At 43.1% G+C, this 72089-nt stretch overlaps 2 protein-coding genes and 1 long non-coding RNA gene across 3 annotated transcripts in view; 2 read left to right on the top strand and 1 right to left on the bottom strand.

Moving 5' to 3' along the window:
* Positions 1-911: 911 nt before the first annotated feature.
* Positions 912-32838, top strand: LOC138975704 (sacsin-like). Its single transcript, XM_070348447.1, has 9 exons — positions 912-989; positions 2030-2142; positions 2504-2629; positions 4356-4503; positions 5905-6823; positions 7131-7750; positions 20032-31082; positions 31783-32064; positions 32630-32838. Exons 1-8 carry the CDS (start codon positions 986-988, stop codon positions 32062-32064), a joined length of 13263 nt encoding a protein of 4420 aa, XP_070204548.1. The 5' UTR covers positions 912-985; the 3' UTR covers positions 32630-32838.
* A 26548-nt stretch (positions 32839-59386) lies between these two features.
* On the bottom strand, positions 59387-63532 carry LOC138975706 (uncharacterized). Its single transcript, XR_011458717.1, has 3 exons — positions 62588-63532; positions 61710-61800; positions 59387-60740 (listed from the first exon to the last, which is right to left on the bottom strand). It is a non-coding gene; the product is annotated as an uncharacterized lncRNA (long non-coding RNA).
* Positions 63533-63704: 172 nt separating this feature from the next.
* Positions 63705-72089, top strand: part of LOC138975705 (putative methyltransferase DDB_G0268948) — an 11543-nt gene continuing 3158 nt past the window's right edge. Inside the window, exon 1 of the mRNA XM_070348448.1 lies at positions 63705-64626. Within this exon, the coding sequence (XP_070204549.1) occupies positions 64087-64626 (540 nt within the window). The 5' untranslated portion in view covers positions 63705-64086. The remainder of the gene's footprint in view (positions 64627-72089) is intronic.

Here is a 72089-nt window from a genome sequence, read left to right on the forward strand (position 1 = left end):
CGAGTTTCACGAGATTACACTGAAGCATGACGAGTGGTCATGCCAAATGAGCAATTTTGACATTGTAGCCACTGATAACGCATGCGTCACGTGCAGAGCTCACTTGTGGCAATGGACGAAAGGTCGACGACCAGATAAACATTTTCTGCAGTTTGGTGGATATCCTTGTAGCCATATAACTAAATTAACCAAATATTACAAGCTATGCGTTTCTTTTTTTGAACAGTATAGTTCTGTACGACAAGAGAACAAGTGTGTTGCATGTCGGTGCATACGAAGCAATTTTTGGTCACACAGGTTATATTATATACGTATACGAATATTTCGTCACGCTCATAAAAAAAATACCTATCTCAGTGTTAGGCATTTCTGTAGTGAAACTACAGGGGAAGCTACTGGAAAGGTATCTATCATGTGTTGGAGAGTACAAACTCTCAGACCATCGGAAACCATTGCCACGGTAACGTAAGCAAAACTACCGATCTCGTTACTTGAGTTAGGCACTTTTTCTTTATGATACAGGAAGACTTGTTTTGAGAAAGTGAAAGTATGCAAAAGCTTTTTGTGGGTTGTTATGCAGTTTTGCTGATTGAAAATGTTGCTGTCAGCTCCTTATCTCACGTTTATCCAGCTGTCACCGCTCAAGATAGGCAGTTTGCAACTTATAACTAAAATGAGATAGGCAGATTCTCAAAACATCAAAAATGTACATAGGCAATGATCGTATGAGCGTGACGATTTGGGTATTATCTTAGAATCTCATTAGAGTCCAAATGTAACGATCATTGTGTTTTACATTAAGATAGTAATGTTTATTACCATTTTAATGCATCATGTGACTTTCAGTTCTGTGTAAATGCATGAATGGAAATTCATATCCATGTATGTTATATTTATATTGTATTTTTCAGGTTATCGACCTTCCCATGTCGTCATGGGGACAAACTTGCAGTAAAAGTGACATGTGAGCTCTGGCACTGACGTCATGTGTAAGTATTGTCATATAAATACGGAAAGAACAGACGGTTTAGGCATGTCAAAAGCACAGCCAGGAAAACTTACACATTTTAGGACAAAAATACCTTTCCAGTGATTTCTTCGCCACAATTAAGCACCGTGTACACGTAATGTAGACATGTAGCAGCCATTGACAATATTTTTTTAAATTTTAGATTAAATTGTTTTCGTATACAGGAAGTTGTTTTATCTAAGCTTTGTTGTCCTGTTGCAACATTTGTTTGGCAGTTTGTTCATCCAAATAAGCGTTCACTGTCATGTTTGAAACTTTGCCAAAACAGAGAGCGCAGAGTTAATTAAGCCTTGATGTTTTATTGTGCATATCTGTCAGATAATCTGACGCTTTGTTAAAATACATATTTATTTTGGCTCAAAGCCAGGATAGAAAGCAGTTTAACGTTATCCTTTAACTGTGTTACAAATTACCTTGATGTTTTAGCATCAGGTAGCCTCTATAGAAAAACCGATATAGATTACCGTTTAATTTGATGTGACGAATGTCGGCCGGTGTTTCAAACACAGACAACTATAACAGAATAAGTTAAGTTGTCAGCCATTCTGTAGTCTTACTGGTTCACTCTCATGTATCACTGTCAAGGAGCTAACATAGTTTACACTAACAGTTTAGTTTCATGTGTTAACGTTACACCGACCAAGTAATGACCGTATTATTTCAACCTTAGATAATCAGGAAAGATCATCAATACTCGTATAAGGGATACAACTGCTGTATTTTTCCCTTTGAATTGCAGTAAGATATGATTGCCTCCCCTGCAGACCTTCTTCTTTTTTTACTTTTGGTATAATAGGTGTCACACATACTTTGTATATTATGATTTTTCAATTGATGTTTTTAAACTACATTCTTATTTGACTATTGTCTCTTTAAAAATCAACGTTCACTGCAATGACAGTTAGCTGTTTGACTCCATGTATAATGTAATGGAAGTTTAATGGTCAAATGGCCAGTATAACAGGTTAATTTACAGTTATTATTCCTCCGATGTTTCAGCTTCGGACAGCCAGGACTCGGAGGGGGAGGACCTCTCCACCATCCGCCCCACCCTCATCCGGGAACTTCGCAATGTGCTGGACTTGTACCCGGATGACGGTCAGATCCTCAAGGTCGGTCACATGTAGCGGGGAATAGTGTGGAAGGGTGGGGGGAGGTCAGTCGCTTTTGATGGTATATATATATATAGGGTTAGTTTATATTTATATACTATTGGTGTGGAAGGCGTTGAGGGGGGGGACTCGATCCCATTTTAAGGACCCCACCCCCTGCGGGATGAACCCCTCTCTACACATTTAAAATAAACACTTTTTGAAAGAGATAAAGATTTTAAACAAGATTTGAATTACCAACTGTAAAATAATCTTAGTGTTTTAACCTACTGCCTTTTACTATAATAGACCTTTAAAGTTAATAATGTGCACTTTATCAAAATAGAGGATCAAATGACGTTAACATGTACTGGTTCGGCAGGAGTTGATCCAGAATGCTGAGGACGCTGGGGCAACAGAGGTCAAAGTCCTCACTGACACGCGCACCTTCCATCAAGACCTGGATAAGAAAACTCTGAAAAATCACCCACATCTTAAATTCTTGAAGGTAACTGTTGATTTCATCTTACATTTATTGATAGAAAAATTAGATAATAATCTCAGACTATGAGAGTCTGTAAAATCTTTCGTTTGAGCAGTTTTGTCTTTAGTTTGGTTTGTTGATGTCTCTTTGTGTCTGTGAGTAAAACATAACTTTACTGATGATACATGTATTATATTTGTTCTTATTCTCGGCTCCTCCTCCTTGTTTAATTTTACAGAGCTCCTTGGTCTTCTTAAAAAGAAAGAACAAGTGGTGTGAAGCCATATGAAAACATTTAGTCAATACGTCAGGTTGATACTAAAAGATCAACACTAAAACCAGCCATCACCGATCACCGAGACTAAGTGTAGTACGTCTTGGCTAGCATAAGACGGAAACGGGTCATGCTCGGCTCTGCGAAGCATGCGAACGCAGTATCTATTTCTTTAATTGTGATCACATTTTTAGAGTAAACTTGTCATACCTTTATATTTTTGGATTCAGGAAATGATACAGAATAAGATGAAATCTTGTTTGGATCGATTACTCAAATTGTATTTGTAATCACAATTTTGCCTAATTAACATAATATTTTCATTTATTTTAAGTACATTTTCAGGGTAAGCATAGCATATCTATATATTTTTTGAGTTAGGAGATAATAAAGAATAAGTTGAAATCTTTTTTGGTTCGATAACTCACATTTTAATTTTATTTAACTTTTTTAGATTTTTAATCACCAAACTCATTCATTAATTTTCAAGCTTCGAAGCTCAAGTGCAATCCCATAGTCCGAGCTTCCTCGAAGATTGCTTGGCCAAAATTTCAATCAATTTGGTTGAAAAATGAGGGTGTGACAGTGCCGCCTCAAGTTTCAAAATAAACCGGATTTGACGTCATTAAAGACATTTATCAAAACCAAAATTCTGGTTACATACCGTAAATCCGTCTGGCCACGCAATAATAAATTCGCTCTTTACGGAGGGCACCTAGGATGTTCTCAAGCAGCGAGTGTTTAAACGAAAGAGTGTTTGTACTGTGTGTAAAAGCCTGACAGTGTCTGTGACCAGTAACTGATGGTTTACGTGAAGATGAGTGCGATGAAGTTACTTTTCATGCAAACAAGTTAAATTAGAAAGTTCACATTATGGCAGAATTTGCATAAAGTCTAAATTAATATGTTCAGGTTCTGGTGGCAAAGCAGTAAGTACGGTACAATTTTAAATTGATATGTTAATATTTTCATGCCAGAAAATGGTAACATAATAGAGTTAAAATTGCTTCCCCCAAAAGAGGGGCAGACAAAAAAGACAAAATATGCGATGTGTAAGCTCAGATAGCCCCGTTTGGCTTCTTCAGACCAAAGATATTTTCCGATTTCCCGGGGGGGGGGGGGGGGGTCTGCCCAGGCCCCCGGACCCCCCTAGGAATCCCCCCCCCACCCCCCAACACACTAATTGATTTGGCCCTGAGAGGTGTGCGAACCACATGGTTTTGTGTAGAAATGTCACTGTATTTTCCCTGTTCGTAAAATTTGAGTGGTAAAAGATCTGTGCTGTTTAATTTGAACTCCTCTTCAAACGTATAGGGTGCACAAAACATCCACCGAATGGTGTGGCCGAAGATTTCCCAGGAATGATAAAGAATAGAACCATAATAAGTGGCATGTTGGAATAATGATGTTCACACATTGTGTGCGTGTGTGTGTGTGTGTGTGTGTGTGTGTGTGTGTGTGTGTGTGTGTGTTCAGGGCCCAGCAATGTGTGTGTACAACGATGCAGAGTTCACCAAAGATGACTGGGAAGGAATCCGCATGCTGCACACCAGTATCAAGGAGAAAGACCCGCTCAAAGTGGGCCGCTTCGGGCTTGGCTTCAAGTCTGTCTTCCATCTCACAGGTTGGCTGTTAGCTTCAAGTATATCTTCCATCTCACAGGTTGGATGTTAGCTTCAAGTCTGTCTTCCAGCTCACAGTTAGTTGGTAGCTTCAAGTCTGTCTTCCATCTCACAGGTTGGTTGTTAGCTTCAAGTCTGTCTTCCATCCTACGTGATTGTTTTTAGCTTCAAGTCTGTCTTCCATCTCATAAGTGGGTTGTTAGCTTCAAGTCTGTCTTCCATCTGACAGGTTGGTTGTAAGCTTCAAGTCTGTCTTTCATCGCACAGGTTGGTTGTTAGCTTCTCGCCTGTCTTCCATCTTACGTGATTGTTTTTAGCTTCAAGTCTGTCTTCCATCTCATAAGTGGGTTGTTAGCTTCAAGTCTGTCTTCCATCTCATAGGTTGGTTGTTAGCTTCAAATCTGTCTTCCATCTCATAGGTTGGTTGTTAGCTTCAAGTCTGTCTTCCATCTGACAGGTTGGTGGTTATAGCTTCAAATCTGTCTTCCATCTGACAGGTGGGTTATTAGCTTCAAGTCTGTCTTCCATCTGACAGGTTGGTTGTTAGCTTCAAGTCTGTCTTTCATCTCATAGGTTGGTTGTTAGCTTCAAGTCTGTCTTTCATCGCACAGGTTGGTTGTTAGCTTCAAGTCTGTCTTCCATCTGACAGGTTGGTTGTTAGCTTCAAGTCTGTCTTTCATCTCATAGGTTGGTTGTTAGCTTCAAGTCTGTCTTCCATCTGACAGGTTGGTTGTTAGCTTCAAGTCTGTCTTTCATCTCATAGGTTGGTTGTTAGCTTCAAGTCTGTCTTCCATCTGACAGGTTGGTTGTTAGCTTCAAGTCTGTCTTTCATCTCATAGGTTGGTTGTTAGCTTCAAGTCTGTCTTCCATCTGACAGGTTGGTTGTTAGCTTCAAGTCTGTCTTTCATCTCATAGGTTGGTTGTTAGCTTCAAGTCTGTCTTCCATCTGACAGGTTGGTTGTTAGCTTCAAGTCTGTCTTTCATCTCATAGGTTGGTTGTTAGCTTCAAGTCTGTCTTCCGTCTGACAGGTGGGTTATTAGCTTCAAGTCTGTCTTCTATGTCATAGGTGGGTTATTAGCTTCAAGTCTGTCTTTCATCCCACGTGATTGTTTTGAGCTTCATTTCGATCTGTCTTCCATCTCCCACGTTTGTGTCAATGCATCGAAGAGTTTGTGCGCTGTAAGCTTTTGTGTAGCTTTTTGCTAATTAAGAGACGTTCCATTTAAACAATCAGTTATTTCATGCTTTTCTAGCCTTACTTCCCTTCTCACAAATACACGTTGATGAATACTTGTTTGTGTGTATGATAATCTAGTAATTGATTTTAAGACATTTGTTAGGTTAGTTTTATGTTTTATGTTATATTTATGTTCTGCATTGCTATCGTTACTTCTAACCACAGATCGTCTGGTGATAATGAGCGGAGAGTACATCATGTACATGGACCCCTTCAAGGGAGAAACCCACTATTGCAGCCTCCACCGCCTGGCGGGAAGGAAAGGGCGAGAACTGCAGTCGCTCCTTCACAGCTTGAATGGAGTGTTTGGTGTGAGTGAGGCGACGTTCCGAGCACAGTCAGGCCACTTCCCAGGCACGCTGTTCTGGTTCCCCTTGAGGCAAGAGCAGAGCGAGTTGAGCAGTACCGTTTACTCCGATGTCTCCGTGGGAAATCTCCTGGCCTCCTTCAAAGCGGAATCGCCTTCACTCCTGCTTTTCCTGAACCACATTCAGCGCGTCAACCTCTACACAAGGGGTGACACACAGCGTCATAATGAGACCTTTTCTGTCGGCATCTCTTCGTCATGCCTGACATCCGTTTTGTCCCAGAGACAGCGCTTTGTGAGGGACACCACTGCAGCAGGCAGCGACCTGCCGCGTCAGGACATTTTCTGCCTGACCGAGGTCGTCATGGAGACAAAAGATCATCTAAAGTCGTCCACAGAGTCGCAGAGATGGCTTGTCGCAAATTACCACTGCGGAAAAGATAATATAAGCAGAGACCTTTTACGGCTGTGCTTAGATCCTCAGCTGGGTTACAGGCCCTGTGTAGGCGTGGCTATCCCTCTGACCAATCAGAGCGACTTTCAGAGTCAGGTCTTCTGTTTTCTCCCGTTGCCCCTGGACACCCGCTCCCCTACGGGCCTGCCGCTTCACGTGCACGGCTACTTTTCCCTGGAGCAGAATCGCCGTCACCTCAAGTGGCCCACTGCGGACCAGCTGCGTCCTGGCCGTGACCGTGCCAAGCTGGAGCCGCCCACCCTGTGGAACTGTCTGCTGGTCACTGAGCTGCTACCCAGGGTCTACAGCAAGGCTGTCTGCAGGTAAGATGTGCTTGCTGTTCTCACCTGGTTGTCTTTTATTACACTTTCAGTGGTGCTGCTGTTTGTCAATGGGGCGAATATAAGAGGGCCAGGCATGTTCTTAACATTATGCACTGGAGTGTAGCAAAGCAGAGTACAGAGAGCAAATTTGTTCCCCTTCAGAATGCTGTTAACCCCCCTAAATCTGTCTTTAATCATCCTCAGAAACAAGTGATGAATCGTGCATGCAAGCTAATCGCATACAGTCTTCAAACTCTGTACATTAGCCCGCACCCACAATTTATTCTTGTCTGCACTTTTGTTTCAGGCTGCAAGAGCTGAACTGCGGCGATCCCGACACGTTCTACCAGGCCTGGCCAGACGCAAGAACCGTAAGCGACAGGTGGGGACCTCTCCTGGAACCCCTGTACGCAGACCTTGCTCAGCGACACGTCTTCTTCAGCCATGTGCAGGGCGGTCGCTGGGTGTCGCTCAGCCAGGCAGTCCTCCAGCAACAGTTACCGCCAGAAGTGAAGGAGGCTGTGCTGAAGGTGTACACAGTCAACGACGAGAACCTAGTTGACTTGCCGAAGCACGTGCTGCGCACTCTGAACAGTCTCGGTCACTTGGAACATGTGGAAAAGGTGAACGCACGCAGTGTCAGCCGCCTCATCCCATCCAGCCTGGCGCACCTCACTGACCGCGATAAACTCAGTTTGTTGCACTATCTCTGCTGCCACGATCAGTCCCTGCTCATCAATCTGCCCCTGCTGCCTCTAGCCAGTGGTCACTTCGGGACTTTTAAAAGCCGACAGAACCGTCAGTCATCCGTGAAGTTCTGCTGTCCTGAAGAACTCAACATGTTGTTCCCTGGCCTTGAAGCAGAGTTTTGCAGCAGTGATGTCCCAGCTTACGTCAGAGAAGATCTTGAGGACATTGCAGAAACAGGTAAGTGCAGCAAACAGCTTTGCTAAAGCGAGTTAATCAATCTCCAAAGGCTGTTCTTTTCTCAGCGTGCTGACGTTTTCCACAAGCTGTTTAGACTAACTCCAATATCTATGTTTACTTTCAGGGACGTTCGCGAATTATTAACTTGAGCAAAAAAGTGGAAGCTCTGAGACGTTTTGGATAACGCGAATAAACTTTTGATAAACAAACCTAAAACTATCAGTGGTTTGAGAAACGTAGAGGAGGCATGATATGTTGCGGAAAAAGAAAAAGAAATGGGGATTGCAAACCATATTGTGACGATAAGAAGCTAAAATGTACTTCAATGAGAATGACCATCACCTCAATCGATTTTTTTTCTTAGCTTTCTTCACATAGCATTTGACATGCTTATTTGAACAGATTTAGCAAAGTACTAACGGCCCGTGTCAAACAGCCTGCTAGAGTTGAATGCTGTGACACAAGAATATATCAATAGACGGTAGTCAACGTACAATTTTCAATACACCTAATTCATCATTATATACGCAAGGGGGTCAAACAAGAATGAAAGTGCCGGAATTGTGCACTGAGTGCAGTTAAAACTGTTGCTTAAAGATGTGATTCACACCGTATACCGTGGTTGCACTAGGCAAATCTGTCCGAAGCGGTTGCACCCGTATTTTTCTGTCCGAAGGGAGACACGCGACGTAGGTTTCTGCACAAAATCACCTGTAATTCCTCACAAATGACATATCATCACAAAACTACCGTTTGTACTTTGGCCTAAGGTGTCATAGCATCATATCATCGATTTGTTTCATTGCTTCAATGTGTTTGTGAACGTTGGCCTTCAAGTATTTACACATTTCAAGCGCATTATGTGCACATTTTGACCTTCCGCAGTTACTAGGGAAATTCAAGCACATATGAGAAAGGCTACACGCGATTGTATTGTGATCTATGGTCATTTCGTGACATCTGGGTCAGATGGTATGATTTAAAGTGGTGCAGGAGCGTCATATTTCATGAATCTGTGAAGACATTCAAAGATTTGTCGGTTGCGCATCTCCGAAGTGGCTGGTTGCGCATCTCCGAAGTTTTAGCTTTGTTTCGGTTGCGCACCGCCGAAGCATTTTCTTTCTATTTTGCCTACATTATGCTAAATAAAATTAATAATGTTGATCGTCAGCGCCCGCCCCAATTTTTGGGGCCGCCCGGAGGATTTTTTAAATATTTTTGTGTGTGTGATTTTCATGCTCCAAAGTGACATTTTCGCATCTGACAAGGCATGCACATGAATTCAGTGCAATGTTATGTGTGTGTGTGTGTGTGTGTGTGTGTGTGTGTGTGTGTGTGTGTGTGTGTGTGTGTGTGTGTGTCCGTGTTTGTCCGTGTGAGCATTTGTTCTGTGAGCAATTGTCATACAACTTGTGACCACAAAATGTACCCTGGTTTTTAGGCCCGCCCATGAAACGGATAAATTTGCCATGAAAAAGGTTGTATCCAGTTCGCCAGAACATTTTTGTCTCCTCCGTGTATCTCATACAAATTGTGTTTTCTTCACTGTAAAAGCGCACGACATCCAAGAATAAAAGGAAAGAAATGTTGTTCAAGGGAAATGTTCCTTCAGATATTAGTTCATGCAGCCGAAGTCATGTGGACAATAGTCCTTGCTCCTTTAATCGATGTGCAGCATTAGGAAGAATCTACAGCAGTCGGCTTATTTCAGCATCAGGACTATCAAGGTTTATGCTATCTGCACACTCGCGTTTTAACTGATCTGTACACTCACTGTTTGGCTGATCTACACACGCTTTGTTTTTGATAGTGATTTTACCAGTGCAGTGGTTAACCTCTATCTCCTTGCCAGCTTCAGTGATCTCCGAGGGTGTCAACCGGAAATCTTTTGAAACAAACTTTTTCTTTCCTGTTGCTTCATCGATCACCAACTGTCAACATTTTAATGAATTACCACCATGTTGCTCTGTATGTTGTACCACTTGTGCTGGTCTTGAAAAAAGGTCCAGACAGTAATACAGTATAGACCGGTTGTAAGAAACCCGTGGGGACCCAAACTTTAGGTTTCTTATATCCGGTGTTTTCTGTAACCGGTTTGACCGGATATAAGAAAATATTGCAAGGTCGACTTTCTTATAACCAGTCAATCGTTTTTTTTCTATGTAAAATAGATGTTTTCACACTATTTTCGCCTTTACTTGTTTTGTATGTTTAAATTGTATTACTCACAAACACAGAGAGAGAGAGAGAGAGAGAGAGAGAGAGAGAGAGAGAGAGAGAGAGAGAGAGAGAGAGAGAAAGAGAGAGATTTATCTTTAAAGCTTTTATTTCCAAAAGCAGTAATTGAGTAAAACAAATAATGATGGTAATCCAGCTAACGGACGAATAACAGGCATTGATTCAAATAAAGAGAGAATGTCATATGTTTGACAATTTGCTACATCTCAGACGAAATAACGTGCAAATGTAATGATAATTCTTTCAGAGGGTTCGAAGTATAATCGCCATTTGTGATGTACCTCGTCAGACTGAGACTTTTGAAATTGTTAAAAGCTCAGATGGTTTTTCTCCATATATGAGCCAGCGGAAATATTTTGATTGTCTTTCATAATTTGTGGTTTGGGTAGTCTCCTATAAGTAAGAATATCTATGTCTATCTATCGGTCTGTCTGTCTATCTCATCCCCGCCCTCCTCCTTCGACTCAAATTGAGCTAGGAAATGAATAGTCATCTGTTTAGAGTGAAAAGAAATCGGAACATTCTGTTCTAAGTACATGTATACTAGAAAAAATATGAAAAATATATTCACCCATCTCGATATTCAATGGAGATTCAAGCAGAGTCGTCTTTTGGCCCACTAGGCCGACTGATTGGCATCTTTTGCCTCGCTCCCATGGGGTCGCCTTCACGCGGCGGGAGTGTTTCCACAGAGCTACCCCACCCCTTTACTTCTCTTCTTTTGTCTTATTTCTGCCTTAACAGTCCTTTCACCTATATTGCCTTCCAAGAAAACTCTCCCTACTATTCCCTGCAGTTTTCCAATTCATGTCTTATTTCTACCTGACTGGATCCATCACCTTTATTTCACTTACCAAAAGTCTTCTTTTCCACATCCTTATTTCTCTGCACCCCGCATGTCGTAAGAGGCGACTAACGGATTCTGTTTCTCCTTTTACCCTTGTTAAGTGGTTCTTGTATAGAATATAGTCAATGTTTGTAATGATTTTAGTCAAGCAGTATGTAAGAAATGTTTAGTCCTTTGTACTGGAAACTTGCATTCTCCCAGTAAGGTCATATATTGTACTACGTTGCAAGCCCCTGGAGCAATTTTTTGATTAGTGCTTTTGTGAACAAGAAACACTTAACAAGTGGCTCTATCCCATCTCCCCCCTTTCCCCTATCCCATCTCCCCCCTTTCCCTCGTCGCGATATAACCTTCGTGGTTGAAAACGACGTTAAACACCAACTAAAGAAAGATCTTTTGCCTCGCTTCTGTGCAAGCACTCACACTAAATTAGAAAGGCCACATACATACATGTAGATGTAAGCTTGCATGACCTCATGCATGGCAGTGACTACCCAAAATAACTTCCGTTTACAGAGTCCAATACAAGGCATACTTAAGCAATTTGTCACCACTTCTACTTGACAATCGAAGACTATTCATCAATTGTAATTAGCTGTTTACCAGAAAAGAAAACTCAAACAAACAAATCCCGAAATATGGATCAAAGTAAATTGGAGCTCTAAAATTGTTAAAAAATAATAATTATAAGGTATTCAGCTGAACTTATTTTCTTATAACCGGCCATTGGTGCTGCTAGGGACCAGATATTTCCTTTCGTACAAACGGACTGTCATACATCCGTGTTTCTTACAAGCGGAAAATTCTAAGTAATAACAAAGAGTAGATGCTGCCGGGACCCCCCCCCCAGCACCTTTCATACAAACGGACTTTGTTACATCCGATGTTTCTTACAACCGGTCTAACCTGTAGCACTTGAACTCCATTACCTGAAATGAGAAGAAAAAAATCATAAAATGGTTACAAATCCAAAACAAGCCAGGAACAAGAGGTTAACACACACACACACGCACACACACGCACGCACGCACGCACACACACACACACACGCACAAACACACACACGCACAAACACACACACACATAAGCTTCTGGGTAGCCCAATCAGTTAAAGCATTGAATGGCTTGCAGTCATAAAGCTGTATGATTTGTATCCCATATTTATTTCTCGATGTCAACTTTGTACCGACTCCTGTAGAGTCAAATCAAGTCAAGTATTTTATTGTTTTGGGCCCAGAGGGCTTTGAAACAAAGATATAATTTTAACAAAAAAAGGTAACAAATCAGACAGTTAATAAATGTATACAAATTGAGCGGACAAATACAACAATACTATACAACAAACAAAAAAAATTGGCAACATACAAACAAAAATAAAAGAAAAATAGGTTTAACAAAATCAGGTAAGAGATCAGACAGATAATATATATACATTAAGCGGACAACGATAATATACAGCCGAAATAAATTAGCAATACCATTATGCCATGCATCTTTTGTAAAAACACAAAACAAAACAAAAGCATATATTACATACATATACATACCAATAAAGAAACTAGATATAACGCTAACATACTAAAATCATAACGTGGGCTACAAATCTTGCTAGCTTCATTAGTTTTATCTTAGATTTACAATTCATTAACTGTTCATATTTTAAACAATTTGGGTGAGATCGGTAATAAGGACTAATTAATTTTCATCTTTCAGACACTATACTTTCGTCGGAACAAATGAACAAATAGTGAAACTCATCACCTAATTCATTTTTATCGCACATATCACACAATCTTTCATTTCTAGGAGCATTAAAAAATCTAAGCTGATGTATTGGCAACTTATGATTGCTTGTTCTAAATTTTGCTAATTTAACTTGGAATTTCCTAGGCAAACAAAGCAAATACCTTTCCAGACAAAAATCCTTTTTATATATTCTGTAATTAAAACACAAGCTGTTGGCGTTCACGTCAGTGTTCCATTCCTGCAGGAATTGATCTCTTAGCCTTTGCTTTACAACGTTTTTAAAACCTGAGACGGCAAGACTCTGAGTTGTCCATAAATATGATAGACCCAACTTATTTAACATAGTATTGACATGCGACAACCTGCAGGGCAATTTAACATTTTGTACATGGCACATGGTACAACCTCAAATGTAGTTTATACCAATAAACCAGTAACTGACATTGTACCTCAATTCCAATTGGATAACGACCAAGCTCTCCGTAAACCATACAGGTGGGTGTAGTTTTATATACATCAAGAAGCATTTTTAAAAATCGTCATGAAACCTTGATAATATGTCTAATGAATCATATCCCCACATCTCACAACCATACAGCAAAATTGGATGTACACACTTCTCAACGCACGTCAATTGGTAAATTTAGTTTTCTACATTTTCGAATTAACGAGAACATTGCACGGTTACCAATCAAACATTGACGTTTCATGGCATTATGAAATTTGTTATTATAGTTAAATAGTACACCTAAATACACATAGTCCCAAACTACTTGGACAGGTACTCCATTCAAGAACAAATTTGGGATATTCCGTATTTTCCCCCGCGAAAAAAAACTATTTTTGTCTTTTCAATATTTATGCTTAGTCCCCAGTTTTTGAGTCACTTGAGAAAAAGTGACTCTATGTAATCGGTCAGTGTTAGTCTGTCCGGCCGTCCGTCCGGCCGGCCGTCCGGCCGGCCGTCCGTAGACACCACCTTAACGTTGGACTTTTCTCGGAAACTATCAAAGCGATCGGGCTCATATTTTGTTTAGTCGTGACCTCCAATGACCTCTACACTTTAACGATGGTTTCGTTGACCTTTGACCTTTTTCAAGGTCACAGGTCAGCGTCAAAGGAAAAATTAGACATTTTATATCTTTGACAAAGTTCATCGGATGTGATTGAAACTTTGTAGGATTATTCTTTACATCAAAGTATTTACATCTGTAGCCTTTTACGAACGTTATCAGAAAAACAAGGGAGATAACTAGCCTTTTCTGTTCGGCAACACACAACTTAACGTTGGGCTTTTCTCGGAAACTATAAAAGTGACCGGGCTCAAATTTTATGTGAACGTGACTCATTGTGTTGTGAATAGCAATTTCTTCCTGTCCATCTGATGCCTCATATAATATTCAGAACTGCGAAAGTGACTCGATCGAGCGTTTGCTCTTCTTGTTACAATAACGATCTAGTCCATCCAGGGCTTTTTGCATTTCGCCAGGCGTTTCGGCGAGTATAGCAGTATCATCAGCATATATTAACAGGAACAAAATACATATAGTCATTAATGCGTTCAACATCTATTTCTTGTGGTCTTTTCAGGGGCAACTCTAGGCTGACATCATATTCAATCAAAAACTGCTTCAGGTCGTTTAAAAATAGTGAGAAAAGAATCGGTGATACATTTTCGCCCTGGAGAAGCCCGATGTTTGAGGTGAACGCCTCGGAGAATACACTGTTCACCTTCACGCACAATTTTGCCTTATCATACATGTTCTTAATTACATTCAATACCTTACCATTAATATTCCGTTGCATCAGCTTCTGCCACAGGAGACTGCGTTGCACAGAATCAAAAGCCTTACGCAGATCAATGAAAGCACAATATAACTTTCTTTTGTAAAAATATATCAATAAGACAATGTAGTGCAAAAATGTGGTCTACAGTAGAGTGGCCTTTTCGGAATCCAGCTTGTTCGTTGCCGATCACAGAATTGTCATCCAGAAATGCATGCAATCTTTTATTTATCACACTTGTAAAAAGTTTTCCAAAACAACTTAGTACACTGATTCCTCTATAGTTATCAGGGTCGGCTGTTGAGCCTTTACCTTTAAAGATTGGGCTTATATACCCCACTGTCCAAGCTTTAGGCATTTTCCCAGTATGCAATATCAAGTTAAATAAACGTGTTACAATAGTTAATAGTTTTGGTGAGGAATATTTCAAAAACTCGTTTAAAATACCATCATATCCGCAAGCTTTGTTATTCTTTAAACTGTTTACACATATCTCACATCACCTCCTCCTTTGTAATATCAACATTCAATTGTTCATTCATAAGGTCTATGTCATCAAGCACATCATCTTGCACATCAATCAAGTCGTGGTCAGATACATTACTAAGTTTTTCAAAATGTTTTACGAATACTTCACGGGATATATCATGCATCGCTTGTTTCTTCTGCTGGTCACATCCACTTATCAGTTTCCAATAACTGCTGGGGTCAGAAGACTTCATTGTTCGAATTTTCTTATGTAGCTGCTTTAAATAACTATTATAACTTTTACTCAGTGTTCCCTTATAATCCTTGAATGCTTGGACCTTATCTTGTATAATCTCTCTGTTATTTGGTTGGGCTTTAAATTTTCTCTTTATTTTTCTATATTTCCTTCTTGTCTGTTTACATTCTTTATCAAACCAAATGTTCTTAACTCCGCTATGAGCATCGTTACTGCTACATGTATTTATTTTTTTCTTCTGCTTATTCTTTCTAAGCATGTTCAATTTATTGGCAGCTTCGGATAGAATTCCTTCTATTTGTTTCATTACATTATCGATCTGGTCCTGAGTTACATCCTCTACGCTACCAATTAGGGAAACTAATATTCCTTCCACTAATAATACTTTATTATCATCAATTTCATCTACAAAATTCTGATTTGCTCCTACTTTCCATATTGGTTTCAACACACTGCTAGTGTTATAATTGCTTTCAGTTTCATTCTCAACGTGTTCTTTGTCCATTAGGATATCTGACAGGGCAAAAAATATAGGACAATGGACATCAGATAAACATTCATTATAGTCACATACTTGAAATTTTGAAAATGACGGAAAAACATTAGGCGAAGCTAGTACATAATCTACCAAACTCACATTATTACAAGTTACTCGACCCAATCTTGCGTCCTCTCCCATTCTGCCGTTCACTATTAATAATCGTTGACTAATACAAAAGTCAATAAAACTGCGGCCAAAATTGTTCATAACATGGTCCATTGAGCACCTCTCTTTTATAATTCCAAACATGTCCATCATCTGCACTGTTGATACTTCATCAGTTAATTCATTCATAATAGCACAGTCTTCCAAATAGTCTCTTGCATATCCACTTCTAGCATTAAAATCTCCAATCATGACAACCTTTTCTGCATTCAAATATGATAGTGTTTCTTCTAACTCTTGGTAAGCACTGGGTCTGACATAGGGTGAGCCTTCTGGTGGCAAATATACCACACACAACAATAACCTTTCAATCATCTGCTGACCTACATGTTCAGACAGCTCAATAAAAATACCATCTTGAAATACTGGGAAGTTCACAAACCTGTATTTACTGTTGGCACTTTCTTCAATTCTTGTTTTTAATTTAATGTCTTCTACAATCTTAATGTGTTTACAGAACTCGTCCCTGATATAAACTGCAACCCCACCCGACTTTCGTTTACATATCAATCTGTTTTTCTTAAAACAGGTGAACCCTTCAACTTCACAGAAATCAAATCATCTAGCTTTGTTTCAGACAGGCATATAATATCGTTGCACAAAAACAGCTCGTTGAATTCTGGATATTTCAGTTTTGACAACAATCCACCAACATTTCACGATACGAAACGCATACGTTCTTTTTGACACACTGGCTCACTCACCCTTTCTGAGTTGTTACTCTCAGATTCGCTCCCATCCGCCTTCTCATTCTCACTCACATTCCCATTCTCAATCTCAGAGAGAGACAGAGAGAGATGAGAGACACAGACACAGAGAGAGAGAGAGATATATATATATATATATATATATATATATATATATATATATATATATATATATATATATATATATATATATATATATATATATATTGTGTACACCAAATCGGCACAGACAAGCAGATATATGATTTTCCATACCAATTTGGAACATACCCAGAGGCGGACACAAATAGATTCCTGTTTATTTCTTTGAAATATCTTCGGCGGTGTGCAACCGATTGCTTCGGGGGTGTGCAACCAGAAAAACAGAGAGACTTCGGAGATGCGCAACCGACAAATCTTTGAATGTCTTCACAGATTCATGAAATATGACGCTCCTGCACCACTTTAAATCATACCATCTGACCCAGATGTCAAGAAATGACCATAGATCACATTACAATCGCGTGTAGCCTTTCTCATGTGCTTGAATTTCCCTAGTAACTGCGGAAGGTCCAAATTTGCACATAATGCTCTTGAAATGTGTAAATACTTGAAGGCCAACGTTCACAAACACATTGAAGCAATGAAACAAATCGATGATATGATGCTATGACACCTTAGGCCAAAGTACAAACGGTAGTTTTGTGATGATATGTCATTTGTGAGGAATTACAGGTGATTTTGTGCAGAAACCTACGTCGCGTGTCTCCCTTCGGACAGAAAAATACGGGTGCAACCGCTTCGGACAGATTTGCCTAGTGCAACCACGGTATACGGCGTGTGATTTGTTTTCTGATGATGTATTTATTTAGTTTACATTTCAGTTATGCCTAATGGTAAAAATCTTGATGTAAAATTCAAATAAAACACATTTTTTAAATGTGTTGTACAGTCGTAATATTGAACACAACATAGTTTTACCTTAAAACCAGGGTAGCCATTTTACTGGGAATAACAGGTGGACGTGAGTAATCTATGTAGTAGAAACGGCTTGCACATTTTTTCGAAAACGTAGAAAAAAAGTAGAAACTTTCAATTTTACTGTTTGGATTGAAACAGAAAATTGTAAAATAGATTCAGTAAGTCTGAAATGCGTGACGACCCACACGGGTGAAATACTAATAGTCATTTCCGGGTGAAAAAAAAAACATCAGGTTTTTACAGTGCATTTTGCATAGTATTTTAGTTGTTTCCTACAATTGTGTGCATGTTGAGGGTACACAAGTAGCCCTATTAATCATAATTTGGTTTAATAAATGATAACTTTTCGGGTATTAGGCGTGTTTGGGGTGTTCAAATAGCTTTTATAGGCATACCATTCACAAGAAACAAGTCCAATTGACGTGACAGTCAATATGCACATTCTGGCACTTAGTCATGATCTGATGTTTAAAATATCTACTGCATGAACGAGTGACTCCGAAGCTATCTACAGTAAGATTATTCCTCATCCATGGATGTAGCTAGACCACTTATGCGTGTGATTCTCATTGCCATTCATGATTGGTGTTTGTTCACGAAGTTTTGAGATCACTTCTTCTGCTGAAACAATATAATTATACTCACGAATAAAATAACTTAAAGGCATACTAACGCACTCCCGTGTTTACAAAGTGTAGTTTGCCCACAATCGAGACCATATAATGACGATATGTCACCATGCGCGGACCATAATACATGCATTACAGTTTGTTCTAGCCTCTGAAAAAGTGAGGATGTCAACAAAGTCGCGGTGTTAGCTCCCTTGCATCAACGTTACATGTGTTGCCAAATCTATAAATAGGACCATCTAGATCAAAATAAAAATTCAAATATCTCAACATTTAAGGGCTCCTAGACCACAATATTTTGCAGGGAACTTAATTTAGCATGTCTCCAGCTGTTGGTAAAGCAATTAGCGTGTATAGTCATCGAGTACATATGGCTTTAACATTGTTTAAAATTTAATATCTCAAAATCGGAAAAAGTTACAGGAGTGATTTTTGTACCAACGTAAAGCTTGTTCAATTGCTCATTATGGGCAAAAAAACGGAATAGTCTGGCTTGTTCCGTTTTTTTGCAATTTGAGCTCAAAGACGCATGGTGTCATTTTGGAGTTTACAAACTTAGCACTGTGTGTTTGACAGCGCTGTGCGTGCACTGGTTGATCGCAGCCGCAATTAAATTACACAGGAGCAGTGAAGGTTAGCCTCAATACGTTTATTAACAAAACAAATTTCATTTCACAGTAGCCGGGTGGAATCGATTACGCAGATGCTGCACCCTAATGAAGCGGTCTTGCTGAGGATTGGTGACACGGGGCCGTCCTTGGCGAGGCAGGTCTCGAACGTTACTGTTGTTTTGCTGGTACCTTCTTCGCCACAAGGCAACTGATTGCCTGGTCACTCCGAATCTCCTAGCAACATCAGTATAAGTCATCCCTCCTCTCAACATCCCTATTGCGACGAGTCTATTGTTCACACACGTTCGTGGCATGGTGAAAGAGAAAGACAGAGTGGACAGTTTTGGGCAAAGAGAAAGAAACATTTTCCCGCAGTGGGGCACTGCGGTTATAAAATTAAAGGCCCCTCCTGTTTTTGGAACCGCAGGAGCTTTCTAGTTTGCTGTTAGGTAGATTTTTGGTTCCTCTTTCCTGGCATGCTCTCTTTTTCTTCATGAATTCTTTTCTTTTTTCTGCCTTCTTGCTCATTCACCTGTATTTTTTCCAAAAATCTCTTCTCTTGCCGCTTGTCTCGCGATTCATGTATAGTTTAATCTGTTAGTGTTCTGATGTAAGTCCAGCAGTAGATAGGTTAAGCCTATTTTAACATACTGGAAACTGGTAATCTTCCAGTAGGTATTAATTTAGTTTTACTAAAGCCTGCTGGGACACAAGTAATGGGTTAGTGCATTTGTAAACAGGAATCGCTTGACAAGTGGCCCCCTTCATCCCCCCCTTCCTCGTCCTGATATGGCTCTGCGTAGTCGGCTGGACGTTAAGCAACAAATAAACAAACAAACAAACAAACAAACAAATTTTAGTGAGTTGTTCTCACTCACAAACAAACGGACAAACTAAAGGCAGTACTTTCATGCAATATTCGTGGATCAGCAGCAGACCTTTTGCAGGTTTCAAGTACGGGTGGACGTGCCCCGAGAGTCAAAGAGTGCAGGCCTACCTGTTTACAGCACACACAGCGTGCACTGGCTGTCGGCAGCGTCGGCAAGCTTAGGCGTCAGTCTAGTAAACTCCAAAATGACACCATGCGTCTTTGAGGACCAATTGTGAAAAAACTTCAAATGGCATATATTAGTATTACGAAGGCGAGTCTTTCAGGCATGTGCCTCTCTTATTTCCATTTTGCTTACACTGATTATATAATACTGATTACCACACTGTGCTTGAATATTCTTTGTTTTAATGTATTGAGTAAAATTGAAGACGAGGTTTACAAGGTGGTTTACACAGTAACTGGTAGCTACAACATAGAAACATTTTCTTCCCCACAGGAACGTTGGCTGTTGAGAAACTGACAAAGAGTGACAGAAGACTCCCAGAACTGCTGCAGAGAAGTCTACAAACGAGGTTTGGAAGTGGCCATCTGTCTCTGAATATAACCGATCCCTGGATAGAGCGTGTGTGGATGTTCCTTGAAAATATGGACGACCTCTCAGAATTCTCTCACGTTCGTCTGCTTCCTGTGAAAAAAGTGGAAAGAAATCCTCTGACAATGTTTCTCACCAGCAAGGAAAGCATGACGTTGCTGCCTCTGACAGGTGTCTACGTTTGCAGCAAAGCTAGGGGCATGACCCCAATGTCTGCATCCCTCGCCTCTGCCTTGACCAAGCTGGGAGTGACCGTGCTGCACGACGTGCCCTCCTATCTCACCAGGCACGGGCAAGTGCTGGGACACTTTGTCCACTATCCTACACCTGATGGTGTCATGGAAGCTGTACAGTCTGTGAGCGCCAAGTCCAGCCTCAGAACAAACGCTGTGAAGACTTTCAACTCGGAAGCCACAGCGGATGAAAAGAAAGCACTCGTACAATTGCTACGCGATTGCAGTCAGAGTTCTGCCAGTGTTCCAGTGGTCTTCAAGCAGTTGCAACTGTTCAAGGCGGTGACAGGAGAGCCAGCCAGCGTATACCAGGTTTCTGTCATTGGCCCTGAACATTTACCGCCCGTGTCATTCCCAAGAAAACTTTTGGCTTGCACCACTTCTGAGAAGTATGCTGCACAAAAACTTGGAGCACAAGAAATGACATTGTACGCAGCTGTTCATGAGATTATGCAGGACATGTCTTCCTTGGGCTTTCAGTACTCGGGAGAGGACAAAACCCGCCTGATGAGATATTTTCTGCAGAACTACACACTGTGCTCTAACACATCCCTGCAAAGTATGGCAAGACAAATTGAATTTGTTACTACAGCGTCCTGCTGTCTGAGAAGAGTAGTTGACGTTTACGATCCTTCGTCGTCACTTCTTCAGGAACTGTTTCACACTCAGCATGACACTCTGTTCCCAAGTGGAGAATTCTGTAGGCCGGAAATGTTGCAGAAATTGCAGAGTCTGGGGCTTCGGGGTGAGCGGGATGTGCAGAACGACTTGGTCAGCGTGGCCAAGCAGATCTCAGACCAGTGGTCAGGGAAGCAATATGCTGCAGCCAGTAAAATGTCATGTGGGCTGTGGAAATATCTGAAGAATTATGGACATGTGGTCAGCGCAGCTACTTTGCAGAGCATCTCCACGATTCCCTGCCTCCTCTGTCTTCAGGATGATGAAAAACCATTCAGGGTCTACCCAGCATCTTTGCCTCTCAAGCCAAGCCCTAAACTGGTGAAACCGTCAGAAATGTGCAGCAACAGCCTACTGACTGTTATTGGCTCCGTGCTTCCAATTCTACGCTCCTCCGACCTACCTATGGAAGTTGCTCTCCATCTTCAGGTAAAACAACACCCAGCACCTGCTGATGTCTTGCAGCATCTCAAAAACGTCACTCACCACTTCTGCCAAGAGGAAATCATCCAGTACAGACCACTTCTGATTGACATTTTCCAGTATCTAAGACCCTACAAGTCTGACATCTCAGTTACTGGACGCCTTGCAGATGAAAAGTGTGTTCTGGTGGAGTCAGGAGACCAGTTTGCCAAGCCCTGCAGTCTCTGGATAGAAAAAGAAGAGAGCGACCTAAACTTGCAGCCATATCGGTTCTCTGCTCCTGTAGAGATGACAGCCTTCAGAGACTTCCTGGGAGAATGTGGCAGTGCATGGAGCCAAGACGATGACATGCTGCTTGCTGTCTTGGAAGAGATCCAGTCAAAATACAAAGAGCAGAAGTCAGCGCACCCAGACTTCTCCAGGGACCTACAACTTGTGGGTCAGATCCTGTCCCGATTGAAATTATCCGAAACGGCGCGTGGCGGCAAAACTTTACTGCCAATCGAGCACAAGCAACCTGGTGTACTTCGATTCAAGCCAGCCCGAGAGTGCACAGTGTTACCAGGAGTGTCTGCAACTAATACCGATTCGTCATCAGAAACGTACTTCTATGTTCATCGTGACGTTGCTGTTCAGACAGCCCTGGACCTGGGCGCTCTGCTGATGAAAGATCGCGCTCTCACTGGTGTGGAGGGCCTTGGTCTAGACTTTGAGTATGGACAACACGAGGATCTCATAAATAGACTGCACGGCATTGTGAAGGACTCCTACACTGACGGATTCTCAGTTCCAAAAGAACTTGTACAGAATGCCGATGACGCACGTGCCACCAAAGTCTGCTTTCTGCTTGACGAGCGAGAGAACCAAAATGCGAGGACAAACCTGATTGATGAGGGAATGGCTGGACTTCAGGGCCCCGCCATCTGGGCCTACAACGATGGAGTCTTTTCTGAAACTGATTTTGAAAACATTGTAAAGCTTGGGGCTGGTACGAAGAAAGATGACGCATCAAAAGTTGGTAGGTTTGGTCTTGGCTTCAATGCAGTCTACAATTTGACAGACGTTCCCTGTTTCATCAGCAAAGACAAAATGGCCATGTTTGATCCACAGTGCAAATATCTTGGCAAAGGAGCAGGCCTCAAATTGGACTTCACAAAGCCTATTAACAAGGACCTACTGACTAGAATGCCTAATCAATTTCTGCCTTTCCAGAACGTCTTCGGGTGCAGTCTGCAACACAATGCAGAGGTGTCTTATGAAGGAACACTTTTCCGGTTTCCTTTGAGAACAGCAGAGCAGGCTAAGGAGAGTAAACTAAAGTCAGAGAGCTATTCTGAATCAAAACCACGCGAGTTCCTGAAGATGCTGCTGGACAGAGCTGGAAGTCTGCTGATGTTTACCCAGAGTGTGACAAAACTTGAAGTGTTCCACTTGCCGAGTAGTTGTTCAGACCCCAGAGAGGCGAAACTACTGCTGACTGTGAGAAAGAACAACTGCCTGCCACCAACCATGATCAGCGAACCAGCCCAGCTTGGCGCGAAGAGCGTGTTGAGATTCATGAAAGATGAGTGGTCTTGGGAGAACAGAGACATTAAGATCAAGCAGATTGTAAAGATTGACCTTAAAGTGACGGACGAAGCCAGCAGCGTGTGCGGAGTCAAAAAGACAGAGGGCAGCACCATGTGGCAAATAGCCTGGGCATCAGGAGTCGACGAATCGGCAAAGTTGGCACACAGATACAGGCAAGAAGGTCTTGTGCCGCTGGCCGCGGTATCAGTTTTAGTCTCTGACAATAGCTTGTTAGCATTGAAAGATAGCCCTGCAGGATTCTATGACACTGGCCATCTCTTCTGTTTCCTGCCTTTGCCAGAGGAACTAGCACGTGTAACACTGCCCGTTCACATAAATGGAACGTTCGCATTGACATCGGACCGCAGGAGCTTGGTGGTCAACATCGAAGAGGAGTTTGAGAAATGGGAGGCGTCATGGAATTGTGCATTGTACGGTGACGCCATTTGCCGCGCCTACTTGCTGGCGCTGGAGTTGGTGCAAAAGGAGGCAGCTGGGGGTTCAGACTTCAGCAAGTACTTTGACTTGTGGCCAATGTCCAGTGTTGATTCTCTCGTTGAAAGCTTTTACAATCATCTTCTAACTGGAAACAACAAGGTCCTGCCTGTCCCATGCACCAGACAGTGGGTGACCTTTCAGGACGCGTGCTTCCTTCAGCCAAACTTCAGAGATTCTGGCTGTGGCAAGACTGCATGGATGGCTCTTCGAGAGTTCTGGATAGGACCTGGCCACGTTGTGGATGTCCCATCTGACATCTGTAAGCTGATGAAGAAAAAGGGCCCAAAAGGGATGTTCGGTAAAAAAGTCATCAGCGAGCTTGCTTTTTACCGGGATTTCTTCTTCCCCAACCTGCACAGTGACTGGTGGCAGCCAGATGAGAGGGACAGTCTGATTCACCACGCCTTGATGAGGAGGGACACGGACATCGATGAGCTGATCAGAGTCAACGCTTGCATCCCTTGTGAAGGAGGACAGCAGCTTAGGAAACCCAGTGAGCTGGTTCATCCACGGGGACAAGCAGCCAAACTCTTCCTTCCCTGTGAGTGTCGATTCCCTCAGAAAAAAGATGAAACGCAAACAACATCTACCAGGACTGATTTCTGTGACGATAACACTTCTCTTTTAAGGTTGGCTTTTCTCGGAATGATCAAAGACGAGATGCCTTGGGACATGGTTTTAGACAGAGCAGGAACTGTGGGACAGTTGAATGTAGCAAAGAAAACAGCAGATTGTCTTAGCCGCGCTGCAAGTTTGATTGAATACCTCTCCACATCAAGAGCCTTTGACTCTGAATTTGCTTTTGAAAATTGTCCAAGCGAAGTAAAGGCATCACTGTCACAAACTGCTTTCCTGCCTGTACTCAGCAAGCCGGACGACTGGCCTTTTCAGTGGGCGGGGGATGAACCTGCAGAATGTGTGCTTCTTTCTCCACCCTCTCAACTTTTCTCTGACAGCCTGAAAAATCTGGTTGCCTGCAAAGAAAAGCTACTGGACACAAGATGTCTGCAGGGATCGAAGACACTTTTGACAGGAAAAGTCCGAGAAATGCTGAAAGGTCTTGGAGTTGCCGTCGAAGAAGATTATGGTCGTGGTCAACTGCTTGACGCTGTCTTGCAGCAGCTGCTTGCCGTCGCAGAACATCATTGTATCAACCCTACCAGCAACAAGGAACTTGTTCAGTCCATAAGCACTAACGTCTATGCTTACCTGACAACATGCTTGAGACGAGATGAACAGCATAATCTTGGAGAGCACGTCCATGAATTTCTGTCGGACAAAGACGTCGTCTGGAACGGCACTCAGTTTGTGTCATCATCCCTAGTTGTTTTTGTGTGCCCTTTCAACTGTTCGCCTTATCTCTTCAAGCTTGAAAGTAACCTCCAGGGGTACAGACACTTCTTTGAGGCTGTTGGAGTCAAACAAAGTTTTGAAGCAAGTGACGTAATTTCGGTTCTGCAAATACTGAAGAGAGAGAATGACGGCATCCAAATTCCAGATGAGACCATCACCATTGTTTCACAGCTCGCACTGCTGCTTGGAGCGATCACAAAGAGATCTCCGCAAAACGAATCACTGGACAAATCGCAGGTTTTTCTTCCAGACAAGCACGGCATCTTGCAGCCTGCAACCCGTCTTTGTGTGGATGACTGCCTATGGCTGACCGAGTCTGAACATTTAAAGTTTGTACACGACAAGATCCCCACTGAGACAGCACGTCTCTTGGGTGTAAAAACCAAAAGGAGTCAGGATTATGACATGCTTACTGAGTCCATTTCTGTCCCCTTTGGTCAACACGAGGAGCTGACAACTCGCATTAAACGCCTGCTGCAGGGATACACATTTGACTCTTCCCTGTGCAAGGAGCTTCTGCAGAATGCCGAGGATGCCGGAGCGACAGAATGCAAATTCATCATGGACTTCCGACACCTAAAAACAGACACCGTGCCACCCAATTGGAACGCTCTACAAGGCCCAGCACTCTGCTTCTACAACAACAAGTCCTTCACAAAGCAAGACATGGAGGGAATTCAGAACCTAGGGGTTGGCAGTAAAGGAGGTGATGCGTTGAAGATTGGACAGTTTGGCGTTGGGTTCAATGCTGTATTTCACATCACTGATGTGCCTTCGTTCTGGACGAGGGAGGATGATGAGAAAGAAGTGATCTGTGTTCTTGATCCAAATTGCACGAACGTACCTGGAGCACAACCCAGTGACCCAGGCAAAAAGTTTATCAAGATACAGCACATGAAAAGAGAATACCCTGACTTTATCTCTGCGTATCTCAGTGAAGCCATTAACATGAATCAGCCTGGAACATTATTCAGGTTTCCTCTGCGCACAACGGAGATGGCAGCGTCTTCCAGTATCAAGCATGAAGCAATTAGAGAATTGGACATCAAATCTATGCTGGACAAATTCATGCAAGAGATACATCCTTGCCTTTTGTTTCTGAACAACATGCAGAAAATCGGTATTTTTTCGGTCCAAAGAGATGGCTCACTGAAGAAAGAATTTGAGGTGAACAAAACACTCGATGAATTGAGCGTACAGCAACTTTCAACCTTCAAAAAGTCTCTGAAGGAGGCATCCAGGTTGGTGGAAAATGAAACAGTGAGCGTCACGGACATTCCACCATTGGAGGCGGTGGTTCAGTTGGAGCTGACAGACTCAAGTGGCCACAGAGAACAGTGGCTAACAGTGCACAAAATTGGTTTTGCAGAAGAGGTTTGTTTGACGCCCAAGCTGCAAAGTGAATGGTGCAAAGAAAACTTTCGGCTCTTGCCACGTGGAGGTGTAGCTGTGAAAGTGGCAGATGAAACACAGCAGAATAAGAGGCAGACCACATCTCAACTGGAGCATCAAGTCTTCTGCATTTTGCCATTGCCTGTTTACACGATGATCCCCATGCATGTCAATGGTCATTTTGCTCTCGATCATGAAACTCGCAGGAATCTATGGGATGCAGGCAGCCATAAAGACGATGTGAGATCCGAGTGGAACGAAGCCATTGTTCTGCATGTTGTCCTTCCAGCCTACATCACTGCGCTGCAGCAGCTGCAGGATGTCTGGTTTCCTGCGGGAGGTAGAGACCTCAGTAAACAAGAGCTCTCAGCAAAACTTCAAAGGTACCATGCTTTGTTTCCACTAGTGAAGGATGCAAAAAGTGATTTATGGAAGCAGTTGATGCATGCAGTCTATGCAACAATAGCAAAGAACGAGTATCCCATATTCCCAGTTCTCTGCCCAGAGCAGCAGGAACTTGAGTGGATGCCCGTGACGAAGAAAGGAGGTTTCCCAGGGTACTTCAACAACCTTGTTGCCTTCTTCAAAGACCTTCAGGCCAAAACGTCACAGGTCACACTGACAGTGGGTCGGTCTACACCAGCAAGCCATGCCACCCCAAGTGGTCCAAGTCCACGAGAGATAGCAAAACAGTTTGAGGTCTTACTGAAGAAGCTGAACATGAAGATCCTGGAAGCCCCTTTCCACGTGTTTGAGTGCTTCAAGGCCAGTGGAGTGGATGACGTGCGGGAGGTGACGCCCCAGTCTGTCCTGCAGTTCCTCGTGTCTGTGGACCAAGGTTTCAGCACTGGGTGTAATCTTGACAACCTACCCAAACCAGTGGCAGACACATCTCTTGAATCACCCGACAAGGTCTGGGAGTTGGTCTCATTTGTCAGTAAAGGCCTGACTTTCTTGGACAATTTGGATGGGATACCGCTATGTCTGCGACAGTCTGGAACCCTGCACAAGTTCAGCTCCTCCGAAAACGCGCAAAAGCCCATTATCTCAGAGTATAGCCAGCTGCTGCCGGGCTCTGCTAAAGAGTTTTTACACAAGCACATCATCATGTACTTTAGTATTCCTGAGAAAACAAAGCCTGTTCTCCAGCAGCTGACTATCGAGATGCTTGCTTGCAGGCTAAAGTACACACTTACAGAGCCACAGTACTGTGCAGGGAAACATTGTGAGTTGGAGCAAGAAAAGCTTCCGTATGCTCTATGGATCAAAGATTTGTGGAAATTTCTCGAGTCCCAGATTAAATCTGAGTTACGAAACAATCGCAGCAGTAATGACACGGCACACAAAGATTTTAGGGAAGAGAAGAAGAGTGAACGCAGAGAGCTTCGAGAGATAGCTGAGAGTATGCTAGAAAGTCTCAGGGAGTGGTGTGTGCTACCCGTGACGAAGAAAAACGGCACCCACGAGAAGCGTTTCCTTTATCCCCTGAAGGACATGCATCGCGTTGTTCACCTTTCATATGCACAGGATGAAACAAACAGTCGTTTGTGGGTGATATTGGGCAATCTACCACTTCCTATGCTGGATAAGGCTTCACTGCTAGGTCTCAGCATTGCAAACGACCTGGTTGCCTCCATTTGTCACCCAAGGGCACTTCTTCATGCTCTGGTCACTTGCGTACAACTCTCTGCAAGTCATGAGGACGGTTGCACTATTCTGGATTACTTCGGTAAAAACCTCAAAACTCTCATGGAAATGTGTACAGATGAAGCAGAGCTAAAGCAAGAATTGAGAAGTTTGCCGCTGTTTCCCTCTGTGGGTGGAAACCTTGTCTCAATCCCCGGCAACGTTAGTGTTCTCTGTTTGAACCCGTCTGTGCCCGAGGAGGGTCTGATGCAGTGGTCAAGTGGAAGAGACCGGTCTGTATTTCTACTACGAAGAGAACACCTACCAAAAGACCTTGTAGGTTATCTGGGATTGACTGCTTTGAAAACTCTTGATTTCTATTCACAATATCTGCTCCCGACCCTTGCAGCTCTCCCAAGGCAAAGCATTCTCACTCACATGAAATTTCTGAAAGACAGTGTCGAACGGGAATTATCTGATGAAAATGTAAAGTATCTTGTAATGCAGCTGAGATCTACTGCGTTTGTGGAAGTCCAAGGTACTTTATACAGAGCTCAAGACTTCTTCAACCCCCATTTTTTCGTCTTTGGGGTCATGTGTACACGCGACCAGTTTCCTCCTGCGCCATACTGCACAAGGGAATGGGAAGGGTTCATGAAAGCGGCAGGAATGGTGAATCATGTCAGTGCTGACTTGTTTGTGGAATATGCGCATTCAGTGGCAAATGAGGGAAAGCCTCAAATAACACAGAGCGTGCAGAAAAAATCTGAAACACTTGTCGGGCATCTTTTTAGCCGAAAAGATTTGACAAATGGCTGCCTGCTTGCGGATGTCAAAGACATTCAGTTTCTTCTCCCTTCAGATTGGAGATCATCTAGAGAAGGTCAGGGGTTGCTGCTTATCGCTCAGCCATTCTGTCCACCAAGACTGGTGTCATTTGCTGAAAGCTGCTTTGAACAACATGTGCACCTTGTCTGGAGCAGCAGCTGCATACTTCACTCGTATGCGGATCCTCAAATTCACTGTCGCAACAAAGAACAGGGAGCAGTCATGCACCAGCTTGGTCTCCAGCAAAAACCACCGAAGCAAACAGTTGTCCAGCACTTGCGAAATGTGGCTCAAACTTTAGCCAGCGAAAGAGGGCCTGAAATATTTGCTGCATTGGAGCAAAACAAACGTCGGCTGATTGTCGTGATGGAGGAACTTTATGGATATCTTGAAAACAACATGAGCAACAGCGACATTCGCAGTCTCAGCCAGCTTCCAGTGATCTGCGACATTGACAACAGCCAAATGTTGACACCGTCTTGTGTCGTGATAGATCTCCGGCCTACAGAAATGATAAAAGGTCATATTGAAAAAGCTCCGCTCACATTTGGAAGATACTTCAATTTGTTTCAGAAACTAGGTGTGGTCCAATGTGTAACAGCAAACCATTACGCTGTTGTGCTCGCATGGTTGAAAAACGAAACAGGCAACGAAGAGCTGCACGTGGAAGAAATGAAGATCGTCAAAACAGCTGTCGAAGGTCTCTTTAGGTGCCTCAAATTTGGAGATGAGAAACAAAAGCAAATGGAGGTTCCAACGCTCTATCTTCCCACAGAAGAAATGATCCTGCAAATGTCAACCGAAATTATGTATAAGGACAGCAGATTTGGAAGTAGGTTCCAGGACTGTCCAACAGATATGCATTTCTTTCTTGGATTCAAATTGTTAGAAATCAGTGTTAGTACTCCCCTTGAAGAAGTAGCACTACTGCCCAGGAACCATAGGATGACAATGCTGTCGGACGTTGTCAAGGAGGTGATTCCTGATGAGACAAAGAACAACTCAACAGAAGGGGAGTGTTCCCGAGACCTCATGGCCAAGCTTCATCATCCAAATGCAACAGCAGGCATTATTCGTCTTATGTACCACACGTACTATCTTGCTGACTGTTCGTTTGGCGAGCAAACTGCTGTCGATGTACAGGGAAAGCTGTCCCATGTTTCTGCAAGAGAGATCACAGGTTTGAAGACCATGTTGGCAATTAATGACAGAACGATTCCTGGCAGTGAGTTACTAAAACCGTCCTTTACCGAAAAGATTCATGGTACACCAAGACGAGCTGTTGTCTACCTTGATACTGAAGCAGCCGAACGAAGCACAAACGTTAGAGATCCATCCATGCACAGTCTGGCCCTTGCTATCATGTTTGTTCTGAAAACAGACTTGAATGAGCTTTTCTTGAACGAGGTGTTGCACTCTCCAGAAAGTGCAATGACTACGCTAGACGATTACGATGTTGCCATGTGTGATTTCAGCCATGTCATCGAGGATTCTGTGATTCCAACAGCAGGAACATTTGTACCGGTGCGTCATCACGATCACCTTGACAACAGTATTTGCAAATTTGACCCGAAAGAGCACGTTGGCTTTGAGGTATATGACCCAGACGTGGAGGGTGAAAATAGGGAGGGTGGCGATGCTGTCTACATCTACGCAGTTGTTCTCAGAGAGATCACTGCAGCCAATGGTGGTGCAGATGTTCCTCTGATTGCACGGCGATACCGGATTTACCTCGGAACTGATCGTGGGATAGCCGAAGTATCAGTGACGCAGATTTACAAGTTCAAACGCAGAGCTAGACGCAGCACATCCACAGCGCTTGTGGAGTCCGAAGCACAAGATTCTGAAGAAGAATTCCCGATAGACATCATCCAAGTACTCAATGAGATACGGAAGCTTTTCAATGATACCTGGAGGCAGTTGTCTGATGACAAGGACAGGCGGCGAGTTGTTAAACGGCTTCTGCTCAAGTGGCACCCGGACAAGAACCCCGGCAGACAAGAGTTCTGCACGCAGGTGACGCAGAAAATCCTGCAGTATGTTGACATTCTGAACAGTGGCAGGGATCTGCCTGATGATCAGGACCTGGATGACGTTGACGGAGCTCCAAGGAATCATGGCTCATCATTCCCATCGTCTTTCTACGCTCACATGAACGCCAGAGCGCAGAGTCACCGTGCCTACTCCGAGTCAACGTCCAGCTCCCAGAGTGGCCCCTCGCAGAGAACTCCCAACCCGCAGCCAGGGGAAGGTCGGCGATGGTTCCGACAAGCTGAGGCTGACGTCACATCAGCACGTGATGCGAGAGGAGCAAGTGACAGGGGAAGAAACTGGATCTGCTACCAGTGTCACCAGGTCAGTATTTTTATAACAATGACCTCATTTAAAGGGATAATACCTGGCCCTCGAATGACTTCTAAAGTTATACCATAAGATTCTGTGTTACAGCGCAGGAGGACAGCTTACATTACAAGTGTTTTAAATGCTAAATTAAATGTCGTAGAATTGGGGAAAAGGCACTCTTTGTTGGTTTGGCTTACTTCCACTGAGTAACTTCCCTTATTTGTGAACGTAATGCTTGTAACTAGGCTGCCGCGTCAAAGAGGGCGCTGTCGTCTTGGCGTCACTCAAATACTCTTTGTTTCCAATACAGGACAGAAGCACAGAAGCTCATTCACCCAATTTGATTTTCTTACTCTTTTGTTTGTTGAGTATGTCCCCTAATAAATCCCAAAGTGACAAAGTGTTCTTCTCGAGAAAGGCAGTAACCTGACCACAGAAAAAAAGTCAATGTTCGTTTTGTTTTGTGTATGTGCTTTGCATATCCAGAAGAAAAGTTCTTGAATCTGCATACTTACAATTCCTCTCCTTTTAACTACTTAGTTGCACCGTTTCTTGATTTGCAAAGTGTGGTTCTAAGTGAAACTCGGAAGCTTCAAAGAACAATTAAACAGTCTACTAGACAAAAAGCAAACTAATTGTAACGTGAACCACATTTTGACCCAACCAGCCTGTCCGACGTTCTTTTAAGCGTCCAATCTGTTCTGATGTTCAGGCGGTGGAAAAGGCGCTGAAAGCAGTGCTGTACTCTCGCGATGCCGACGGTTTCAACATGATGTCCCACAAATTGCCTCAGCTGGCCCAGAGTGTTGGAGACTCTGAGCTTCTCCAGCTTGCACAAGTCCTTGAAAGTCGACTTGGACCTCATACACGCATGCGCTACCCAGATGTTACGAAGTACCCTCGTGTCCCTGCTGACGAGTACAGTGAGGATGACGTTAGCTGGGCCTGTGGCGTAGCTTCTCGCGTGGTGGATCGTGTGCAAAGTCTGATTTAGGTAGGTGACAGTGTGTTGTTGTTGTTGGTGTGTGTGTGTGTGTGTGTGTGTGTGTGTGTGTGTGTGTGTGTGTGTGTGTGTGTAAGACAGAGAGAAAGAGAGGGCTTAAGAGATACTTACAGTTACAGGTTCACGTGCATAAAAAGAAGCTATGGAGACATCAAACAGGCACAGATGAATCATCAATTGATCAGTTACCATCAATTCTCAGCTTTGTAATATTAAATGATGGTATAAAGGAGTCCCAAGGTAGACAGGCATTTAGGAACACAGTAGTGATCAGGCCAAACAAAAATATATGTTGGTTTAGGGTAACCTGACCAACCCTATTTTTTCCCGCCGGCCCTAAAACTTTTTTTTCATTTCTCAAAATATTTTTAAAAAACCCAGCCTCTGGCACATTTTGAGAACCATACTGAGACTAAAATAAAAAATAAAAATAAACCCGACCTACCGACCCTATTTGTTTTGGTCATGTTACCCTGAACCAACATATGTTTTTGTTTGGCCTAAGGACAAAGTGGAACAAAAAACAATTTATTTTATTTGTGCTTGTTTTCTGTAGGATTCCCTTGGCTGCTCACCAGAGATTTCCTGTGCTATGTGGAAGTTTCCTTAATGGTTTGCTGTAACACAATGTTACACAGGAGTATCACTTCCGAAAGTAACTCGTGAACTGCACAGCTGTATTTTCTTTTGTTGCTTTTGATCAATTCGTCAAAAATCAATGCTCTAGGTTACATTGCAAATATAATATGTTCAATGTTTGGTCCTATTTTTACATTTAGTCAAGTTTTGACTAAATGTTTTAACGTAGAGGGGGGAATCGAGACGAGGGTCGTGGTGTATGTGCGTGCGCGTGTGTGTGTGTGTGTGTAGAGCGATTCAGACTAAACTACTGGACCGATCTTTATGAAATTTGACATGAGAGTTCCTGGGTATGATATCCCCATACGTTTTTTTCATTTTTTTGATAAATGTCTTTGATGACGTCATATCCGGCTTTTTGTGAAAGTTGAGGCGGCACTGTCACGCTCTCATTTTTCAACCAAATTGGTTGAAATTTTGGTCAAGTAATGTTCGACAAAGTCCGGACTTCGGTATTGCATTTCAGCGTGGTGGCTTAAAAATTAATTGATGACTTTGGTCATTACAAATCTGAAAATTGCAACAAAAATATGTTTTTTATAAAACGATCCAAATTTACGTTCATCTTATTCTCCATTATTTCCTGATTCCAAAAACATATAAATATGTTATATTTGGATTAAAAACAAGCTCTGAAAATTAAAAATATAAAAATTATTATCAAAATTAAAATTTCGATATCAATTTAAAAACACTTTCATCTTATTCCTTGTCGGTTCCTGATTCCAAAAACATATAGATATGATATGTTTGGATTAAAAACACGCTCAGAAAGTTAAAACGAAGAGAGGTACAGAAAAGCGTGCTATGCTTCTCAGCGCAAGTACTACCCCGCTCTTCTTGTCAATTTCACTGCCTTTGCCATGAGCGGTGGACTGACGATGCTATGAGTATACGGTCTTGCTGCGTTGCATTGCGTTCAGTTTCATTCTGTGAGTTCGACAGCTACTTGACTAAATGTTGTATTTTCGCCTTACGCGACTTATTGTTTACTATGATTGTTATTATTGTTGTACATGTATTATTGCATTCAGTTATGTTACCTAAACTATTGTGCATTGGCATTTGAATTGTATTTCACCATGTGATTGTGTGCAGTTTCATATTCCATTTAGTAATTAGTATATTGTCTGGAACCCCTTTACATGTTCAAATGTTCTTATTCTGCCTTTAAATTTCTTCTCACCATGCCCAGCAATAATTGCCGAGGTGTTTCAGAAAAGAGAACGTTTTTTTCGCCTTACCAAACTGATACTGCTGCTTGCAGTATTAGTCACAGGTATATTTTAATGTGAAAATACCATGATTTGCCTTTATTTTTTATATTTTGCAATTTGTAACAAATAGAAACTAAGATCTTGAACCCCCCTGAAAAAAAATTGGGAGGGGGGGTTGGCGGAGTTTTAGCGATTTGGGGTGGAGCCTGATTGGGAGATGAAAATTAGATTTGTACAATGTTTTCCTAGTTAATTATTACTAGGATGTCCGGGTTTTTGATATTTTTATATTTTCTGTCATCATTTGTGATGTTTTTTTATGCATGTACTGGAAATATCATGAAACATTGTTCAATGTCTTTTTGTTTTCTCATGTTCTTCATGCCCTGTTCTCGTTATTTAGGCATGGCAGTATCTTAACGTGGTCCTGCTTTTGATATGTATGTTGAAGTTAACAAATTTTGAGTGATTCTCTTTGTAGTTACGGTGACTTCTTGTTATCAGTAATAACTTTGCCGTTGAACAAAACCGGGTGTTTAAAACATCTTGGCAATGTTTTCACTCCATGTTTTTCTCATATAAACTATGCTTGAATCTTTTGTGTAAACAGGATGTTGGTACCTATAAAGAAAATGTACAATTTACAAATGGAATCCTTCATCACAATGTTTTGGACATGTACAGAGGAAGACGGGAGGTTTCTTTTTTCAAATACGTGTTCGTTATCGTGATGTGGTATAAACTGCAAACATAGTGACTGTCAGAAGTGTATATATTTCTATTATTGTGACAGTAATTGTTATGTAAAGTGTGTTATATATTGTCTCTTTATGCCTTGATCATAGTTAAAATGAAAGATTTAAAGATTTGAATGCATCTATTTTTTTTGTTAAGGTTATGTATGTTTCAAATATTTGCATGAATTGTACATAGGAATTTCCCCCCGCGGGTTAGAGGGAAAAATTTACCCGATGCTCCCCAGCATGTCGTAAGAGGCGACTAACGGATTCTGTTTCTCCTTTTACCCTTGTTAAGTGTTTCTTGTATAGAATTATAGTCAATGTTTGTAAAGATTTTAGTCAAGCAGTATGTAAGAAATGTTAAGTCCTTTGTACTGGAAACTTGCATTCTCCCAGTAAGGTCATATATTGTACTACGTTGCAAGCCCTTGGAGCAATTTTTTGATTAGTGCTTTTGTGAACAAGAAACAATTAACAAGTGGCTCTATCCCATCCCCCCCCCACTTCCCCGTCGCGATATAACCTTGAACGGTTGAAAACGACGTTAAACACCAAATAAAGAAAGAAAGATGTACATAGGAATTGCAACTTTTCCCTTTTTGCTGGTAATGGAAATTCTTATGAATTAGCCTTTGATGGGTACGTTCAAAGATAGGTGGGATCGTCAAGAATCTTTTCTGTCTTTCGCATTATTTTAATTTTTCTTTGAAGGATGCACTGGCAGTGGTATTTTGTTGTGAGTCTCATGCTGAATATTTAGTTTATAGTTTATGGAAACCATGTTTGTTTGTTCCACTATTCATGCGCGTGTGCATGTAACTCTCAGAGTACGATATTTACAGTTCAAGAAAGGTCACAACTTGAGACTTTAGCTTTACCTACTGAAAACGTTTTTATTCTGCGTCGTACATGTTGTGTAGTTTAGTTGTATTAATTTTCCAATGAGCCTTTGGCGCTACTGCATGCTCTATCATTGTCCTGTTTAGTTTTTCTTCACTAGCCGAATCCTATCTTCATAAGTATCGATGGAACAATCGTTGTTTTACTACAAGTGTTTCAAGCATGAGTGCATGATCTTTTTCTATGACCGCATGTGCAGTGTTTACAATATGCGTTTTGTCTCTTAATTACTTGAATCGACTACTTTTTATTTTTGTTGTTGTTGATATATTGACATAGAATTGTACCAACTTCGAACGAATCTTTTGTTACTTGTTGGTTTTCTCCTATGTTTCTTGCCCCTTTCTTGCATTGTTTGCTGTTCAACTGTTTCGCCTTGAAAGAAAATATCTATGATATTCTTGCCATAAAATTGTTCAGTCCAATTGACTGAAGAAAACAACTGTTTATCACCCATAATATTCCGTGCATATCCACACACAATATATAGCCCGAATTGTTTTAGTCTCCTTCTTTTGTGAAATATTGTGTCGCATGCATCAGTGAAATTGTCTGTTGTCAGAGTTATTAAAAATTAAGTTTTGCATTTGAGTGTGTTGCAATGTACGTTGTATGTTCGTCAACAGTAAGTAGAGTTAGAGTGCTTTGCCGGATTCTATTATTATATGAAGTCTTATACCGCACGCGTATCTCCAGACTCTGACTCTGTACTGTACATAGCTTTCATCAGGAACAGATCAAACCTATTATGCCTGAACATCTGTTTTCTTCTTTCCGTTTGTTTCTTTGTTTATGTGTGTCTCCTTTTTTACCTGAACCTTTGTCGAAAGAAAAGCACACGTATGCGTCTATATATATATTGTACTTTAACAAAATGACAACTGTTGCTTGAGTTCTAAAAATAACATATGTTTTGTACATTATTCCATTCTCTAACAAATATGCGTTTACTTCCTTTTCAATCACTAATCATCCTTTGCTTTACTGCTTATTCATTCAGATGTATACGTTAATATGCTATGTTGAAACAGTCCAGTCATAAATGTATGCAGTAATAAAAAGACAATGAGCTAATGTATCACTCACACAAACGTCATCACTAGTATTTAGATGATTCACTACCGTTATTGCATTCGAATTCACAAAATCATCGAACTGTTCCCGTAGGTGTTATTGTGTAAATAGTTTAGTTTTGATTTTGTGTTTGTGACACCCATATTTAATACTTACTGATGATTTGTTACTTGCTTGAACCCCGTTCGTCGTGTCACTTCGACAAGTCTATATATCAACTTTTTGTTTAGAAAGTTTGGTGTATATACACTTAAGTTTGTGTAAGAAATGTTCAGTCCTTTGTACTGGAAACTTGCATTCTCCCAATAAGGTAGTATATTGTACTACGTTGCAAGCCCCTGGAGCAAATTTTTGATTAGTGCTTTTGTGAACAAGGAACAATTGACAAGTGGCTCTATCCCATCTCCCCCCTTCCCCCGTCGCGATATAACCTTCGTGGTTGAAAACGACGTTAAAGCTGTGGTCTATTTATGACTTTCCGGGGCTACGAGGTTGAAAAATAGGGACAAAATCATGTACAGATTTCTGTACAGCAAACACTACCCGAAACCCCACCTATACGGCGTGTATGACCTTGAGAGCTTCAGTCAACGCTTGAGTTTTGCAGTGGTAACATCCGGTTTGCTCTCTCAGAGCTGAGCATACTTGTCAAGAAGGATCAAGCAGAAAAAATAAACGACTTGGCAGGAATTCGAACTCAAGGCATCGGGGCCTCGAAATGTCGGGGCCGATGTCTTAACCGCTAGGCCACTTCACCAGTATTGTCAAAGATAAAAAATTGATAACTTTATATCATTCTACGCTTGAATTATCATTTATGCGTTGAAAAAACGTAACAATTGACATTAAAATTTGCCTTTATTTGCAAACATGTTTTACAGAATCGCAGTACATGTTTACACCGTCATGCTACACGACATTCGCGCCATGCAAATAGCTGCGATATCTCTATTTACAACATGCAAGAAAATGACAAGAACAGTAATTGAATCTCTCCAAAGCCAGTTGAAACCAGACATCTAAGAAATAGTTATACATGTATTCACTTCTGAACAACGGGCGGATAGAGATATAAATCATGTTGCTTCAAGAATCTTCTCTTCTTCTTGGCGTTCGCAGAGGTTACACAATCAGTCCAGCACTGGTGATAAATGTTGTCGTTTTCTCCAACTCCTGTCGACTGCCGTATAGTTTGGTCTGCAAGGGAGTTGGTGACGGCCACACTTCTTTTCGTTCCTCATCTAGTAAGGGACATCGCTGTAAGATGTGTTCCGCTGTTTGGTCCTCTTGACCGCAGGCACAGGTTGGTGATGGCGCCAGCTTGAACTTTCGGTTCATGTGAGCATTGAGCCTGTTGTGGCCAGTACGCAGCCTGATGAGGTTGACTTGCTGCTCTCTGGACATTGTGTGGTAGTCATCTCTGTTTGTCCTTGGCCTCATCAATGCCTTGATGATTGTCTTCTGCTCACTAAAGCTGACACTGTTTTCAGGTTGGTCTTCCACGGCTCCTTCTTTTGCCAGCTCATCTGCCCTTTCATTTCCTGGTATCCCACAGTGTGCTGGTATCCACTGGAGGACAACTCTTCTGGTTTGTCTGACCATCTGTAATGCTTTGGCCAGCTGTGGGAGTTTGTCGTTCTCTAGGGCCTGAAGGACTGAAAGGGCGTCCGAGAGGAAGACAACTTGGTAGCAAGGGTCTGCGGAGTCCTGAACGAAGGAGGCGGCCTGCATGAGAGCTTCTGCTTCTGCTTTATAGTTTGTGCAGTGTTTGCCAGTGGCAACGCTGGATGTAGCTGTATGTCCCCCAGGGAACTGGATGAGAATGCCTGCACCTCCATTGAGCACGGCGTTAGTTGCTGATCCATCGGTGTATACATGGATCCACGCCTCTTTTGGGTACTGTTCGTCGATCAGGGCTAAGGTGAGTGCCTGTCGAGCTGTGTCATTCTGATCGTCTCCTGAGGTAACATGTGGAACACTGGTGCAGATCTGGATGCCTGGTTTCTCTGTTGCCTTGGGGGTTTCCTCTTCTTCTTGAGTCAGAGGTAGAGTGTTCTGTGGAAGGACTTCCCTGTACTGTCGAGAAAGTCTCTTGCTCTCGTGTACAAAACTGCTCCGTTTAAGCCGGTTCTTGGTGAGGTTGCTCAGTCTGTGCTTCATGGGGTGGTCGGGTAGGCACTTGAGCTTCTCGGCCTGTACCATAGTCTTGGCTTCTCTTCTCTGACAGAGGGGTTGGATGGTGGTAAGCTTCTCCATTTCCTTGATGGGCGTGGATTTCATTGCACCGGTGATGAGTCGGAGGGCCTGGTTTTGCACACGGTCAAGGGTCTGCAGGTTTGTCTTGGCTGAGGTTGACCACGCTGTGGAGCCGTACTCGAGGTGGGGTCTGATTGTTCCCTGGTATACTGTCTTCAGTATCTTCTCGTTCGCTCCCCAGGTGGTACCTGCCAGCTTCCTGAGTATGGCTAGCTTGCGCCGGGCCTTTGTCTCTGCCTGTGCAATGTGTGGTTTCCAGGTCTGCCGTCTATCAAAGGTGACACCAAGGTACGTTGCTTCTTCATCCTCTCTCAGAGGAGTTCCACCAAGCCTAATGGTTCCGGCTTTCTGCTTTGGCGACAGTGTGAATAGGGTGGTGGAGGATTTCTCCTTGTTGATGGAGACGCACCAATCTTCTGCCCATGCGTTCAGCCTATCTGCCGCTTGCTGCATTCTGTGGGTGGCAGTACTTGCGTGCTCCTCCTTGCACCAGATCACAAGGTCGTCTGCGTAGAGAGCAGCTTTGATCCCCTTGGGCATCTCAGACACCAGATCGTCGATGAAGAGAAGGAAGAGTGTGGGGGAGAGGACTCCGCCCTGAGGGACGCCATGACGAAGGAGGAACTTCTTGCTTTTGGTCTGGTCGACGTTAACTCTTGCCCTGCGGTTATAGAGGTAAGAGCGAATCCACTGGTACATGTTGCTGGACACGCCTTTCCTCAGCAGTTTTACAAGGAGTCCATCTTTCCAGACCTTGTCAAAGGCCTTCTGAAGATCTATCCAGGTGACGAAGACCAGCTTCTGTTCCTGAAAGGCATCTTCAACTTCTTGCGCCAGGTAAGTGACCTGATCTTCAGTGCTGCGGAACTGTCGGAATCCAGCTTGTTCAGGGGCGAGGAGGTTCCTGGATTCCAGGTACCACCTGAGGCGCTCGTTCACAATTCTCTCCAGGGTCTTCACAACACAGCTGGTGAGGCTGATTGGGCGATAGCTGGTGGCCTTCTTTGGATCCTTCCCTTTTTTTAAGATGGGGATCATGATCGCTTCTCGCCAGAGTTGTGGTAGCGATCCTTCTTGCCAGCTGCTGTTGAAGATCTCGAGTAGCTTGTTCTCTGCTGCACTACCAAGGTGGGTTAGCATCTCGTTGGTGATGCCGTCTGGGCCAGGGGACTTCTTCGCCTTTGACTTTTTCAGAGCTGAGTGCAGCTCGTGGAGTGTGAGTGGTTGACTCATGGCGTCCACTGTCGACTGTCTGGCAGGTCTCTCTCTTTTCTCTCTTCTTGCTTCTCTCTGTTTCTCGGGGCTAACATGGAGGTTGCTCTCAGCTGCATAGCTTTCAGCAAATTGGTTGGCAGCATGCTTTCCAGTTAGCACCTTCCCGTTCTCTTCTAATGTGATCTTTCCTCTGCTGGTGTTCTCATCATTCAACTGCTTGGTGAGCCTCCAGAGCTTTCTGCCATCCTTCTCAAGGTTCAGAGAGCTTGTTTTCTCTTGCCAGCTTCTCCGTCTTGCCTGTAGCTTCTTTTTGAGAAATTTGGCTTTGGCTTCCTGGAGGCGGATGTTGTTGTTTTGTGACGGGTTGACTTCTGCTTCCCTTCTGGCGTCTGCCAGATCATCATCCAGTTCCTGCAATTCATTGCTCCAGTAGGGCTTATAGTCTCTCCTGGCACCCCTGGGAATGGACTCACGCGCTGCTCTGAGGATGCTCATGTTGAAGTCCTTCGCCACCATGTTGATGTCTCGACCCTCGACTCTGATGTCTTTGGTGAGTTCGCTGGTGCGGTGTCTAAAGAGGAACCAGTTCGCTCTTTTGTAGTTCCACCGAGGGAAGGAAGCTTCAGTGCAGGACTCCATGCCCAGGGTCAAAAAGACTGGCCGATGGTCACTTCCACCTAGCTGTTCTCCGACCTCTCTGCTGGTTAGCTGGTGCATGTCTTCCGTGCAGAAGGCTAGGTCAGGAGTTGATGTAGTGTGCCATCTTCTGGAGTAGAATGTAGGGCAGTCAAAGGGACTGTTCAAAAGGATGAGACCTTTGTCGTCCTGCCAGTTCTCCACCTCTTCTCCTCTCCGATCCAGGTGGTCATATCCCCAACTCTGTGAATGACTGTTGAAGTCACCCACCACGATGAAGTTGGAGGCCTTTGCGGGGATCGTGTCAAGGGCGAGGTGTCTATCATTGGGGCAGTAGAAGTTGACAAGATGGAATTCTGATGTCTTCGTCTGGATTCGAATCACCTGATATTCGGAGTCCTCCATGTGCGTTTCTATCAAACAGGCATTGATGTTGTTCCTGATGAGGGTCAGGATTCCTCCTTTGCTTCGGTCTGTTCTGTCGGACCTAAGGCATTGGTAGCCTCTCACTTTGAAGGACTTTTGGGGTGTCAGGTGCGTCTCCTGAATACAGCAGATGTTGATGTTCTTCTCATGCAGGATATGCTCCAACTCTGTCTTCTTGTTCAGGATACTTTCTGCGTTCCAGTGCATGACCTGGAAAGGTCGCTGCTGACTGGGTTTCTTCCTGGTTGTGGTGGTGCCAGTCACTTTCCTCCCGCGTCCCCTGGCGTGACAAGACGGACGGGAGGGACCTCCAGTAGTTGGGGCTGGGTCCCTTTGAGGCATGGGACCCGACGCTGCTCCACCCTGGGGGGTCCTCAATGGGCGAGCGCCATTTCCATCTGTGCTGGTTGATTGTGTCATCATTTGCGTAAGTGCGTGTACCCGTGGTTTGTTAGAATGCGCCGTGCGGCCCGGGTCCTCCGTCTTCAGCATTCGGGGTTTTCTGTCGGGGTTACCTCACCCTTAGCTCATGGCCCGTACGTCCTACCCTGAGAGCACAGGGGGGAGGATTTTCCGGGATCCCACCCGGAGCCAGTTTGGTCCGCGGCCGCAAGCGGCTGATCTCCATATCTGAAGACCGTTCCCCTATCCGCCACCCGGGGACGCGCTGGGTTGGGGGTGGTCGCCCCACTGAAAATCCACACTGGGTTAAGAAAGATCAGCCTGTCCCAGTGCTTCAAGAAGAACATAACATGAATTCATATCAATGTTTTTCCTTCTTTTTCTCAATTGGCGCAGTAGCCTAGTGGTTAGGACATGAGACACGAAGTCTCGAGGTCGAGAGTTCGAATCTTCGCCGGGGCGTTTATTTTTTCCCCTTGATCTCTCTTGAAGATAAAATATGATCAGTCTTGAGAGAGCAAACCGGATGTTATCCCTGCAAAATTCAAGCGTTGACTGAAGCTCTCAAGGTCATACACGCCGTATAGGTGGGGTTTCGGGTAGCGTTTGCTGTACAGAATTCTGTACATGATTGTATCCCTATTTTTCAACCTCGTAGCCCCGGAAAGTCATAAATAGACCACAGCTTTAAACACCAAATAAAGAAAGAAAGACTTAAGTTTGTAGTGAATTCTTCTGTTCCTGCCATCATATTTGATAAACAATTCTTTATGGGCCGTAATATACTGCGTGTAAGTAGTTCATACTATGTTGTAAATATTATTTAGATCATTGAGAATCATACACTTATATAACTTCATTCCTGTTTCAATGACATATACTTTTCATTTGTTGGTGGTTGCTTCTTTGTCGAGGTACTGCATATTCTAATGCACTACATTTTATCATGTGGTCAATAACATTCATATTACTTGCAGTAAGTGATGTATATCGTTATAATGACAGGTCTGTTGTGGATTGTCTTTAAATATCTTTATTTTTTATTGTGTTTGATATGTAATGTTTGTTTGTAATGTACCATTGAAACTTAACCGTTACATCAAGAACTTCAGACATAAACCCATGTACTTTTGATCTAAAATACAAATGTGAACAGACAAGCCATACCCGGACTGTTCTTCTGATATAGCATTTATAATGTCACTGCACTTTATAAAACATTCATTTTAATGTTTATCGTGTTGGTGCTGTTCACATCTTTTCAATAATCTGAGTTATTCTAACAACCAAAATTAATATTAGTTCCTCTGGAATAGTTAATGTTTTATTTAATGTTATGTTTGTCAGTATTGTTTTATCGTGTAATTTCGATAATGTGCATAAAACACTTTGTTTTGAAGCTATTTTGTCTAAATGCACTTTTGATCTTGAATATTATATTTTAGTTTCTTGTAAAGTGGCATGCTTGTTGCTTATAGAATGGGACTGTGAGTGTACACTATACAGTTAGAGTATACTGCTGTGGACATCTGTTTTGTATTAAGTATTCTAGATTAACGAAATCAGTTTTAATCGTGTGGTTGTGGTTTTTTTTAGAGTTTTCGAGCAGATTAACTTGATTGATCCAATCGCACAGTGAAGTTCTGTTTTTATCACTTCATGGATTGTATTCCACCATGTATAGAATTTAAGTTTTGATGTGTGTTGCTTGTTTGTATATTTTTGTGTGAATGGGCATATAAAACAATCGCAGAGAAGATGTTGTTTTTGACTTCCCGCAGTGGGGCACTGCGGTTATGAAATTAAAGGCCCCTCCTGTTTTTGGAACCGCAGGAGCTTTCTAGTTCGCTGTTAGGTAGATTTTTGGTTCCTCTTTCCTGTCATGCTCTCTTTTTCTTCATGAATTCTTTTCCTTTTTCTGCCTTCTTGCTCATTCACCTGTATTTTTTCCAAAAATCTCTTCTCTTGCCGCTTGTCTCGCGATTCATGTATAGTTTAATCTGTTAGTGTTCTGATGTAAGTCCAGCAGTAGATAGGTTAAGCCTATTTTAACATACTGGAAACTGGTAATCTTCCAGTAGGTATTAATTTAGTTTTACTAAAGCCTGCTGGGACACAAGTAATGGGTTAGTGCATTTGTAAACAGGAATCGCTTGACAAGTGGCCCCCTTCATCCCCCCCTTCCTCGTCCTGATATGGCTCTGCGTAGTCGGCTGGACGTTAAGCAACAAATAAACAAACAAACAAATGTTGTTTTTGACTGATGGAATGACGGGCGCATTGGTAAGACGTCGGCCTCCTAATCGTAAGGTCGTGAGTTCGAATCCCGGTCGCTGCCGCCTGGTGGGTTAAGAGTGGAGATTTTTCCGATCTTCCAGGTCAACTTATGTGCAGACCTGCTAGTGACTTAACCCCCTTCGTGTGTACACGCAAGCACAAGACCAAGTGCGCACGGAAAAGATCCTGTAATCCATGTCGGAGTTCGGTGGGTTATGGAAACACGAACATACCCAGCATGCCTACCCAACAAAAGCGGAGTGAAGCTGACTATGCTCTCAGAGGATAGTGTGGGGAACCCAAATGGGAAAACGAGCTCACACGTCACAAGAATTTCTGGAAGACTGATGGAAAGTATTTTGATGACAGGCTCAACTGCAGGAGAACTTGCTGAAGGAAGCAAGGGTTAACTGGGAGTACAGTACAAAATGCACTCCTCAGTTTTGAGCAGTAGAACTGTAACTTATTTACTTTGTTTGTTAATCCTCTTTGAGGTGTTTGCTTTTAGCATGTATTCCGTTAATTATATTTCAATATTCTTCGCACCTGAAGTGAAACTGTTGAACTGCAAGATATAAGCACATATTTATCTTTTTTTCCTTTTATTTTTAGTGTACTGAGACATGCCCAAAATGGTTTATTGATGTAACTTGATGGTCGTGTTTCAGATTCTTCCTAATTTTAGAAAGCCGTTGGTTATGGAAAAAAATGCAAATGAAAGCAGTTGAGACACACGGACCATTTTTTCAGTTTGTTTAAAAACAGTCATAGAGCAAAGCGTTCGACTTTAATGCTGATTTGCAAAGAGACAGACACATCTGCTGCCTGTCTGACATCTATTTAAGTAAATGATGTGCTGTATTAAATTTTTTGGGATTGTTTTGTGTACCTTGGTCAGATATTCTTTTCTGTAAAACCAATTGTTTTATCTTGTTTTATTGCATTCGACAATGGCTTAAATAATTTGTTACATTTAATCAATTGTACGCGCCTCTGCAAAAGTATTCAGAGCTTTTCACACACAAAAATGTTATTCGGTTTTCAGTAATGTTTGCTTGTTTAATGCTTGTTAACCTTTTGTCACGCGAAATTATTTGCAAGTTGTCTAACACTCCGTATATTTGTAATATAAGTTAGATGAGGAATGGGATCATGAGGAGGTGTGACGATGGTGAACGTTGATCTGACAAAGGACTGAAAAAGATCTGTTCCTTCCTCACCCTGCATTATGCCTATGACTTAATCCTCGTTTTCCAGCATTCAAATTATTCATATTGTTGATTTGTATGTAAATCCATAGATTAGTCAATTATAGTTGAGTTTGATGCCTAGTAGACTGGTGAATTATTATTTCATTTGACCGGCTTTACTTTTGGTAAAAAAACAAAAAACGCGGGTTAGGGGGAGTCCCATATTGGTTGGGACGATAAAGAATTTACCCGATGCATGTCGTAAGAGGCGACTAACGGATTCTGTTTCTCCTTTTACCCTTGTTAAGTGTTTCTTGTATAGAATATAGTCAATGTTTGTAAAGATTTTAGTCAAGCAGTATGTAAGAAATGTTAAGTCCTTTGTACTGGAAACTTGCATTCTCCCAGTAAGGTCATATATTGTACTACGTTGCAAGCCCCTGGAGCAATTTTTTGATTAGTGCTTTTGTGAACAAGAAACAATTAACAAGTGGCTCTATCCCATCTCCCCCTTTCCCCTATCCCATCTCCCCCCTTTCCCCGTCGCGATATAACCTTGAATGGTTGAAAACGACGTTAAACACCAATTAAAGAAAGAAAGAACTTTTGGTAAAAAAACAAAAAACGCGGGTTAGGGGGAGTCCCATATTGGTTGGGACGATAAAGAATTTACCCGATGCATGTCGTAAGAGGCGACTAACGGATTCTGTTTCTCCTTTTACCCTTGTTAAGTGTTTCTTGTATAGAATATAGTCAATGTTTGTAAAGATTTTAGTCAAGCAGTATGTAAGAAATGTTAAGTCCTTTGTACTGGAAACTTGCATTCTCCCAGTAAGGTCATATATTGTACTACGTTGCAAGCCCCTGGAGCAATTTTTTGATTAGTGCTTTTGTGAACAAGAAACAATTAACAAGTGGCTCTATCCCATCTCCCCCCTTTCCCCGTCGCAATATAACCTTCGTGGTTGAAAACGACGTTAAACACCAAATAAAGAAAGAATGTCAGGAGCCTTTTAGTTTACGAAAAAAAAGGCTTGATTTTCAGCTAATTCAAAAATTGGACGAGATCATGATTTTCATTGTCTTTTGGTTTAGATGCTTTTGCTTTAACTTTTGGAATAAACTGTTTTGTTTGTAATTGTGTGTGTGTGTGTGTGTGTGTGTGTGTGTGTGTGTGTGTGTGTGTGTGTGTGTGTGTGTGTGTGCGCGCACATTAGAGTGAGATAGAGAGAGATTATAGTTGCCAAGTAATTACTCTCTCTCTCTCTCTCTCTCTCTCTCTCTCTCTCTCTCTCTCTCTCTCTCTCTCTCTCTCTCTCTCTCTCTCTCTCTCTCTCTCTCATGTGTGTGTGTAAAACTAAAAGGGTGTGTGTGAGGTGACTGTGAGATAGAGAGACTGACTGACTGACCAACTAACTGGACTTTATTCTACAATGATAAAAGGCACAACACGTGACCTGATCCTACAAACTATCCTTTGGCAAATAACCATGTATATACGCTCAACAATAACGCATACAAAGAAGAATTTAAACAAAAACTGATCAATGCATTTAGAATTAAAATACAGACAAATTTCAAAAAGACCACGAACAGAAAAAGAAAAACAAACAAGCAAGCAGAAAATAAGGGTCATTTGTAATCAAACAGTATTGTTATTTCATATGTTACGTGGATTTCCATTGGTCAATTGGGCAAAACTGAGCTCAGTGCAAAAGTGATATCGACGACATTTCTGTCGATATCAGTTTTGATATCGACGACCTCTTTATTGCTTCCCCACTTCAAAAACAAAAACACCTAAATTTAAAAACAAACAAATATATATGAAAATGTAATTATCCCAGAATTTAGTTGAGCAAGTGACTAAAGACTTTTTGAAAGAAAAGACATTTTGAAATACTGAAAAGTACAAGAAAAGAGTGAACAACAAGTCGCGTAAGGCGAAAATACAATATTTAGTCAAGTAGCTGTCGAACTCACAGAATGAAACTGAACGCAACGCAACGCAGCAAGACCGTATACTCGTAGCATCGTCACTCCACCGCCCGTGGCAAAGGCAGTGCACGTGGAATTGACAAGAAGAGCGGGGTATTCGTTGCGCTGAGAAGGATAGCACGCTTTTCTGTACCTCTCTTCGTTTTAACTTTCTGAGCGTGTTTTTAATCCAAACATATCATATCTATATATTTTTGGAATCAGGAACCGACAAGGAATAAGATGAAAGTGTTTTTAAATTGATTTCGAAAAAAAAAATGTGATAATGATTTTTATATATTTAATTTTCAGAGCTTGTTTTTAATCCGAATATAACATGTTTATATGTTTTTGGAATCAGCAAATGATGGAGAATAAGATAAATGTAAATTAGGATCGTTTTATAAATTTGGTTTTTTTTTTTACAATTTTCATATTTTTAATGACCAAAGTCATTAATTAATTTTTAAGCCACCAAGCTGAAATGCAATACCGAACCCCGGGCTTCGTCGAAGATTACTTGACCAAAATTTCAACCAATTTGGTTGAAAAATGAGGGCGTGACAGTGCCGCCTCAACTTTCACGAAAAGCCGGATATGACGTCATCAAAGACATTTATCAAAAAAATGAAAAAAACGTTCGGGGATTTCATACCCAGGAACTCTCATGTCAAATTTCATAAAGATCGGTCCAGTAGTTTAGTCTGAATCGCTCTACACACACACACACACGCACACACACACGCACATACACCACCACCCTCGTTTCGATTCCCCCTCGATGTTAAAATATTTAGTCAAAACTTGACTAAATATTAAAAGATATAATAATCAGAGGGAGGGATATGGAACAGCCAAAACTGAGAGAAATACTTTTGGAATTTCTTTACAGTAAATACAACATGTCCAGAGAATTAGCAATATATCTAATATTGACTGACTGTGTGATGATATCTTCTGCTATTGGTCTGTTTCGACAGCGATATCAAAATCTCGACCTCCGGTCTCGATTTTTATATCACTGTCTCAACAGACCATAGCAGAAGATATCATCACACAGTCCGTCAATATTGGGTAATATTGTACATTGGTGCAAATAACATTGAATAAGCATGTTATCGTTAATGGAACGTTCATTTTTCGACAAAACAAGACATTCCAGAGTACATCGACCCAATGGTCTTTATAGTTGACAGTCAAATAATCAGTATCGTTTTGTCTAAAACTAAAGTTTCCCTTAAAGGCACAGTGAGCCTCCCGTAAACCATCACAGATACTGTCAGGCTTTTACACACAGTACAAACACCCTTCCATTTGAACGCTCACCAAACGGGAACATCCTAGGTGCCCTACGTAAAGAGCGAGCAATTTTCAAAGAATTAATCAATCAATCAATCAATGACGCTTATATCGCGCATATTCCGTGGGTACAGTTCTAGGCGCTCTGCAGTGATGCCGTGTGAGATGAAATTTTATACGGCCAGTAGATTGCAGCCATTTCGGCGCATATTTACCTTTCACGGCCTATTATTCCAAGTCACACGGGTATAGGTAGACAATTATTAACTGTGCCTAAGCAATTTTGCCAGGAAAGACCCTTTTGTCAATCGTGGGATCTTTAACGTGCACACCAAATGTAGTGTACACGGGGGGAGGGTTCGGACACCGAAGAGAGTCTGCACACAAAGTTAACGTTGACTCTGAAATAAATTTCCGCCGAACCTGGGATCGAACTCACGCTGACAGCGGCCAACTGAATACAAATCCAGCGCGCTACCAACTGAGCTATATCCCCGCCCCGGATTGCGGATTGTGTCAGAGACAATCGTACCGTGGTGCGTTTTGGCGCAAGACCTAACTTTTAAAATCTAAATAATAAATTGACAGCTTGTTACACAAACATTCTTAAATCATAAAAGAATTCTTTTTTCATCAAGACAAGATCAGTACAATTCGAAGTTGTGAAAGTTTGAAAAAAGAAAAGCCCGGAAGCAGGGTCACGCAAGGTCGTGGTTCTCGTAGCAGACGACGGTTTATACCTATTGCCAGTTCCTCTGAACAGTCAAAAGCCATCGCTAGAGTTCTTGTGAACCACAGCCGTTTGTTTCGTGCATAGTCAGAGGTACTTAATAACGTGCTATTGCAGATAAGCTCACAGCGAGTCGCATTCAATTTAATTACTAACTGACGACTACATTGTGAAAAAGGGAAACTTGATCACACGGGTTCACGATGGCTCAGGGGTAAGATAAACCACGCAAAAATAAATTCTTTGAAAATTGTTCGCTCTTCAGTTTACGGAGGGCACCTAGGATGTTCCCGTTTGGTGAGCGTTCAAATGGAAGGGTGTTTGTACTGTGTGAAAAAGCCTGACAGTATCTGTGATGGTTTACGGGAGGCTTACTGTGCCTTTAACTAACATTCTTGGAGTTTTTTTAATTCTGAATTTTGAACTTTAGCAGTCTATTTGTTTTTGGACAAATGTTGAATAAAAAAACTAATAGTTCATAATAAACAAAAAGTGTGCAGGTCAAATACATTTCTAACACCAAAAAAAACATCAAACATTTTACAATCAAAGAAAATGTGTGTGTGTGTGAGTATGTGTGTGGGTGATTGTGTATGTGTGTGTGTTAATGTGCGTGCGTGCGAGCATGCGTGCGTGTGTGCGTGCGTGTCTGTGTGTGTGTTTATGTTTTGGTATTCGCGCTCACATTAGAGAGAGAGGTAAAGAGAGAGAGAGAACATGTACAGAGATTAGCATTGATTTTGTTGTTTTTGTGGGTTTAACCAAGTATATCATTTTTGCCAAATTTACATAGATTAGCATTGAAATTGTATTTCTTTGTTGTTATGTGAGTTTTACATAAATATCCGTTTATACTTTAGCTATTCATTTTTTCCCAAAAAGGCTGGCAGAAAATGCGGCATACAGACCAAATCATTTAGTGCACTCAGATTCAAGACCCCCCTCCCCCCCCCCCCTTCAAGAGAGAGAGAAAGAGGGGAGGGGGAGAGGGGGGGGGGCAAAGGAGCGTCTGCAGGGTTGAACAAATATCTTGTATAGTATTGCTATCGACAAGTATCAATAGCGAACATTGGGTTTGGTTTATTGTGTTTTTTTAAATAGAAATATCGACACGTACCGCATTTGAAACTTTCCCACGAATAAGGAAAGATTTGAAACATCTATGGAATCGCTGAATCAGCATCTATTGCCGCTCTGCTCCCTCTGCCGGTACTACGAGAAATGTTGTTCTCCGAAACTGACGTCACGTTCTTCAAGCAACAAAAGCACCACCTAGCGACAGGCAGACGCGACACCTGGCTGCGGAAGTGACGACTAAATGCAAAGCTGACCCAGAAGAGCGAGGGTTCAGTGAGATGGGAGATAATCAGGGCGAGTGTGGACACGGTGGTGTAAAGGTTGGATTCTCTCCCTTGGGGACCGTAATCCGACAGAAGGGAGGCAACCGTGAAGTTCAGCATATCGGGAAGAGCCAACAGAAAGACGACGGTGGTGAATATAATCACTAGTTTAGTCACGTGGTTGTCTTGTCGACCTTTGCTTTTCTGATCATGGACTTCACTGCTGTTGCGGTGACCCCCTTTTTCATCAAGACCTGCCTGGTCAGAGTTGATCCTGTTTCTACCCCGACAACTCTCTGACCTTCCAGAACCTCTGCATTTTTCATCCTCGAGCCTTTCAGGTTCGACATGAAGACACTGTAAGTCGTCAAGCTCATCATGACGAGCAGTCTTGCTACAGCGAGTTTCAGAACCACTTTGATGATGTCCGCTTTTGCTATTTCGGTTGTCAATGATGTCCCGGTAATATCCACTATTGTCGTGGTAATTCCAGTCTTTTTCGGTTGGTTGACATTTTGTGTTGGTCTGGTATTCTCCACTTTTGGAATTCGAAATTCTAATTTTACCAGACCGACCACATATTACGTGAAGAAGACATTTAAAGCTCGACTGTTGACGTCTGGTTTTAGCACCGCTACACTCGTCTGGAAGCGTACCTGCTGCCTTGCTGGTGTATAGACTTCTGGTCTTGCTGCTTCTGTTTTCAACATTTAGATAGTGGAACTTGTCAATCATCGGTCTGCTAGCTTCAGGCTGTCGTCAAGGTTGACAGAAGGGTCGGTAACGTTAGTAACGGTGTCAGAAACGTTGAAAATGTCGGTGACGTTCATGATGCTCGGCGTCGGTGCACATTCAACCTGCCAATATATCTTCGTTATGTTAGTTGTAACATTTACAATAGTATCCATAGATTAATTGTACAAAGTCTCCTTCACGAAGCTCGCTGCTCGAAGCTTTGACACTGGGCGGGGATATAGCTCAGTTGGTAGCGCGCTGGATTTGTATTCAGTTGGCCGCTGTCAGCGCGAGTTCGATCCCAGGTTCGGCGGAAATTTATTTCACAGAGTCAACTTTGTGTGCAGACTCTCTTCGGTGTCCGAACCACCCCCCGTGTATACTACATTGGGTGTGCACGTTACAGATCCCACGATTGACAAAAGGGTCTTTCCTGGCAAAATTGCTTAGGCACAGTTAATAATTGTCTACCATACCCGTGTGACTTGGAATAAGGCCGTGAAAGGTAAATATGCGCCGACATGGCTGCAGTCTACTGGCCGTATAAAATTTCATCTCATACGGCATTACTGCAGAGCGCCTACAACTGTACCCACGGAATATGCGCGATATAAGCCTCATTGATTGATTGATTTTTGGGTAAAAAGACTAGACTTCGCGAACTCTACGCAAAGTCCGGGCTCAATTGAAGGAAGGTCTTAACGCCCTCAATAATGTCAGTGAGATTCAAACCGTTTTCTGAAATGTTGGAACATTCGTTTGTGGAAAATCCTGTCGTTTACATTCACTAGAGATGTCGGAAACACTCATGATATTGTCGGCGACATTCAGGGGGATGTTGCTGTCGTTTGGCTCACAGAATCACCGTTTTAAACAGTTCCACGAGCGCTGGCATGGTTTATAAAAAAAATTGACTTTTCATGGTGGTTTCGTTCACAGAGAAAGTTGCACAACTTCCAAGGGTATCACATGCTTTTACACAAGGTGTGGTGTAGGCCTACAAGAAAAATAAATTTAAAAAACCCCCATAACGTTCATGAATATGAACTTCAAGCGATATGTAGAGAGTTGTACGATGATATAAAATCAATTCACGAAGCTGGCTAAACAAATCTCTGGCACTGAATTTTCACTACAAAAAATGACTTATTCTTCGCGATGCCGACTTCGGGCTCAATGAAGGACCGCCTTCAAGGTTTACAAAGGTGACTGAAAATGTTGCTGTTTCTTTGGCACGATGTATAGTGGCGTGGCGGTACCGTGACACTGACTGTCCGAACTGCAGAACCTGAGTGATCACAGTGGCACTGGCATCAGCAACATTCCGAACTGATTTGACATCGTGCAGCCATTTTAAGATCAAGTCTCTGTACTGGTTTGTCTCCTGGTCAATCGTTATCCTCAAAGCAAGTATTTCTGAAACATTGAAGTGTGACACTGCCGCCGCGCTCGGATAATTCAGTTTTATTCTGCACAGGAACACAACACAAAGTGTCATCCTAATTCTTTCTCTGCGACTTCAGTGTTGCACAACAAATTACAATGTCTGCTTAGACGGCACAGAGATTCTCTTGTGACGATATTCATCAATGCGACCAGCTTTTCCCCAGAGGAAAATTAACCTGGTTTTGTGTCAATGTTATTCCATTTGTCCTGCTTCTGGTGTTAAGTCAAATATCGGGGATAATTACTTCACTATGAATGATGATGTTTGTGCAATTATTGATTCGATGCTTTCGCTTGATGAGTTTGCATCATGGCTTTGAACTGCGTTCAAATATCATTAGTGGATGAATTTAGAAAATGAGTTTTCGCTTGACGATCATATTAAAGGCACAGTAGGGGAGGGTGGGGCAGGTAGGGTCAGGGGCAGGTTGGGTCACCTTGAATAACTCTCACAATTGAAAAGATATTCCCGTTTCGTTTCCGATCTATGTTTTTGAATGTCCCAGTGCGTCCCTATCGCCAATTTGTTTGAATGGTAGTGATGTGCAAGTATGGATCCGGTGGTTTCACCATGAAATTTGACAGTAAGTGACTTTTTTGACTCTCATACTTTTTGTTCTATACGTGGATTAACAGGGTGCTCATGGATGATATCTTTAGTATACACACCTGATTCATTTTAGAAGTGAATTGTGCTGTTTAAATTCGTATTTAAATTGAATCGAAACGTAACAGACCGATTTCTTTGTGCACCCTGTGCGGGGCAGGTAGGGTATGGGCAGGTTGGGTCAGTGACTCGACCTGCCCCGTCATTACCCAACCTGCCCCTTCTTTACATATAGAGAATACTACATGGCTTGCTGTGTCGTACCAGATTTACACGAGTTTTTTTAATTTAATATTGAACTGCGAGCGAAAGCCATGTAGTATTCTGTTTATCCTACATATTTTACTTACGTGTATTTAACTGAAAATGTCCTGCAGTCGAGGCATTGTAAAAGCTGGTTGGCCTTGAGACCTGGGTCAATGATCGGTACTTGCAATCTGAACACAGCTGCCTGTCCAGACACTGACCTTCTTACCCGGGGTCAATGACCGAGTTTTTATATGAGAGGAAAGTCTCTGAAGGATTGGTCAGCGCAGAATAAGATAAGAGAGGGGTTGAAGTGAATAGCGCAAAGAGGGGGGAGGGAGGGGGGGTAGTAGCTATTTTGACTGCTGATGCAATCGCCAGCGGCTCGTGGCACTGGAGGGTCAAGTGAGGCGGAGAGGGGTAGCTGTCTAGCCACTGTGTCTGGCCTTGATTGGTGGTAGTCCTGAGTCCTTCTCAAAGTGGGGGGGGGGGGGGGGGATGAGTGGGCAGTAGAGAAGTGAAATTTGAACCCGCACGGCGGGCGATTTCAGCAGAATTTCGAACCCGCCCGACGCGATTTGAACCCGCCGGGGGCGATCGGGCGACCGCCAATATTCAGCCCTGTAAGCAGTGGAAAAACAGGTCCCTGCCAGACTTGCTTGACATGACCTCATTTACATGATATACACACGTGTGATTTGAACGATTATTATCTCACGAGTGTCTCTCTCACGTATGTAGGATAAATTTGTTATTGCATGAAATATGAATCATAGGTGAATTTGTTTGTATGTACGCGCGCGATTGTGTGTTGATGGGTGCGTGTATTTCATGTGTATGAGTTATAAATATTGTTTGTGTTACAGAATGACAGGTTTTGTTTATTGCAACAGCAACGGCACCATTTGTATTCAACCCTGACCTCTTATTTCAGTTATGTTTTTAATAACAACACGCACAGACATGCGAAGTTATGTTATTTTCCATTGATGTTTTTTAATATTATTTTTTGCTTCGTGTTTGTTTTTGGTAAGTTGTTACTATTGGCAATTTTCTTGTTCTTCTTTGTTTGGTTGGTTGTTTTCATATCTCAATTATATACACGGGTTAATTGTGGTATCGTTCAGCTAGTCAATTTATTAATTTACCTTTATTTTGGCAGGATAATAGCTGTTTTTCTCAAGTTGACCCAACCTTCCCCACAGGGGTACCCAACCTGCCCCGTGGTGGGGCAGGTTGGGTATTTTTGGTGACCTTTTTATTTATCGTTTATCTCTCATGATTAGAACGATTTATTTTCGAATGTTGAATTATTGTATTGCAAAAGGATTAAAGTTTTCTTAAAAAGTTGTTTGAAATGTTTTCACTGGTTAATCTTTGAATGAGAGTGAAAAAGGATTTTTTTGACCCTACCTGCCCCACCCTCCCCTAAGCCTCCCGTAAACCATCACAGATACGGTCAGGCTTTTACACACAGTACAAACACCCTTTCATTTAAACACTCACCGATTGAGAACATCCTAGGTGCCCTCCGTAAAGAGCGAACAATTTTCAAAGAATTTATTTTTGCGTGGTTTATCTTACCCCTGAGCCATTGTGAACCCGTGTGATCCAGTTTCCCTTTTTCACAATGTAGTCGTCAGTTAGTCATTTGAATGCAACTCGATGTCAGCTTATCTACTATAGCACGTTTTTATGCACGAAACAAACGGCTGTGGTTCACAAGAACTCCAGCGATGGCTTTTGACTGTTGAGAGGAACGGCGATATGCATAAAACCGTCGTCTGCTACGACCCTTGCGTGACCCTGCTTCCGGGCTTTTCTTTTTTTTTCAAACTTTCACAACTTCGAATTGTACTGATCTTGTCTTGATGAAAAAAGAATTCTTTTATGATTAAAGAATGTTTGTGTAACAAGCTGTCAATTTATTATTTAGATTTTAAAAGTTAGGTCTAGCGCAAAAACGCACCACGGTCCAAAAACATTCTGATAATCAACGATCCACGGCTATCGCCAGTTTACATCGATAGAATGAGACCCGAAGGAAAGTAACTCATTTTTGACCTGAGTTCAGGATGGGTCCAAAAAGTGTTCGAGACAATCTGCAAAATTAATTCTTTAAAAATTGCTCGCTCTTTACGTAGGGCACCTAGGATGTTCCCGTTTGGTGAGCGTTCAAATGGAAGGGTGTTTGTACTGTGTGTAAAAGCCTGACAGTATCTGTGATGGTTTACGGGAGGCTTACTGTCCGGGCGTGATTTCCGGTATTGAATATTCATAACAGCCGTCCAGCACCAAAACGAGGCGCCATTGTTGTAGAGGACCAAGTCCACGAAAATAAATTCTTTGAAAATTTCTCACGCTCGACAGAAAGCAGCCAGGATGTTCCCGTTCGGTGAGCGTTCAAATGGAAGTATGCTTGTACTGTAGACGCTCGGGGAGCTCTGTGATGGTCACTTTTACGGGAGGCTTACTGTGCCTTTAATTTTTAATGAGAGAAACACGACCAGGGTTTCACAAAATCTGCGGTTAGAGTTTTAACCTTTGCAGAATGTGTCCCCATTGGGCGTTTTTATGCGTCACTGCTCAAATAAGTGTCACTTACTAACTAGCACGAGATAATTATTGCAAATGGGAGTCAACGCAAATAGAATTCGAACGTGGGACGAACACAGCACAGTTAGAACGTTAACAAGTTATGTTGCAAGTTAAAGGTGCCCCTGTCGATAAGGCTATTGCATTATCATACATGACTTTCCAGAAGTACTGACACCCGCGGACACACAAGCACACACACTGACCCGGACAACACCACACACACACACACACACACGCGGCACGCACGCACACACACACACACACACACACACACACACACACGAACACACACACACATACACACGCATACACATACGCTAACACACAGCACACACACAAACACACTCACACCGTGGCACACATACCTGTAAATAGTGACGTCAGACACACACACACACGCACACACACCCGCACACCTGTAACGTGACCAGCTCGTAGTAATTTGACTCCCCGTTGACATCTTAGTAAAAGTTTTGAATCGACGAACGGACACTGCATAGTCGCATATTTTCAAGTCACGCCTTTGACTGATCGGCCCAAGCTACTGTTACATTTTCTCGCGGCACTGATTGGTGTGTCTTTGAAATGATTAGCGCGGGCGCATGTTCCTATTGATTCAAGTTGAATTTGCGAACCGAGCCTCAGTTGATGATTGGCTGGTCAGTACATGCACCTAAATTCAGTATTTGTGTTAACCCGGCTTTGAATAACTAAAGTTAACTTTGGAACCGGTTTGGCAGTCTCACTCTGGCATCACCGTCTTTGGCGCTCCTGGGGCGGCACCAGCACTCAGTCTGAATCTGGGACCATCATTCTCACTCTTGCACTTAGTCTTGACTTATCACTCTGGCACCACTCTCTCTTTTAATTGGCACTACCATTCTCACTCTCACTGAGTGGCATATCATCATTCTTACTCTGGCACCACCATTCTCCCCCCTGCACTCCCATCTGGCACCACCAGTACCACTCTCACTCTAGCATCCGGGTCTGGCTCCACCATTCTCACTCTTGCATCTCAACTATCACTCAGTCTGGCACCGCCACTCTCACACTACCATTTCAGTCTCCCTCTGGCACCCGGGGCGGCGTCTGCTGGGACCACTACTGACTCTCACTCCGGCACCACCATTCTCACTCTCACTTTGGCACAATCATTCTCACTTTTGCACAGTCTGGTACCAGCGGCACTCTGACCCTGGAACCACCGCTCACTCACTAGCTCTAGCACCGGTCTGGCAGCGGCACGCCGCACACACCCGGCTATATCAGCAGGTTTTATCAGTTGACCCGTAAGTTTCTTTCTTACCTTGATTCTACCTTTTATGTGTTAAAAAAAAAAATTAAAAAAAAATAAACCTAACCTTTCCATACAATGTGCTACATATTATAAGTCAGTGTTGTCGGATTTTTGTGAAGCAAACAGTGCGAGCAGGGATGTTGACAAGATTTGTTCTTTTGCGGCATTTTGCTTTGGTTGTGGCTACATCACTGTGGGCTACATCCACGGGTCTGTGCCTCGAGTCCCGGTGTCCCGTCTGTAGTCTAGTAGATCTATGATCCACGGCACTGACTCAAGGGACGCTACTCTCGCCCAACATTTTCCTGTCTTCGGTTCGGCACTTCACTGACATGACTAGGACGTCAGCTGTCAGATATCAAAGTCAAAATTCCACTTTTAATCAAAAGTTAAACTTCATGAGTGGTATACAGCGTCCAAAGATCGATCAGCAGCACTTTCCCCTCCCTAATACGAACCTCGTTAGCTAAACTTCCATGTTTATTCGGGATTTGCATTTTCCTAGTTTGCGGTGATTTTTGATACCACGTTTGATACAGTGTGATGCATGTGTCGCTTGCTCAAACGCTTTCTATTTAAAGTGAGTGTTGTCGTTGTCAACTTGTGGACTAAGGCTACCAACCGGAAGATGAAGAATGATGTATTGGTCTTCCCTATTCGCTAGATTTGTGCTGAGTGGCCGAACGCCATCAGTCATAACTCCGCCCCACAGTACTCCAATGATTTTGAATTCAACATATATATTTTAAAAAACACAAAAAGTGTTATTAGAAACCAAGACGACCAAGCAGTCGTTCAGCAAAGATTTTGTGAATTCCGTTACTTCTCTTTATTGTCAAAAGACCCACCAAAGAGTCTTATTTTATAAAAACAAATTGCAACACAAATTCCCTCAAGTCACGTTTAGTTTTTGTGTGTGTATCTATACTTGTTAAAGTTTGCTGTGTCCATCACATGATTAAATAGGCCAATTTTATATCCAGGTTCATCAATTTTTGTAATGAAAGATATTTGAAGATCAAAGTTTGCTGTACAGTTATCAGGAACATGTATTTCATCCTCCACAAAAACTACACTGAGTTCAGAATCTTCCTGCATAGATTGTGGAGGATGAAATACATGTTCCTGATAACTGTACAGCAAACTTAGTTAGCACTATATTAACCCGTTTATGTTGAGATACATATGTTACAAATGTAAACATTACATTTCAACTTTATCAAAAGTAGTCAGGCCCCCCCCAAAAAGTTGTATGTTTCTGGTAACATGGCTACAAAAAAATAGGGTAGGTAGGTAGGGATTTTTTTTTAGGGTAGAAAATAACTATACAGTGACGCAAAGAGACTGGACTTACTATACAAAGACAAAGACAACACATTACAAAACAAATGAGACAAAAGGGATGCCGGGTTATCCCCCTTGTGTCGTCTGCCGTCTGTTACTTTCGTTTTGACGCTTTTTTTTTCTTTTTTTTTTAACAAATGCAATTCGCAATAAAAAATAAAAAAAAGTCTAGGGTCGGCGGGAAAAAACTAGGTAGGGTCGGGTGACCAGAAACATACAACTTGTTTTTGTTGTTGCCTTATTACTTGTCACATGCACATAATATCTAAGTATTACTTCCTTTGGTGTACATATGTTCGTACATGTCACTTTGAGGATGTTTTCGAAGTTCATCAATAATTAATGTGTAATCAGCGAGCAATATTACATTTATATGCTGCAGTGGAACCCTCCTGTTTAAGCCCTCCAAAAAATCGGTACCGAATCTTTCAAATCCCTGAACATTTGTATGATCAAACTTCATAGCTTTCTTATGTTCACCAAAGAAACTACAATGGGAAGAAGGATAACTTCCTCATTGGGCATGCTTAGAAATGAGAATGGCTAAATACGAGTTATTCCCCTTTGCTGCATGCTGATCAGGCTGTCTCCTGCTTTGTTATGACTAGTACAGTCGATCTTTCTCATGTTGTGACTTGCTTTATTTTCACATTTTCGGTATTTAAAACAGCAAACACACACACACACACACACACACACATACACTGAAGAAGTTTCCATTCTGATTCGGTTATTTTATTTGGTGCTATATGTTTGCTTCACATTGTTTCTTCTTTTACATTGCTTGAGGTATCCCAATTCGCTAAACACATCCATAATGCATGCATGGCTCATTCGAAAGAGGGCAACTGAACAACTGATGCCCAATAGCAATAAATACTGAACAACTGAACAATAAATAGCAATAAATGATGACAGCGCCAAGTTTTTAAGTACAAAGTGAAATCCTGTGACTGGACAAAGGCACAATTACAAAATACAAATAAAAAAATCGAGGCTCATTTTAAATTAAGTTCTCAGCTCATGGGGAAGCATAAGGTGACCCTAGAAACCGAAATTAGGAGACCTCCCGCCCCCAGGGCAGACTACACAAAAAAAAAAGGGGGGGGGGGGGGGGGCTAATTTGTGAAAAAGTATAAAAGGAATCGAAAACTGTATACATGTATTTAGTTAATACCCAAAAAATTGTATAGTATATACAATGTCAGACCCTAAAGAAAGTTTGTTAGTCATTGCTTAGGCAAAACAAAGCAAAATAGCCTGTTTACGGTATCCTGACCAACCCTATTTTTCTAGACCAACCCTAGACTTTTTTGGGGGGGCATTTGGAGAAAAAGAAAAAGAAAAAAAATCAATTTTGTTCCTGTTTTTTTGCAAAATAATTTAAAAAGATGGTTATAAAAAAAAATTAAGAAAAGCCGATTTATCGACCCTCTTTTTGTGTGCCTATGTTACTGTAAACAGACTAAAAGGTACATCAGAAACAACACACCAGGGAGGGTCCAAAATTGTATCAAAATATAGATGGTAGGGAATTCAAAATAAAAAAGACAATAGACAAAACATGTACTTCGGCTGATAGAGCCTTCTTTAATTTTTGACTCATTAAGTCCATGCTCCGAGAGTCCTTTTTTTAATTTTGAATTGCCTACCATCAATTTTTTTTTATACAATTTTGGACCCTCTTTGTACGGAGAGAGTTGGCAATTGTTAATCACATTCTCTCATCTCATTGACTCTCCTTCAGCTCCTTGGTAACATGCGTTCCCGTCTCTGCCAGGATTGGACACAGCAGCAGATAACCGGTAAATATGTAACAGGCATAAATGGCAAAATAGCTCGCCTCGCCTGATAATATATGAGACGACTGTTCTACTACAAAGTCTTTCTTGGGAGGCTTGGCTAATTTACTCGCTCGTTTTACACGGGGTTCCATCGTTTTCTTTTCTAATCGGAAAACCTTGCTCCTCAGTTTGTTGACCTTCTGCCGAAGTTCCGCTTCACGAGGGGATGGGGAGGATGACGACTTTGATGCTTTACATCCTATGTCCTCCAGGATCGCCTGAATGTCATCTAAAAAAGAAAACACACATAAAATAACATAACAAGTTACAACCTGGAAGAAATTAAAACATGTGTAATTAAATCACAAAATGAAAATAAACAATAGCGTAGGAAGGCAGGCCAGAAATGAAGTGTGTTAGCAACTATGGATACGATGTGGAACAATGATGGAATTGACCTTGTTTGGTACTGAATGGGTGAGGCCATTAGAACTGTACCCACGGAATACGCGCTATATAAGCTTCATACTGATTGATTGATTGATTGATTGATTAGGACAACAGTACCAGGTAAACTCCTCACACACCATGCCTCTTTCTTTCTTTCTTTATTTGGTGTTTAACGTCGTTTTCAACCACGAAGCTTATATCGCTACGGGGAAAGGGGGGGGGGGGGAGATGGGAATAGAGCCACTTAATTGTTTCTTGTTACACCATGCCTCTAACAGGATATGTTTCCCATCTTTACGTGTTGGAACTACAGGTACAATTTCATCCATCCATGCATCCGCCCTATACAGCTTCTTCTTCTTCTTCTGCGCTCGTGGGCTGAAACTCCCACGTGCACTCATTTTTTTTGCACAAGTGGAATTTTACGTGTATGATCGTATTTAGGCAGCCATACGCCGCTTTCGGAGGAAGCGTGCGGGGTATTTTTGTGTTTCTAAAACCCACCGAACTCTGACATGGATTACAGGATCTTTTTCGTGCGTACTTGGTCTTGTGCTTGCGTGTACACATGAAGGGGGATAAGTCACTAGCAGGTCTGCACATAAGTTGACCTGGGAGATCGGAAACATCTCCACACTTAACCCACCAGGCGGCCGCGACCGGGATTCGAACACTCGACCTTCCGAGTTAATAGACCGACGTCTTACCACCCCGCCTGTCACCCTATACAGCAATTATCAACTATGTAATGGATGGGTTTAAACATTTTTTGATGTCAGGGTGTTCTTCATGGTTAAAAATCTCTTACCTGGTTGAACAATTTGTGCATCAGGCGACAGGTCGGTGCTGGCTTCATTTGTAGCTACCCTTTGCGATGGTGGCTTCCTCCCACTAGCAACCTGCAAATGCACAGCTCTTTAACTGACAAACTCACAACCAACACCCAGTCACAATGAAACAATTCTCCCAATTTCATGGCATTGGTCTTAGGCCACACAAAAAAGTGTATGTTTCTCGTAAGGCAAAACAAAAAATAATCTGTTTACAGTATCCGGACCGACCCTATTATTTTCCCACCGGCCCTAGACTTTTTTGGGGCATTAAAAAATTAAATTAAAATATTCAGATGGCTAAAATACAAAAATAAAAAGCCGACCTACCGACGCTATTTTTGGGGGGCCTATGTTACCTTAAACAGACTTTTTTTGTGGCCTAACATGACTAAAGGTGGAGATTTTTTTTCTAAACTTTTTTTTTTAAACCATCTTTTTAACTTATTTTGTTGAAAAGCAGGAAAACAATTGATTTTCGAATACCCCTTTTATTTTTGAAAATGCAAAATAAAAGTCTAGGGTCGTCGGGAAAACATAGGTAGGGTCAGGTGACCAGAAACATACAACTTTTTTGTTGTTGACGCCGACCCTATACTTTTTTTGCCATTTGGGGCTGTTTTTTGGCAAAATAAGTTCATCATATCATTATAATCAAGACGTCAATCCAAAATAAGTAACTTTTTTTTGTTGGCCTTATCATTTTTTTGCGCTAAATGCAAACAGGCATTATTTGATGGGAACAATGCTGTTTTTTTTCAATTCTTACATCAGCCTCAAACTTGTCATTACTCAGCCTGCATTTAATAGTGTGCTTCATTGGTTTGCAAAAACCTAAAACCAATAAATAAATAACCTTCGGTGGTGGATTGGGCACTGCAAACAATGTCGGGACAGCATTCCACACAAGTGATCCTCTCTGCAGGATTGTTTTACTGGTTGGCCTCAAAGTGATCAGTACAAAGCTTGAGACCTTGAACATCAGCTGGCTGCAGCTTTTCAAAGTCCTCTCGCCTTGTGAATTGCATCCATATTCTGCACCTAGTTTGACAATAAAAACAACAATGTTATTGTTAAACTAAGCAAAAAGGAAAGACAAAAAAAGCTAAATCAGATCTTCAGTCTAAATCTAACGCTCTGCCTGAACGCAAAACGGATGAGTGATGTACCTTTGTACTGTAGTTTTCCCGTAAGCAAGGTTTGATAAAGGTTTCGGCAAATATGCCCACGGGTAGTTTGTCATCAAGTGTAAACTGTTGTTTTGTACTGACTGCTGACTCACACTCACAGTCGTAAGTACAGTGTACACATGCACACACAGGTACACACGCAGACACACGCGTACATAGTACAGCTAGTACAGAAATCTCAGGATGAACCGATCCATGCTATGTTTGTAATATTTCATTTGCATATTAGTTCTATAAATACTGTAGTATCATGATTCATAGCAGACAAAAATGCCCAGAGACAGTTGGCTTATCTGAGTGAGTTGACTCGAGCCATTGCATTCTCATTCTGAAGAAGGTAAACCTGATGAAATAATCACTGCACAACCCACCTTTTTTCTTCTTTAGGGAACTTGTGGAAAGTTTTCCCGAAGCAGCTCTGTTTGTAACGGGCGTTCTTGCAACAAAAAGCCGAGCACAATTTACCACCACCTCGCACGCGATCGGTACCTACGCGATCCGCCATTTTGTTTTCGCCGTCAGCATGTAACTAGGGACGATAACCCACAAACACTTTTTCGCATTTTCTTCGCAAGTTCCACGTCTTCCTTATGTACAGTGTTTGTGTTCACCAACAATGATCTGTTGACATCTGTTGACAGAATTGTGAATGAAATTCTCATGCTGATGTAAAGGTGAGTGTGCGTGTGTGGGTGTGAGAGAAAGAGAGAGAACAGTATACTTCCATGACCAAACACAATCACAACCAAAAAATTAAAACGTTTCTTCCTCCGCTTCCATCTCAACAATATGGCGCTAACTGTGCCAGCGCGAGGCTACGACTAAACTGCCCAGTGAATCCGAACGATTCCGAGTGGTTCCGAGCCAGTGCCGTGGATATAGCATGGGGACTCGAGGCACGGACCCGTGGATGTACTGTAGCCACAACCTTTGCTTTGCGGTTCTGTGTCTATTTTGTGTTGTTCACTGTTTGTAGCGGTTGTTGTTGGTGGTGGTGGTGTTGGTGGTGGTGGTGTCGTGATTGTTGAAGTCTTTCGAAGAGCATGTCTGTGCACGTCACAACCACCTAAAAGTAAAACGCAGACGAGGAACACCAAATTACATTTTTGAAAGTTGCGGTAAAAAGGTACACTCGCTCAAGGGAAGCCACTCTGCGCGACAGGTCATGCTTGCGAAAGGACTGGTCAGGCCCAAACTGATAGTCCAGCAAATTGGATGGATTTGTAGAACCATGGCGGATAAATCTAAGCTCTTCGAGTCGCCGGACATCGCTGACGCTTACGTCAAGTACCGACCAACCTACGGCCCGGACGTGTACAACACGATCGTCGAATTCTGCAAGGAAACAGAGACGTGCGATTTCTCGCTAGCAGTGGATATTGGTAGCGGTTCCGGACAGAGCACTCTGCCGTTGTCCAAGCACTTTCGTCAGGTTATGGGCGTAGATGTCAGCGAATCTCAGGTATCCAACGCTCCCAAGCATATACCCAACGTGACATTCCGGGTAGGTCCGGCTGAGGACCTGTCGTTTCTTGAGAAAAACTCCGTGGATTTAGTGACAGTTGCTCAAGCCTTGCACTGGATGGACACTGAAAAGCTCTACGCCGAGGTGGAGAGGGTCCTCAAACCGGGCGGCGCATTTGTCGTCTTCGGCTACGGTCTCAGCACTCTCGATGAACCAAAGGCCCAAGAAACACTTAACTACGTGAGGATTGTACCTTTTGTTTGTCTGTCTGTGTGTCTGACCACAGGCGGAAGGTATCGTCCACTGGACTACTACTATCACAGAAAGACTACAAGGTACGTCACTCACTTTCGAGTCTTCTGTGTTCTTGGAGTCGCTTCCTGGGGAAAAATATTGTTCAAGACGGTTTGCCTCTTCCTACAGTCTGTGTAAGGTCAAATAAATACCGTTGAATGATTGTTTGAACTGTATGTACCTTTAATTTTCAGCTTCCGTCCCTTGCAGGTTGTTTTTAATCATCATTTGGACGAATCTTCGTTTGCGAGCCGCTAATATCCACTTCGTTTCAAATCATGCATCCGCACCTAATATGCATACCAGCGCTCATTGGTTAATTAAATTACATATCTTACCCAACTCACATATAGCAATTAACCCTAGTTCAGTGCCGGTAACGCTGTACGCATCCCCTTGGTAACCAAGGGAAGCCCCTCTAAAAAAAAGAGTGACCAATCCCATAAGGCCATATTAATACATACTTCCGACTTCCGTATGCGCGCGCATACGCCTCCATATGCATCATTCCTTACTCAGCGAGCAGTGAGACTGGTCGCGTTTTTGTACGCTCTGGCTGTGTTCAGCCTTTTGACACTTCGTCTGCGGACTTGGTCATTTACCTCTTGGTTTCTTCTAGCTTGTCTTCGCTTCTCTACATATTGAGGTGAGGTCGTTCTTGTTTTTTGTTTGTGTTTGTGGGCGTTTTGACCTGTAATTTGAACTTGTGAAAATTTTCTTGTTTACAAAATTTTTCGTGAGTTGTTTTGGTCATGGCGGATAGCGCCAAGAAGCGGCACTCGTCTAAGCAAGTAGCTGCTGAGTCTTCGCCTTCTAAGAAAACGCCTAGGAAAGCTAATGCTCCCGGCCAGGCACATGTTTCGGTTCTGGAACCGTCGTTGCAAAAGATTACCGATGTTTTGATTGACATGCCTACTTCGGCGAATGTGACTGATAAAACTTTAGACAAGTTGTCTCGTGCTGATAAGCCCACTGATAAAACTTTAGACAAGTTGTCTCGTGCTGATAAGCCCGCTAAGGCGGCTTCGGTGTCTGTGATTCCCGGCCTTGCGTCTGTGGACGTGGCGTCTCTGTTACTTTCTTTAAGCTCACAGGTCTCGTCTTTGGCGGAGGAGGTGGCGTCCACGCGGGCGGAGTTCCGGTCTCTGCCTGCGGGTGTGGCTGGTGTGTCGTCTCTGGCCGACGTTCGCCCTTTGCCTTCGGCCACTGTTACTCGGGCTGAGGTTCATGCGTCTCAGGATGGTACCAGGCCTACTCTGGTGGCGTGCGGCCCGGCTGCTGGTGGTTCTCGCCACATTAAAGGTATGTCTTCTACCCAAGTATCCGGGTTCTCCGGAGAAAGGGTAGAGCGTTTCCAAGAGAAAGTAACTCCGGGCTCTGGCTTTGTGGGTGAAAGTTCTGAAGCTGAGGCTGGCTCTGACTGCATTGGCAGCAGGTCGGTGGCGGTCAAGAACCTTGGAGAGCGAACGGAAGATTTGTCGCAACCAACCGCTTCTTTAGATTGTGGTACGGGTGCGCGTCTTTCGCTTCCGCCCGGGGGGCAGGAAGGGGGCAGTGTGGCTGGCTCTTTGTTTGACTATGGCAGTCAAGCAGGGGGCCAGCTGACGGATGGCATGGTTTTGCCGGACGGCTGTTCTGAAGACGGTGCTTCCGCAGCAGTCGAAGGTACCGAATTCAAGATTCCGTTTAGGCTTTCTGATGCAGTGGCATCTGCGGCTGAGACGGCTTCAAGATATTTTGAAGAGGGGGTGGTGGAATCTAAGTCTTTTGTGGTTCCTCCTCCCTCTGCACTTGGAGACTTTCGCAGTGCGAAAGAGAAGAAATGTTCTTTCAAGTTTCTCGAATCGCCCGCTGTTGCGTATGAGATGTCGAAAGTTTTGAAGAAGAATTCTCAGTCGCATAGTCAGGTGGCCCCGATGCCTTTGTTGGTTCAACATGGGGATGCACCTGATTCGGCCACGTCGTGGCTGGCTCAGACAGGTCAAGTGGTGCCTGGTGCAGCGGCTCTCCGCAATTTCAGGCTGGGGCCGCAGCCTGTTGACTTGGTGGAGTCTTTTGCTCTTCCTAGAGCGGCTCTGCCTGTTACGCCGGATCTGGCGTCTCTCAGGGAAGACGGTTATAGCAAAGACAGGCCTGTGCCCTACGCGGAGGGCTCTCTGTTGGCGCTAGAGGAGACAGGGAGATCTCTTTTAGAATTGGCCTCGGTCTCTGAGTCACTGCAACGTTCTTTGTCAAGGTCGATTGCGTCAAGTCTTGAGCCTTTTGAGTTTCGTTATGACGCTTCTGCTGAAGACGTTACAACGCTGTTGGCTACCTTAGCCAGGGTCTCTCGTGAGCAAATGGGGCTTTCAGCCAAGCTGTACACTCATGCGATTCTTTCGCGCAGAGCTGCCTTTCTGAGTGGCTCAAAGATCAGGGACAAGGGAACTATCGATAGTCTGAGGTTCTCTCCCTTTGAGGACGGCTCACTTGTAAGTCGTTCGTCTCTTGATGCGTTGCAAAAAGATACCCAGGACGCCAGGGATTTGGCGATAGCCAGGATCGCCCATCAGGGCTTTCAAAAACCGCAGAGTAAGCCTCAGCAGCAGAACAAGGCTCAGCCTTCGTTCTCGGGCGTCAGAACTCCTCTTCTCGAGGCAGGGGGCGTGGCGCCCCTTATCAGAAGAGGGGTTCGTTTGGTGGTTCTAGGGGGTCGGGGCGTAAGCCTCACCCCCAATGATGTCTTCCCGAGCAGATCGCCCCGTTAGCCCCCACCTTGGTGGTGGCGGGCGGCCCCTCCAGGGCCATCGCTGCCTGGATTCGTTTGGTGTCCAGCCAGTGGATTTTGGGGGTGATCAGTTCGGGATTTCGTCTTCTCTGGGCAGACGGGAAGGCACCGCTGTCCAGGATACCGCCGCCTTTTGTGTTTCCGCGAGACGCGGAGGCCAAAGCAGCTATTCAGGGAGAGGTCGCTGCACTCCTTTCAAAAGGCGCGATCGAGGAGGTGATCAATCACAGGTCCCCAGGCTTTTACGGCAGGTTGTTTGTAGTACCCAAAGCCTCGGGTGCGTGGAGGCCTGTTCTGGATTTGTCGCCATTGAACAGGTTCCTGCGTGTCGTGAAGTTCACGATGGAAACGCCTGCCTCAGTGAGAGAAGCCCTTCGGCCGGGGGACTGGGTCACGTCTATAGACCTGACCGACGCTTATTTTCACGTGCTGATGCATGTGGCAGACAGAAAATGGCTTCGTTTCCGCTGGGGAGAGAGGATCTTTCAGTTTCGGGCGCTCCCGTTCGGTCTGTCTCTCTCCCCTTGGATTTTCACGATGGTCGTGCGTCAGCTCTGTGCCCTCGTGAGGCAGGAGGGTGTGCGTCTGAGAGCCTACTTGGACGACTGGTTGATTCTGCATCAAGACCAGGTCCTTTGCAATACGCACACTCAGAGGGTGCTCAGTCTAGCGGTTCAGCTCGGCTTCACAGCCAACCTAGTGAAGTCGGAGTTGGTGCCCTCACAGCAGTTCACGTACCTGGGGATGGAGTTCGATACACTGAACTGGTCAGTCCGTCCTGCTCGAAAGAGGGTGGACAAGTTGCAGGAGGCTATCCGTGTTCTTTACGGAAAGAATCTGTCTACGGCTCGGGAGTTGACTTCCCTTTTAGGGCAGATGGAATCCATGGCCACTGTTGTCCCTCTGGGAAGAGTCCACAAGAGGCCCTTTCAAGCAGCGCTCCAAGCGCAGTGGGACCAAGCGACTCAAGGCTGGAATTGCTTGATCGAGTTGGGTGCTTGGTTCAGCCGTACAACGAGCATATGGCTTCTCCCCTGGGTGTCACAGGGTGTCCCTATTGTTCTCCCTGCACCGGAGAACAATCTTTTCACGGACGCCTCGCTTTCGGGCTGGGGGGCTCATTTGGCAGACCAGACTGCTTCAGGGGTGTGGGACGCCAGTCAGGCCTCTCTGCACATAAATGTTCTGGAGCTGGAGGCTGTGGCACTCGGCCTGCGTTCGTTTCTGCCTCTGCTGGCAAACAGTCATGTTCTGGTACACACGGACAACACGACGGTAGCGGCTTACATAAATCGCATGGGGGGCTCGCGCTCTCAGGTTCTGTCGAACAGCGCGTGTCGGTTACTGGTCTGGTGCAGCACTCACAACTTTCGGCTGTCAGCTGTTTACCTGAGGGGCTCTCTCAATGTCCTGGCCGACTCCCTCAGCAGGGGGAGCAAGGTCCTGCACTCAGAATGGACTCTCTCCCATCAGGCTCTGGATCGTCTTTGGGTGCAGGTTCACAAGCCTCCCATCGATCTGTTCGCAACGAGATTCTCGGCTCGTCTCCCCTTGTTTGTCTCTCCGTTTCCGGACCCTCTAGCTTGGGCCGTGAATGCGCTGGATCTGGATTGGTCGGGTCTGCAGGCTTATGCCTTTCCTCCGTTTTGCCTGCTAGGCAAGGTGGTGCGGAAAGCAGACATAGAAAAGCCAGCGTTGGTTCTGGTGGCCCCGCGGTGGCCCAGTCAACATTGGTATCCAGATCTGGTGCGCATGGCGGTTCGTCCACCCATTCCTCTAGGCGTTCGAAAGGGCGACCTGGTTCAACCCAGGTCGGGCATTCCGCACGGGGACCCGCAGGCGTTGCAGCTTCACGGCTGGGTGCTATCAGAGGCTCTCTGCTCCGGGCGGGTGCCTCAGAGTCAACTCTGAATTTGGTACAGCAAGCGCATAGAGATTCGACGAAGTCGGTCTATTCCTCGCACTGGTCTGCGTGGACAAAATGGTGCGCTGAAAATGGTGTTAGCCCTCTCTCTCCCAGGTCAATGCAAGTTGCCAATCATTTATCTTGGTTGGCAGGGAGGGGGGGGGTCGCCTTCTTCCTTGCGTGTGAGGCGTTCTGCTATATCTTCGACGCTTAGACAGCTGGGACGCAAAATTGATTTAAGTGGCGTGATCGCGAGTGTGCTAAAGGGCGCTTCCCTTCTTTCAGCTCGGTCCAAAACGCAGCTTCCGGCGTGGGATCTGTTTTTAGTTTTACGTTTTTTGGCATCGGACGATTTTGAGCCCCTGCACTTAGCTAGTCTAGCTAAGCTTACGAGGAAAACTTTGTTTCTTGTTTTGCTCGCCACAGCTCGTCGTGGCAGTGAGGTGCACGCTTTGTCGGGTTTGGCGCGTGATATTTCTTTAGAGAAGGATGGATCTTTTTCGTTGAAGTTTAGGCCGGATTTTTTAGCAAAGAATCAAAAGCCCGGTCATGCTTCCCCGGTTATTCATATTCCCCCCTTGAGCGCTGTGCTGGCTCCAGGAGATCCTGATGCTCTTAACTGTCCGGTTCGTGCCCTCAGCAGTTACTTGTCTAGAACGTCTCCTCTTCGCTCGGAAACTCAAAAGCTTCTTTTTATTTCACTCAATACTGTCAGAAGTAAAGACATTTCTAAAGTTACCCTGACCAGATGGGTGTCGATGACAATCAGGCAGGCTTATATGTGGTGGCAGACCCAGTCGGGGGATGCTAGAGCCATTCTGCCTCTTACCTCTGCCAGAACACATGAGGCTAGGGCATGGTCATCGTCCTTGGCTGTGCTCCGCTCAGGACGCCTCTCGGAGGTTCTTGCGGTGGCATATTGGAGGTCAGAGGACATCTTCATTAACCACTACTTGAGGGATGTTGCCTCTTGCCGTCTCTGGTGGCTGCTGGGCAGGTTCTTCGTACTTGAGAGGGTGAGTACCCGCCACCTATAGTAGCAATCTGCTATATGTGAGTTGGGTAAGATATGTAATTTAATTAAAAATTTTAGTAATAAATTTTCATTTGATTAATATACTTACCCAACTCACATCGTTTATTCCCTCCCGCCTCCCCGCTGTGGGTTGTGGGTTTCTAAAAAAGGGTGTGAGTTGGGCTTCGTTTGGAATGATGCATATGGAGGCGTATGCGCGCGCATACGGAAGTCGGAAGTATGTATTAATATGGCCTTATGGGATTGGTCACTCTTTTTTTTAGAGAGGCTTCCCTTGGTTACCAAGGGGATGCGTACAGCGTTACCGGCACTGAACTAGGGTTAATTGCTATATGTGAGTTGGGTAAGTATATTAATCAAATGAAAATTTATTACTAAAATTTTTAATAACAGGATATTCGATGATTATTTTCCCGTGGGTAGCTTCCCTTTGCTGCAGAATATTTACATATATGTTTTAGACCAATGAGCGCTGGTATGCATATTCAGTGCGGATGCATGATTTGAAACGAAGTGGATATTAGCGGCTCGCAAACAAAGATTCGTCCAAATGATGGTTAAAAACAACCTGCAAGGGACGGAAGCTGAAAATTAAAGGTACATACAGTTCAAACAATCATTCAACTGTATTTATTTGACCTTACACAGACTGTAGGAAGAGGCAAACCGTCTTGAACAATATTTTTCCCCAGGAAGCGACTCCAAGAACACAGAAGACTCGAAGGTGAGTGACGTACCTTGTAGTCTTTCTGTGATAGTAGTATAGTCCAGTGGACGATACCTTCCGCCTGTGGTCTGACACGCCAGTAAATTTATACAGCACCCTATACTCACGTGACAAATGACATGTATGTGACTATCCCCCAAATTCGATTTATTCAAAAACGCACCGAGCGATGCTGATGATTGAACTTTGGACCATGTATTCCCCCCCTTGGATTCTAGTTTGTGATGTTAAATGGTATTTTGACTTTGAAATTATCTTCAACGCAAAATATTTATTTTCTTATTCAAGGGACGTAACCGCTTGGTGCGTTTTCTAATAAATCGAATTTAGGGTAAAATTGATCGAATTACATCACAAATGTGCTTCAATTGCAAGATCTAATTGCCATGATTTTCTCCCTCAAAATAATTGTATCGCTTGAAATTGGCGGAGAAACATTCAGTCTGAAGTTAAGTTTACATGTCACGTGAGTATAGCTGGGTGCCGTATTTACTGGCATGTGTCTGCAATATATATAGCTGTCATCTTGCCTCAGCCCGGGTCTGGGTGTTGAGGAGAGGATTGCTATGCACTATTCATTTACAAATAAATTCATTTTTCAAGGATATAGCTGTGTATACCCTGAAGGCAACAACAATTTTTTTCTATTCCCATATTAATTCTTCCTTTCACAAGACACACACACCCCCCCCCCCCCTCCCTTGCCACAGGCATTACTGCCTCATGAAAATGCAAGATGACGCCTGTTTTCATTTTGGGGACAGTGAGCCCAGTGATATTAAAGTGTGTTATGTATGACTACTAAGGTTCTGAGCAACCATGCACACATTCACACACACTGCACATGTACACAGCAGCAGCAAAAATTATACCACCACAACCATGCACTATAGAGTATAATGAAAGCTAGCTACCACTAGAAATGTATAGTATAAATAAAGCAGAATGCAAGTGTATGCTTTTTATTGCCATT

This window comes from Littorina saxatilis, linkage group LG9 (assembly GCF_037325665.1).
Source record: "Littorina saxatilis isolate snail1 linkage group LG9, US_GU_Lsax_2.0, whole genome shotgun sequence".
Lineage (NCBI taxonomy): Eukaryota > Metazoa > Mollusca > Gastropoda > Littorinimorpha > Littorinidae > Littorina > Littorina saxatilis.

What these genes read in the sequence shown, in the direction of transcription:
- LOC138975704 (XM_070348447.1), top strand. An exon ending in GTCTGTCTTCCATCTCACAG is followed by an intron (nt 4,504 to 5,904) that starts GTTGGCTGTTAG and finishes TTCTAACCACAG; the next exon opens with ATCGTCTGGTGATAATGAGC. An exon ending in TCTGCTACCAGTGTCACCAG is followed by an intron (nt 31,083 to 31,782) that starts GTCAGTATTTTT and finishes TCTGATGTTCAG; the next exon opens with GCGGTGGAAAAGGCGCTGAA.